Below are 72089 nucleotides of genomic sequence, written 5' to 3'. Positions count from 1 at the left end.
ACTTAACCAAGGCCACAAAAGACCTAAAACAGAAAAAACTACAAGAAAATGCTAAAAGAAATCAAATAGTACCTAAAAAAATGGAAGAACATACCATGTTCATGGATTGGAAGAATAAATATAGTCAAGATGTCAATTTTACCTTAACTGATTTATATATGCAATGCAATACCAGTTAAAATCCCAAAAACTTATTTTACAGAAATAGGAAAACCAATAACAAAATTTATTTGGAAGGGCAAGGTGAACCAAATAGCCAAAACATCTTGAGAAAGAGGAGTGAAGTGGAAGGTCTCAAACTGACTTTGAGGTATATTACAAAGCTGCAGTGGTCAAAACAGCATGATACTGGCATAAGGATAGATATACCAACCAATGGAATTGAATTGAGTGTTCAGAAACAGACCCTTGTAGCTATGCACAATTGATCTTTGATAAGGCAGTCATGCCAATGCAACTGGGACAGAGCAGCCTCTGCAATAACTGGATATCTATACCTAAAAGAATGAAAGAGGACTCCTATCACACACCTTATAAAAAAATTAACTCAAAATGGATCAAAGACCTAAACATTAGTGCTAAGACCATAAGATTCTTAGAAGAAAATGTAGGGCAATACCTTAAAGATCTGGTGATAGGAGGTTGTTTCCTAGACCTTACACCTAAAGTGCAAGCAACCAAAGAAGAAATGGATAAATGGGATCTCCTCAAAACTAAACACTTTTGTGTTTGTCAGGAAAGTGAAAAGGCATCCTATGCAATGGGAGACAATATTTGGAAACCACATATTAGATAAGGCTTTAATATCCCAAATATATAAAGAGATCCAACAACTCAACAACAGAAAGACAAAAAACCCAATTAAAAAATGAGCAAAAGACATGGACACTTTTCTGAAGAGGAAATACAAAGGACTCAGAAACATATTTAAAAAGGCTCAACTTCACTGGAAATAAGAAGGACTTAAAAGCATTAAATAATTCTCAACTTCACTGGTTATTAGGGAAATGCAAATCAAAACCACAATGAGATATCATCTCACACCTATCAGAATGGCTATTATCCAAAAAACCCAGAAAATTACAAGTGCTGGAGAGAACGTGGAGAAAGAGGCACATTTATTCACTGTTGGTGGGAATGTAGATTGGTGCAGCCACTCTGGAAGGCAGTGTAGTGTTTCCTCAGGAAGCTAAGTATAGTTTTGCCATATGATCCAGCAATTCTGTTACTAGGTATATACTCTGAGAAATTGAAAGCTAAGACACAAATGGACATTTGTAAAGCTATGTTCATAGCAGCATTATTCATGATTGCCAAGAGAAGGAAACAGCCCAAATGTCTATCAACAGACAAGTGGATAAACAAACTGTGGTATATACAGATGATGGAATATTACAGAGCTGTAAGACAGAACAAAATCACAGAACATGTAATAACATGGATGAACCTTGAGGATGTTACGTAGAGCAAAGGTAGCCAGAAACAAAAGGACAAACACTCTGTGGTCTATCTAACATGAACTGACATTAATGAGCAAACTTTGGGAGTTAAAATCTGAGAACACAGATTATCAGGAGATAGAAAGAGGTTAGAGATTGAGCACTAATTGCTGAAGAAGTATAGGATGTTCAACAGGATTGATTGCATACATCCAGAAATGGATAGCAAAATAAAGTGTGATGGTACAATAATTTTGTAAGCACTCTGAACAAAAATGTCTGTGAGTAAAGCTGAAAGAGGAAGGCTAGGGGCATGTGTGACAACAGAAGTAAAGATAGACAATAAAGACTGGGACTGTATAACTTATTGAAAAATAGAGTGGTCAATGATTGTGACTAAATGTACAAATATAAAAATGTTTTTACATATGGGAGAACAAATAAATGTCAACCTTGCAAAGTGTTGAAAAGGAGATGGCATTGGGGAAAATATAATCAAAGCAAACTGGAGTCTGTGGTTAACAGTAACATTGTAATATGTAATAAATGTGTATGAGAGGGGGATATAGGGGAGGGATATGAGATTGTTGGTGGTGGTATTGTCTGACCTTATTATTGCATTGTATTGTTTGGTATTTTTTATCATTTTTATTACTCTTTAACAAAATTTTTTTGGTAGTAATGAATATGTTCAGGTGCTGATTATGGTGATGAATGCACAGCTATATAATGATACTGTAGACACTGTTGTACACTGTGGATGATTGTATGGGATGTGAATACATCTCTATAAAATTGTAGGAAACAATATAATTAGAGATTAAAGTGCTGAAGAAAACATAGAGAGAGGCATGTACTTGTTTATTGTTGGTGAGGAACTGGAGTGGTGTGGCCTTTCTGGATGACACTGTGGTAGTTCCACAGGAAGCTAAGTATGTGGGTGCTGCAAGGTCCTGTAACCTCATTATGGGGTGTGTACTTAGAAGATCTGAGAGCAGGTAAATGAATGAACATTTGCTTACTGGTGTTTATGGAGGCAGTATTCATGATTTATAATGGGTGAAGGTGGCCTAAGGGTGCATTGACTGATGAACAGAATGGTGAACTGTGGTGTATGCATACAATGGAGTACTGAGCAACTGTGAGAAGTAGTAAAGCTGTGAGATATGTGACAAGGTGAATGCATCTGGTGGGTAGCATTTTGAGTGAAGTATGCCAGACACAAAAAGACAAATGTAATGCCTCACCAATAGGACTAACTACAATGTGTAAACTCTGAGAATTGAATCTTAGAGCACAGCTTATCAGGTGAATGCTTATTGTAATGGTCCCTATATTGTAGACTCTTACAGCAGTCACATCTATTCCTGAATTGTAATGGCTATCTCCAAATTCTGAGATGCTGATCTCTTTATGTATAACCTTGTCAGTCTCTGGAACTTTGGGTATCTGTGTGACATCTGAAACTCAGAGATAGAGCTCAGCATCTATGAATGTCAGTATTAGCAAATACAGCAGCTGTTAAAAAAGCTAAAAAAGAGTCCAGACTTCAATTAGAGATATGAATGAAGCAGATCTGGTAAGGACTAAGGCAAATAAGGCCAAAGGGTAAAGGATGATTTTGACTGTGTTTTAAAACTTCAACTGCTGTGTAAGACCAATGGAAGATATGTTTATCTGGTACAGGATATAGCTCTTCTATGGCACACTAAATAATTTAACTTGTACAGTCAAGCCCACAATTACATGGAACTTTGAATAGGAAGTGAGATCTGGTAGGTTTGTACAGGTTAGTGTGAAACAGTGATGCATCTCAAAGTAACTTGGGCAGAGAATAAAAATATATTTGCACGGCCCCCCTGAGGAGCTGGGGAAAAATAAGGAAATGTTGGATGTCCCCACCTGGGTTATTGCTGATATTCTCACAAACATTGAGGACTGGCTTTTTGGTATGCATTTGATCTTGGGGCTTGCTGTTATGAGGCTTGTTACTGCAAAGGAGAGGCTAAGCCTACTTATAATTGTGCCTAAGAGTCTCCCCAGAGAACCTCTTTGTTGCCCAGATATGGCCCTCTCTCTCTAGCTAAGCAAACTTGGCAAGTGAACTCACTGCCATCCCCACTATGTGGACCTGACTCCCAGGGGTGTAAATCTCCCTGGCAATGCAGGGTATGACTCCTGTGGATGAGCCCAGACCCAGCATCATAGGATTGAGAAAATCTTCTTGACCAAAAGGGGGAAGTGAAATGAAACAAAATAAGTCTTCAGTGCTGAGAGATTTCAAATGGAGTTGAGAGGCCACTCTGGAGGGCATTCTTATGCAGTATATAGATATCTCTTTTTAGGTTTTAGAGTATTGAAATAGCTAGAAGGAAATACTTGAAACTGTTGAACTGCAACCCAGTAGCCTTGATTCTTGAAGATGACTGTATAACAATGTAGCTTACAAAAGATGACAGTGTGATTGTGAAAGCCTTGTGGATCACTCTCCCTTTATCCAGTGTATGGATGGATGAGTAGAAAAATGTGGTCTAAAATGAAATGAAAAATAGGATGGGATGGAGGAATGGAATGATTTGGGTGTTCTTTTTTGTTTATAAATATACAAACATATTTTTATTCTCTGCCCAAATTACTTTTGTTTAAAGAAAATGTTCAAAAATTGATTGCAGTGATGAATGCACAAGTATATGATGGTACTGCGAACAGTTGATTATACACCATGGATGATTGTATGGTATGTGAATATAGCTCAATAAAACTGAACTTGAAAAAGACAACTTAAGACAAAATGATGAGATCCAATAATGGAGGACAAAGGGCTCAAAAGCTCATTATTTAGATGTAAAAAAAATGAATTTAGACTGTAAGCTTTATGTCAATGTTAAATTTCTTGAACTTGATAACTGCACTTAAGATGCAGCATAAGTGAATATCCTTGTTCTTAGGAAATATGCATAAAAGTATTATATGTTCAAGGACTATAATGTATACAACCTACTCTCAAATGTTCAGAAAATAGATTGATAGAGAGATTATATGGATAGATAAGTAGGTAGATAGATAAGATAGATGGAAAGAAAGATACAGGAAATGTGGCATAATGATAAAATTGGTGCATCTGGGTATCTTGGGGTTGGGATATGTTGGAGTTCTCTGTATGGAGTTCATATTATTTTTGCAACTGTCCTATATGTTTGAGATTATTTCAAAATAAAATGTTTAAAGACACAAAAGAAGGCCAAAAAGATTAAATTTGTGTTTACTTTCTACTGTTTCCAAGTGGAATAAACTATACACTTAATTGTACACTTTGGCAAACTGTTCAAATTAATCTCAAAATTTATATTTAAGCTAAAGTGCTATTTGTGGAATATTTAACATCCCACTAAGCTCATTGATCTCATTGATATCATGGCTCAGTTTCCAGAGTGAGCTTGGTAATTAACAATGTAGATGAGTTGCTACAGGCAAGATCTTTTTTTGTTGTTGATATGCTGGTTTTCAGCTCTTTATAAAGAGCTAATCACATTTGCATACTTTTTTTTCATGTGAAGAACTTTAGTGCTGTCTATAAACTTTTAAAATGTCTTGAACGTAGCAGCAAGTCTGCTCAAATGTTCATAGTCTCAGTTCACTTGCTCTTTAATTGTTAAATGAAAGCAGTGTTGCTGAATAGAAAAGGAATATCTCAATTTGGATAAAAAGAAAGACTTTGCTATTTTGAAAGTAGTAAAAAATGAAGTAATATAAATGATTTATAGGCAGATGGAATGAAGTTATTCTGAATTTAAAGAAAACAAAGGATAAGAATCAGATTTATGCAATATGATAGTCGAGCTGAAGAATCATGGTGTTCAGTTTTTAAAATACATTCCTAGTAAACATGGCAAATTTTTTTCTAAAGCAGTTTTATTGAGCTATATTCACACACAAAGCAATCAATCCAAAGTGCACACTCTATGGCTTGCAGTATATTCACAGAGTTGTGTATTCATCAACACAGTCAATTTTAGAACATTTTCATTACTCCAAAAATAAAAACACCATACCCCCTTTACCCTCTATTATTGAAACTTAACATTGGTGTGGTACCTTTGTTACAACTGGTGAAAGAATATTAAAATGTTGTTGTCAACTACAGTTCATAGTTTGTTTTAGGTGTAAGTTTTCTCATATACCACCTTATTGTTAATACCTTGTAATAGCAATGTACATTTGTTCTAGTTCATGAAAAACATTCTTATATTTGTATTATTAACCACAGTCATATCCACAGAAATGTTCATTATGTTATGCTGTCCCATGTTTTATTTTTAGTTTCCTTTCTAGTGACATAAATGACCCTAAACTTCCCCTTTCAACCACATTCACATGCATAATTCAGTGCTGTTAATTATACTAACAACAACGTGCTACCATCACCTCTATCCAATGCCAAACACTTACAATAAATCTAATTAAAAATTCTGCAAAAATTAAGCATCAACATCCCATTGTCTACCCTCATTCTATCTCCTGGTAACCTATATTCTGTATTTTAATTTTTGAGTTTGCTATTATAATTTGATCATAATAGTGAGAGCATACAATATTTGTCCTTTTCTGTTTGACTTATTTCAATTAACATATTTTCTCAAGGATCATCCATGTTGTTACATGCATCAGGAGTCCATTATTTCTTAGAGCTGAATAATATTCCATCATATGTATATACAACATTATATTTATCCATTCATTGGTTGATGCACAGTTGAGTTACTTCCATCTTTTGGCAATTGTGAATAATGCCACTATGAACATCAGTGTGAAAATGTCTGTGAGTATCCCTGATTTCAGTTCTTCTGGTAATGTTATGGTCCTGGTTTCTATATTACAGTAGTTAATCCATTTTGAGCTAATTTTTGTATAAGGTTGAGAAAGGGGTCCTCTTTCATTCTTCTGTATATGGATCCCCAGTTCCTCCAGTACCATGTTTGAAGAGACTATTCTGTCCCAGTTGGGTAGACTTTGCAGCCTTGTCAAGTAACAATTGGCCATAGATGTAAGGGTCTATTTCTGAACCCTAATTTGATCTATCTTTGTGTTACCATGCAGTTTTGAACACTGTAGCTTTGAAGTATCTTTTAATGTTAGGAAGTGTGAATTCTCCAATTTTGTTCTTTTTCAAGATGTTTTGGCTATTTGGGGTCATGTAACCTTCCAAATAAATTTGATAATTGACTTTTTCAATTCTTCAAATTAAGCTGTTGGAATGTTGATTGAGATTGTGTTGAATCTTTATATCAATCTGGGTATAATTGACATCTTAATGATATTTAGTCTTCCAATCCAAGAACACAGAATGCCCTTCCATTTATTAAGATCTTTGATTTCTGTAAGCAATGCTTGCAGTTTTCTGTGTACAGGTCTTTGACATCCTTGTTTAAATTTATTCCTAGATATTTTATTCTTTTAGTTGCTATTGTAAATGGAATTTTTTCTTGATTTCCTCCTCAGATTGCTCATTACTAGTGTATAGAAATGCTATTGATTTTTTTCTTTGATCTTATATCCCACCTCTTTGCAGAAATCATTTATTTTCTCTAGTAGCTTAGTTGTCTATTTTTCAGGATTTTCTATATGTAAGATTATTTAATCTGGAAATAGTGAAAGATTTACTTCTTCCTTTCCAAATTGGATGCCTTTTATTTGTTTTACTTCCTTAACTGCTCTTGATAGAACTTCTAGCAAAATGATGAATAATAGTGGTTACAGTGGGTATCCTTCTCTTTTTCCATATCTTAGAGGGAAAGGTTTCAGTCTTTCACCATTGAGGACAATGTTAGCTGTGGGTTTTTCATATATATCCTTTATCATGCTGAGGAAGTTTCCTTCCCTTCCTATTTTGGAAGTGTTTTTATCAAGAAATGATGCCAGATTTTGTCAAATGACTTTTCTGTATCAATTGAGATGATCATTTGGTTTATCACCTTTGATTTGTTGATGTGGTCTATTACATTAACTAATTTTCTTGCATTGAACCAGAGTAGGTTGCTTCTGTGTTTTGGGAAATTGTCCATTTCATTTAAGTTGTCTAGTTTGTTGACATACAGTCATTCCCAGTAGCCTCTTATGATCTTTTTTTATTTCTTTGAGGTCAGTAGTAATGTTGCCCCTCTCATTTCTGATTTTATTTATTTACATCTGTGATTTTTCTTGGTCAGTCTAGCTAAGGTTTTGTCAATATTATTGATTTTCTCAAAGAAACAACTTTTGGTTTTGTTGATTCTCTCACTTTTTTTTTTAATTCACAATTTCATTTATTTCTGCTCTAATCCTTTCTTATTTCTTTCCTTCTGTTTGCTTTGGTATTGCTTTGCTGGTCTTATTCTAGTTCCTTCAGCTGCGCAGTTGTGATTTTGACTTTAGATCTTTCTTCTTATTTAATGTAGGCATTTAGCACTCCCTTTTAGCACTGTGCTTGCAACATCCCATAAGTATTGATATGTTGTGTCCGTGTTTTCATTTGTCTCCATGCATTTACTGATCTCCCTTGCAGTTTTATTTGATCTACTGTTTATTTAAGAGTGTGTTGTTTAATCTCCATATTTTTTTTTAATTTTACAGTTCTCTGTTACTGATTTCCTGCTTTATTCCATTGTGATCAGAGAAGGGTGCTTTGTATTATTTCAATCTTTTTAAATTTATTGATACCTGTTTTGTGACCAAACATGGTGTCTATCCTGGAGAATGATCAATAAGCACTTGTGAAAAATGTATATCATGCTGTTTAGGGGTGCAGTATTCTGCATAGATCTAAGTTTACTTCATTCATCATATTGTTGAAGTTATATGTTTCCTTATTGACCCTCTGTCTTGGTGATGTATCTATTGATGAGAGTGGTGTATTGAAGTCTCCAACTATTATTATAGAGTTGCCTATTTCTCCCTTCAGTGTTGCCAGTATTTGCCTCATGTAATTTGAGGCACCCTGGCTAGGTGAATAAACATTTATTATTTGTCATATTTTTTGGTGGATTGTCCCTTTGGTTAACATATAATGTCCTTCTTTGTCTCTTATAAGAGCTTTGTTTTCAAAGTCTATTTTGTCCCAGATTAGTATAGCTACTCCAGCTCATTTTTGGTTAGTGTTTGCATGGAATATCTTTTCCAATTTTTCACTTTGAACCTATTTTTGTCCTTGGATCTAAAGTGAGTCTCTTGTACACAGTATATAGATGGATCATAGTTTTTTATACATTCTGCCAATCTGTGTCTTTTGATTGGGGAGTTATTCCATTAACATGCAATGTTATCACTGTAAAGGCAGTATTTACTTCAACAATTTTATCCTTTGGCTTTTATATATTACTACCTATTTTTGTTTCTCTTCTTATCTTTTTAATTACCTTTAGTGATAATCTTCTTCTCCTGTTTTTCCTTTCAGCTTATAGAACTCCCTTTAGCATTTCTTGTTGGGTAGATCTCTTGTTGATGAACTCTCAGTTTTTGTCTATCTGTGAATTTGTTAAACTCTCCCTCATTTTTTTCCTGCAATTTTGTTGAAATATAGTCACATACCATAAAATCATCCAAAGAGTATAATCAGTTGTTCACAATATCATCAATAGTTGTGCATTCATCACCACAGTCAATTTTTGAACAGTTTCATGACTCCAAAAGATAATAAAAATAAAAATAAAAGTAAAAAAGAACACTCCAAACAATCCATCTCCCCCATTCCACCTATTATTCATTTGCTTTTTTGTCCCCATTTTTCTACTTATTTATCCCTTCAAAGGGTAAAGAGAGTGTGAGCCACAAAGTTTTTTGTTTTTTTCTTTTTTTTCTACAATCACTTGGTCACACTGTATAAGCTCACTCATCTATAAGAAACAAGGTTACTGGGTTGCAATTAAAAAGTTTCAGGTATTTCCTTCTAGATATTCTAATACACTAAAAACTAAAAAGGGATATCTCTGTAATGCATAAGAATAACCTCCAGAATGACCTCTTGACTCCATTTGAAATCTCTCAGCTCCTGAAACTTTACTTTGTTTCATTTCTCTTCCCCCTTTTGGTCCAGAAGGCATTTTCAATTCCACAATGCCAGATCCACACTCATCCCTGGGAGACATGTCCCACAATGCCAAAGAGATTTACACTCCTAGGAGTCATGTCCCATGTAGGGGAGAGGCAGCAAGTCTACCTGGCAAGTTAGCTTAGAGAGGTCACATCTGACCAACAAAAGAGATTCTTTGGGGGTGACTCTTAGGCACAATTGTAAGTAGTCTTAGCCTCAACATTGCAGTAACAGGCTTTATAAGGGCAAGCTCCAAGATTGATGGCTCAGCCTACTAAATTTTTAGTCCCCAATATTTGTGAAAATATAAGGAATTCCCCAGGTAGGTAAATTTAATATTTCCACATTTTTCCCCGGTCCCTCAAGGGGGGTCTTTCCAAATACTTCTTTATTTTCTACTCAAATTACTCTGGGATATATTGGGGCTTCAATCTAAAATGTACAAACAAACCAGATCTCACTCCCTATTCAAGGTTCCATGTAATTATGGTGTTTGAATAATCTGAACAATCATGTTAAATTATATAGCATGCTACAGAAAATAAAGATTTTCCACCAAATAGACTTCTCTACCTTTGGTCTCACACTGAAGTTAAAGTTTTAAAACACAGTCAATATCATCCTCTACCCTTTAGTCTGATTTACCTTAGTCTTAACCAAGACCATTTTGTTCATGTCTCTAATTGAAGTCTGATCTCTTTTTCAGCTTCTTTAAAATTTGCTGTATGGGGTAATGTTGGCATTCATAGCTACAGAACTCTAACTCTGAGTCTCAGGTATCACACAGATACCTGAAGTTCCAGGGACCAACCAGGTTATAAACAAACAGCTCAGCATCTCAGAATATAGAAATAACCATTACAACTCAGGAATAGAGGTAATTTCTGTAAGAGCTTACAATCTGGGAACCATTACAATGAGCCTTCCTCTGATAAGCTGTGCTCTCAATTCAACTCTCAGAGTTTATGTATTACAGTTAGTCCATATTAGTGAGGTGTTATAATGACTGTCTTTTCTTTTCTGACATATCTCACACAACATACTGTCCTCAAGGTATATTTACCTAGTTGTGTACCTCACAACTTCATTTCTTCTTGCAGCTACTTAATATTCCATTTTATATATACACCAGAGTTTGCCATTCCATTCATCAGTCTATGTACTCTTAGGCCACCTCCATCCATTGCAAATCATGAATACTGCTGCCATAAACAACACTGTGCAAATGTCCATTCATGTCCCTGCTCTCAGTTCTTCCATGTACATACCCAATAACAGGGTTGCAATACCATATGCAACCCCATACTTAGCTTCCTGTGGAACCACCACACTGCCCTCCAGATGGGCTGTACCATTCTACTTCCCCACCAGCAGTGATTAGTTACATCCCTCTCTCCACATTTTCTCTATCTCTTGTACCCCTCTGTTTGTTTTGAAACATTCATTGCTAAGTAAACAATCAGTGGTTCCCATTAAAATCACATAGTTATGAATTCACCACCACAATCTATATGTGGACATTTCCATTTCTTTTGCAAATAAAGAGGAAGAGAGAAAACAAAGAAAAAAAGAAAAGAAAATGACAAATGAAAAATAAAATAAAAATAAAAATAATATGAAATAAAATAAAATACATTAAAAAGTTTAGACAACAACACCTCCACCAAGAATCTCATACCCCTCCCATATATCCCCCTCATATAAACATTTAGCTTTGGTATATTGCCTTTGTCACAATTAGTGGAGGCATATATATTATAATGCTACTGTTAACTATAGGCTCTAGTTTCTATTGATTGTATTTCCCCCCAATAGCATCCCATTCTCAATACCATGCAAAGTTGACATTCACTTGCTCTCCCTCATGTAAAAACATTCTTGTGTTTGTATATTTAATCATCATTGAACACTCTCATTCTCACTAAGTTATACAGTCCCAGTTTTTATCTTCTATCTTTATTTCTGGTGTCCTACAAGCACCTAGCCTTTTTCTTTCAAGCATACTCACACTCACCCTTATTCAGTGTACTTACAATATTGTGCTACTGTCACACAGTATCATGCTATCTATTTCAATGCTGTTGAACATTCTATACACCTTCAGCTTCAAATGCTTAATCTCTGCCCTCTCTTTTTTTCCTGATATCCTGTGCTCTCAAATTTAACTATCAAGGTTTGCTCATTGTTAGTTCATATTAGTGAGACCATATCATATTCGTTGTTTTTTTTTTTCTTTTTTTTCAGGCTAATTACACTCAACATAACATCCTCAAGGTTCATCCATACTGTTGTATGCTTCATGACTTTATTCTGTCATACAGTTGCATAGTGTTCCATCATATGTATCTACCACAGTTTGTTTATCTACTCATCCATTGATGGAAATTTGGGCTCTTTCCGTCTCTTGGCAATCATGAATAATGCTGCTGTATACATTGGTATGCAAATTTCCATTCATGTCCCTGCCTTCAGTTCCTCTGAATATATACCTAGTAATGGGATTGCTGGATCATAAGGCAATTCTATGCTTAGCTTCCTGAGGAACCACCACACTGCCTTCCAGAGTGGTTGCACCTTTCTACATTCCCACCAACAGTGAATAAGTGTGCCTCTTTCTCCACATCCTCTTCAGCACTTGTAATTTTATTTTATTTTATTTTGATAATGGCCATTCTAGTAAGTGTGAGATGATATCTCATTAGGATTTTGATTTGCATTTCTCTAATAGCCAGTGAAGTTGAGCATCTTTTCATATGTTTTTGACCCATTTGTATTTCTTCTTCAGAAAAGTGTCTGTCCATGTCTTTTACCCATTTTTTGGTTGGGTTGTTTGTCCTTTTGTTGTTGAGATGTAGGATCTCTTTATATATTCTGGATATTAAACCTTTACTTCATACATATTTTCCAATTATTGTCTCCTATTGCATAGGATGCCTTTTTACTTTTCTGGCAAAGTCCTTTGATGCACAAAAGTGTTCGGTTTTGAGGAGATCCCATTTATATATTATTTCTTCCACTGCTCATGCTTTAGTTGTAAGATATAGGAAACCACCTCCTATCACAAGATCTTTAAGTTATTTCCTTACATTTTCTTCTGAAAGTTTTATGGTCTTGGATCTAATTTTTAGGTCTCTGAACCATTGTGAGTTAATTTTTGTATAAGGTGTGATATAGGAATCCTCTTTCATTTTTCTCAATATGGCTATCCAGTTCTCCAAACACCATTTATTTAAGAGGTTGCCCTTTCGCAGTTGTGGGGCTTGATCACCTTATCAAAGATCAATTGTCCATAAATGATAGGGTCTATTTCTGAACACTCAATTGAATTCCATTGGTCAGTGTATATATTTTTATGCTAGTACCTTGCTGTTTTACCCTTATAGCTTTGTAATATGCTTCAAAATCAGGTTGTGTGAGACCTTCCACTTCATTCCTCTTTCTCAATAAATTTTTGGCTACTTGAGGCAACTTGCCCTTCCAAATAAATTTGGTTATTGGTTTTTCTGTTTCTACAAATTAAGTTGTTGGGATTTTAATTGATATTGCATTGAATCTATAAATCAATTTAGATAGAATTAACATCTTAGCCATATTTAGTCTTCTAATCCATGACCACAGTATGCCCTTCCATTTAGTTAGGCCCTCTGTGACTTCTTTTAGCAAATTTTTGTAGTTTTCTGTGTATAGGTCTTCTGTGTCCTTGGTTAAATTTATACTTAAATATTTGATTCTTTTGGTTGCTATTGTAAATTTTTTTAACTCAATTTTATTGAAATATATTCACATACCATGCAGTCATACAAAGCATACATTCAATTGTTCACAGTACCATTATATAGTTGTGCATTCCTCACCAAAATCAATTTTTGAACATTTTCATTACCACACACACAAAAATAAGAATAAAAATTAAAGTGAAAAAGAACAATTAAAGTAAAAAAGAACACCAGGTGACTTTTTTTTGCCCCCATTTTTCTACTCATCCATCCATACACTGGACAAAGGGGAGTGTGATCCATACAGCTTTCCCAATCACACTGTCACCCCTCATAAGCTACATTTTTATACAATCATCTTCAAGATTCAAGGGTTCTGGGTTGTAGTTTGATAGTGTCAGGTATTTACTGCTAGCTATTCCAATTCATTAGAACCTAAAATCGTTGCTATTGTAAATTGATTTTTTTCTTGATTTCCTACTCAGATTGCTCCTGACTAGTGTATAGAAAAATGACTAATTTTTGCATGTTGATCATGTACTCTGCCACTTTACTGTATTCATTTATTAGTTCTAATAAACTTGCTGTAGATTTTTTCAGGATTTTCTACATATAGGATCATGTCATCTGCAAACAGTGAAAGTTTTACTTCTTCATCTCCAATTTGAATTCCTTTTATTTCTTTTGCTTGCCTAATTGCTCTAGCTAGAACATCCAGCACAATTTTGAATAACATTTCCAATTTAAAAGGGAAAGTTTTCAGTCTTTCCCCATTGAGTATGATGTTAGTTGTGGGTTTTTGATATATTGTCTTTATCATATTGAGGAAGTTCCTTTCTATTTCTATCCTTCTGAGTCTTTTTGTCAAGAAAGGATGTCATATTTTGTCAAACGCTTTTTCTGCTTCAATTGTGATGATCATGTGTTTCTTCCACTTTGATTTATTGATGTGGTGTATTACCTTAATTGATTTTCTTGTGTTGAACCAACCTTGCATACCCAGAATAAATTCCACTTTGTCATGGTGTATAATTCTTTTAATATGTGGTTGGATTCAAGTTCAAGTATTTTGTTGCAATTTTTGCATCTATATTCATTAAAGAGATTGGTCTATAATTTTCTTTTCTTGTGGTATCTTTGCCTGGCTTTGGTATTGGCATGATGTTGGCATCATAGAATCAGTTAGGTAGCTTTCCCTTCTCTTCAATTATTTTTTGAAGTGTTTGAGCAGGATTGGTACTAATTCTTTCTTAAATGCTTGGTAGAATTCACAAGTGAAGTCATCTGGTTCTGGACTTTTCTTTATTGGAAGCTTTTTTATGACTGATTCAATATCTTTACTTGTGATTGGTATGTTGAAGTCATCTATTTCTTCTCAGGTCAATGTTGATTGTTCATGCTTTTATAGAAAGTTGTCCATTTCATCTAAAGTTGTCCAACTCAGTCTAATTTATTAGAATATAGTTGTCATAGTATCCTCTCATTATCTTCTTTATCACTGTGAGGTCAGTGGTTATGTCCCATTTCCCAATTTTGATATTATTTATTTGCATTCTCTCTCTCTCTCTCTCTCTCTCTCTCTCTCTCTCTCTCTCTCTCTCTCTCTCTCTCTCTCTCTCTCTCTCCCCTCTCTCTCTCTCCACTCTCTCTCTCCCTCTCCCTCTCTGTTTTTGTTTTTGTTTTTGTTTTAGCCTAAGTAAGGGTCAATCAATTTTATTGATTTTCTAAAGAACCAAATTCTGGTTTTGTTGGTTCTCTCTACTGTTTTCATGTTCTCAAATTCATTTATTTCTGCTCTAATCTTTGCTGTTCCTTTCCTTCTGTTTGCTTTGGGGTTAGTTTCCTGTTCTTTCTCTAGTTCCTCCAGGTGAACCATTAATTCTTTGACTTTTGCTCTTTCTTCTCTTTTAATATAAGTATTTAAGCAATAGATTTCCCTCTCAGCATCAACTTTACTACATCCTGTAACTTTTGATATGTTGTGTTTTCATTGTTGTTTGCCTTGAGGTATTTACTAATTTCTCCAGTAATTTCTTCCTTGATCTCCTGATTGTTTAAGAGTATGTTGTTCAGCCTCCATATATTAGTGAATTTTCTGGCCTTCTTCCTGTTATTCATTTCCAGCTTCATTCCATTATGATCTGAGAAAGTGTTTTGTATAAAATCAATATTTTTAAATTTATTGAGACTTGCTTTATGACCCTACTTGTGGTCTATCCTGGAGAATGTTCCATATGCACTCATGAAAAATGTGTATCCTGCTCTTGTGGGGTATAGTGTTCTATAAATATTTGTTAAGTCTGGTTCATTTATTGTAATATTCAACATCCCTGTTTCCTTATTGATCCTCTGTCTAGATGTTCTATCCATTGATGAAAGTGGTGTATTGACATCTCCAACTATTATTGTAGAGATGTCTACTTTTCCCTTCAGTGTTGTCCATGTGTGCCTCATGTATTTTTTGGTGTTTGGCTCAGTGAACAAATATTTATGATTTGTATGGCTTCTTGATGAACTGTCCATTTTATTAATATATAGGGTCCTTCTTTTTCTCTATTAATTGTTTTACATTTGAAGTCAAATTTGTGTGGTACTAGTATAGCTACCCCTGCTATTTTCTGGTTCTTGTTTGCATGAAGTATATTTTTCTAACCTTTCACTTTCAACCTTTTTTTTGTCCCTGTGTCTACAGTGAGTCTCTTGTAGGTGGGCCCTGTTTTTAATCCATTCTGCCAGTCTATGTCTTTTTCTTATGGAATTTAATACATTAATATTTAGTGTTATTACTGTAAGTGCAGTACTTTCTTCTACATTTTTGTCTTTTGGATTTTGTATGTCATATCTTATTTTTCCTCTTTCCTTTTAGCCTTCATGATAGTCTTCATTTCTACACTCTTCTCCAAACCGCTCTCTCTTATCTTTTACTATCAGCCTGTAGCACTCCCTTTAGTATTTCCTGTAAAGCAGGTCTCTTGCTCACAAGCTCTCTCAGTGTCTGTTTGTCCTGAAAATATTTTAAACTCTACCTCATTTTTGAAGGAAGGTTTTACCATATATAGAATTCTTGGTTGGGTGTTTTTCTCTTTTGGTATCTTAAATATATCATATCATTGACTTCATACCTCCATGGTTTCTGTTGTGAAAACCATACATAGTCTTATCTAGCTTGCCTTGTATGTGATGGATCATTTTTCTCTTGCTGCTTTCATAATTCTATGTCTTTGACATTTGCAGTCTGATTTGTAATTGTCTTGGAGTAGGTCTATTCTGGTCTGTTCTTTGTGGGGTATGCTGTACATCTTGGATCCATTATTTTATGTCTTTCATAAGAGATAAGAAATTTTCAGTGATTATTTCCTCAATTATTCTCTCTCCCCTTTTCCCTTCTCTTCTCCTTCTGGGACACCCATTTCATGTATATTCATTCACTTCATTTTTTTCATTCAATTCCCTAACACCCTGCTCATATTTTTCCATTCTTTTCCCTACCTGATCCTTTGTGTGTAGTATTTCAGATGTCTGTCCTCTAATTCGCTAATCCTTTTTTCTGTGTCTTCAAATCTGGTGTTGTAACTCTCCATTGTGTCTTTCATCTCTTCTATTTTGCCTTTCATTCCCATAAGTTCTGCTATTTGTTTTTTTCTCAAACTTTCAAGTCCATCCTTTTGTTCACTTAATATCTTCTTTATATCCTTCATCTATTTTGCCATATCTTTCCTCAACTTGATTTGATTTTTGAATTGATTTACCATGTGTATTTGAGCATCTTTAATTAGTTGTTTCAACTCCTGTATCTCATTTGAAGTGTTAGTTTGTTCCTTTGACTGGGCCATATCTTGTTTTTCCTAGTGTGGCTTGTAATGTTTTGTTGGTTTCTAGGCATCTGGTTTCCTTGATTAGTTTTTCCTAGAGGTTGTTTTCATTCTTTCATTTTGGGTTTCCTCTTTGGTTGGCTTTGTTCCCTATCTGCTTTTAGCATTCAGTTCAACTTATTCTAGGTCTCTAAAATAGCTTTTGCTTAACTGATCAGAATTTTTCATCTCTTGTTATTCTGGTTCTTGCTGCCTGCCTATATGTCTCTTTTGCTGGCCTGTTGTCAGATTAGCTCTGTCCCCCAATCTCCCCCTATAGCCAGATGCCTACAGCAGCCTGCCTTTGGGAGGCAGGCACTGGGCACCAGAGCAAGTTCTCTATGTGTGTGTAAAACAAGTCTGCTGATACCCAATAGTGTTCCATTTTTCACCAGCCAGCAATCTCTGGGTTTTTTTTTTTTTTTTTTTTTTGAGGGCACTGCTTTAACTGTTGGGTTTTCTATATTTCTCAACTTAAACAGGGCCAGTTTACTCTGCACGGGTTGTAGAGCAGCTCCACTGGACCTGGGATAAAGTCTGGAGAGGTTCTGAGAAGAACTAAAATTCCCTTGCACTTTCTGATCTGCCCAGGAGATGGTGCACTTTGGTGATTTAATTGTCCTCAGAAGGTGTTTACTTTCTGGATCTGAGGCTATGTCTGACCATGTGAGATTGAATTACTTCTTGGAGTACAGCTGAGATTGGCTTGTTGGCGTGAATTACCTCTTGGAGCTCAGCTGAGTCTGGCTGAGTAGGGCTGATTTGCCTGTTGTAGCCTGGCTGAGTCTGGTTGGGGGGGGCTGAGTTACCTCTTGGAGCCCAGCTGAGTCTAGCTGGATGGTGCTCAATTATCTCCTGGAGCCTGGCTGTGTCTGGATAGCTGAGGCTGAATTGCTTCCATGTGCCCCAGTCAGACTGGGCAGGGCTGAAGCTGTGGGTTTTTCCTGGACTGTGACATTGCTGGATAAACTCTGATTCAATGTGGGGCTGTGTCTCCCACTCTCTCTGTGGCAGAGGACTCACACAGCTGCCAGTTTTCAGCTGCCCCTCAGGCAAGTATTGGGCCATCTACTATGTCCCTCAAGGGTAGGGGAAGGGATTTAAGACCCAGGGCTGGAACAGTCTCTGCCCACATTTTCTCAGACTTGTCATCCCTCACTGATCTGGGCCTTGCAATATCTTCTCCTATCCCCCTGATCTCCAAATGATGGGGATCTGTCTCACTGCTGTTGAGCACTTTTTTAGTCTGTGTCCCCACTGAGAGGTGAGAGGAATCCTAACTGCTGGTTCTGTGTTTCTTCTGTGCTGAACAAGAGAGTGAGTGGGAGGGGAGAGGACCTGCTGGCCTGGAATGGAGTTCTTCTACCTTATATCTCTCTTCTTCTTCAATCTGGCATCTGTAGTGTCCTTCTCCCATCCATACCCTCCTCCAGAGTTCTGAACAAGTCAGGGTTATCCCTCTTTTCTGCTGAATATCTGGGGAGAAGTTTTCAGCAGTTGTTTGTGTCACCATGTTGATGTCATCACTCCACTCCCTCATTTTTGAAGGACATTTTTTGCTGGAAAAAGAATTCTTGGCTGGAAGCTTTTCTCTTTCAGTATCTTAAATATTTTATACCAGTCTTCTCGCCTCCATGGTTTCTGATGAGAAATTGGCATTTAGCCTTATTGAGCACTCCTTGTATGTGATGAATCACTTTTCTCTTGCTGCTTTCAGAATTCTCACATTGTCTTTGTCATTTGACATTCTAATTAGTGTATTTCTTGGTTTATGTCTATTAGGATTCATTTTGTTTGGAGTAAATTGTGCTTCTTGAGCATGTATATTTAAGTCTTTCATAAGGGTTGGGAAATTTGGGGCCATTATTCCCTCAAACATTCTTTCTGACCATTTTCCCTTCTCCTCTTCTTATGGGACACTCATGATGTGTATGTTTGTGCACTTTATGTTGTCATTTAATTCCCTTAATCACTGCTAAACTTTTTCCATGCTTTTCTCTACCTGTTCTGTCTCCATGACTTTGGATGTTCTCTTATAGTTCATTGACTCTTTATTCTGCCTGTTCACATCTGCTGCTGTATGCCTCTAGTATATTTTTAATCTCTTCAGTTGTGCCTTTCCTTAGCCTAAGTTCTGTTATTTTTATTTGCATGCTTTCAAATTCTTCTTTATGCTCACTCAGTGTCTTCTTAATATCCTTTATCCCTTTAGCCATATTTTTTGTCTTCTCTTTGATTTGATTTAGGAAATTTTTTGACTATTTTTTGATTAGTTGTTCCAGATTCAGTCTCCTCTTACTTTTTTGATATGTCACTTTGACTGGGCCATATCTTCCTTTTTCTTAGTATACTTGTAGCTTTTTGCTGATGTTGAGGCATCTGATTATCTTGATGGGTTTATTCTAAATGGTCATTTTCTCTCTCTTGCCTAGGGTTTTATGGTTGATTGACTTTGAGTTAAGGCTCTTCTTTGACACTGGTTCAACTTATTCTAGATCTTTAGAATTACTCATGTTTGATCAAAATAGGGCCAAAGCCCCACAAATTGGGCACAGACCTGTTCCAAAAGACCCTGGAAAGAGGGTCAGAAAAGAAGCAAAAAGTTTTTTTTTTTTTTTTGGCTCCCTGAATCTGCACTTTCCTAGCCTGCTTAGCAGATAGTGCTCTTCAGCAAACTGTTCCCTGCAGCCCAAAGTAAGGAGTATGCATTTTCAACCTCCACCCCTTGTTGGGGTCAGTCTTGAGACAATGTCTATGGGGAACCCTGTTGAGGCAGGCTAGAACTGAAATTCAGAGCCAGGACCCAGCATTCCAAATTCACCAATCAGAAGCCACACTCAGTACTTGGCCTTGCCTGTGCTCCTGTCCCTGGCAAGGAAGACTTCCACATCCCTCTCTGTCCCAGCAGCCAGCCACAGACCATAATGAGGCTTCTTGTCTGAGGGTGGCAGGTGGGTTCCAGCCACTGCCTTTATCTTGCAGTTCACTTACAGTTTTTTTATGCAGTTTTTCTGTCTCCCTGTCCTGCACTTTCCTGGATGCTGTACAGTGCTCCACTTGCCTCCAGAGCCCCAGAACCATTGTTTCAGACAGTTTCTTCCTGTCCACCAACTGCTTTTGGAGGAGGAGTGTGTCCTTCAGCTCCCTGCTCTGACATCTTCCTGTTGTTATGATTTTGATAGGTAAACCTTTTTGAAGAATCAAGCTCTTCCCATCCAATCCACAAGACACTAGACATCCAGTAAAACAGATAAAATAAACAAAGGAAAATAACAATATTGTAAAGTATTTTGTAATTTAGTCCTTTAAAAAATCAAACCCTCAAACTCAAAAAATACATTTATAGATAAGGTTACTCAAATCAATATGTTCTGAATAACCTGCCAATGAATTATTTTCTAAGATATATAAAAGACTGCTTTGTTTCAAACATTTCTAATCCCCTATTGAATCTCAACACTAAATCTTAATTTTGCAAGTTCCCTCAGAGTTGCCTCCTACTCATTACTTAGATGATCTTGTGGTCCCCTTTCCCACCCACCTCACTTACTGCATTGGCTTTCCTTACTGCTTTTCATGCCTCCTTTCTGTTTCTCCACAAAGCCCACATCTCACTGCTTTCTCTGCTAGAGGCTTAATATCTTTGTCCCATCCAATTACTGAAGAAACAAGTAAACTTGGAATGTGAAAGATAGGGGACAGAGAGCTGTTTTTCCTAAGCCTCCTCTAAGCCTCTGTCTAGTGTTTTGCCAATAATAGCCTAGTTGGAAATCCCTGCTCTCCTTTCTTCATGTACAAACTTGAATTATATGTGTTGGTCTTCCTGGCATCATCTTTTTGCAGGCTGGGACAGCATAAAGTTTTTTAAAGGGATCCATTTAGAGGGCAGTCATCAAATAAATATCAGTTTGAATTAACTATATCACTCACAGTATTACAAAACTTGACTTGACTGGTGAACCCCTTGGAAGCTTAAATATGAATCAGAATTTGTAGAACAGGGTCTTTGGAATCTGATTTCCTTCAAAGTGTCTCCAGTGGATTTGATGGTCCATGGAAAGTTATTTGAAAACACACATTTGAAAAATCCCCTCTTAAAAGTTGTAGTGGTAGATCAGAAAGTCCTGAGCTGATTATCAATTCTTGTGTGCTAATACTCCCCTGGATCAGTATAGATAATTGAGAGTTGATGTATTAACTTTTGGAAATTATCAAAGAAGAACGCAAAAGGTCCCAAGCAAGAAATGAAGGACAGGATTCTTGTTAAACAGGAGATTTGTCTGTTTCTTACACAGTTTAGCAATGAAAAATAAAAAAAAAAAAAAAAACGGACACAAAAACCGCTGTTCAAAGCTATAGCAGAAAAATCGGGGCAGCCAGACTGCTGATGAAAACAGGTTGTTATCACTTATTCTTAGCCAAATTCAGATTGCTTTTACCCCATAACCATTTAGATAATTTTATCTTTTTCCTGCCTTCTCCTTAAGTAGTCAGTTTGCCTCTAAGTTGTCAGGCAAGCACACATTGGGGTGTTATGTTATGTCTGCCTTAGAAACATTGCTTTCATCATGGAACTTGTCTGCTCTTAAAAGAATTTTCAAATAAAGGAAAAAAAGATAAAATGGCTATCATAGACCAAGTGTTAAGATTTTATTTGTCACTATCAAAGAGGGAACCAAGCAGATGTTACAGATGGTCCAAAGGACAGACACATTTTTAAATCAGGAATATTGAAATGAGGCAAGGGAGACTTTTAGTTTGGCATGGGGAGGGGGTAGGGAGGGTCCCTCTACAGGACAGAATGTATTTGCATGTCCATATCCAAGAATCATTTGCATTATTGCCATCATTTCTTTACAACTTACAGAATTGCCAAATGGCTCAAATGCAATGAAAGGCTAGGACCATATAACCTGGAAGGCTGTGTGCTCTAAACAATGCATGATTTCACATTGAAACACAAAGTTTGTCCTATACTACTGAAGAGTGTATAATAGTACCGTATTGCTATTAAATACAAACTTGTCTGCCTGACTTTCAAGTCTCTCCTTAATCTTACTTACTTTTTGCTATTACCTTGATTTGTAATATCCTCTTTTCTGACCTCTAATTTTAAAAAGAATCCTATTTTTTCAGATACTTTTAGTTTGATTATAAAATTAGGACATATTCACATTGGACATTTTGTAAATACAGAAAAAAAAAATATAAAGAATAAAATTATATTCAATGAAAACCCCATGACCTCTAGAACAGGGGATAGAACAAAACTATTTGTTTTCAGGGGAATTTGAAGGTATTTTCACCTATTGTTCCATAGCTCTCAAAACCTAAAATTTGCTCATGGTTCTGCCCACTTACCAGATGAAGACTTCTGCTCTCAACTGTAGTCTGGATTTGAGAAAGTCAGCACCTGCCAATCCAGTGATCCAGTGTGCTCTTTTTTTCCCCACATCTATCAATATTTATACATTGTGAATTCAGTCCTTATCCTCCATTGTAATGAAGAAGTGCATCCTTTGTTCTTCTATAGCCACTGATCACTGTATTTCCATGTGCTGCTCCATATAAAGGCCATCAAAGGCATCCAGGAAGATAGGAATATTGAACCATTTATTCTACATTTGCTTTGCTTTAGAAAGAATAGATCAACACAGGATGATATGTTCCAGATGTTTTACGCCAAGTTGTCGCTGATGCCCTATGTCCTGTATGATGTCCAATGTGTTTTTCTTAGTCTAGGCTGCAGGCTCTTAGTCAATGCCATGATCTTTAAACTTCAGAGCCAGAGTCTTAAAGATGCCATGAGCCAGCAATCTTCCTACAATCACTTCTTGGGGACTCTTAATGGACAGCCCACCAGCCACAAAGTTCGAGAGAACCTACCCTCAAAGCAGGAGCCAATGGCACATTGATTGCCAACACATGAACACACGCATGAAACACATGCTTGGCCCCCACCAATGGTGTGCAGGTAAATGTTAAACAACCTACTCTTTGAAAACAAAAGCCTTGATTTGTGGTGTTCGCCTATTTCTATGGTGTAATGGCTGATTTTAAGCTACTACCAAGACATCGCCGAACAAATAGTTTGGAAGAAATTGTGCATAGGAGTCAGCTCTCACACAACACTGCCTCCTTTCCACCTCCCCACATCCACGCACACAGAGGTCTGGGTTTGGAGAATATTCAGCCACAGCCAACTTCAGAGAAAATCATGCTAATAGCAGCTGGCTTGGGATGGTCTCATCAAGTGACCCGCAGGCCTTCTGAGGCTATGCAGGCCTTAATTCATGACTTTTCCTTTCTCCTCATTTTGCCCTTTGAGTTGGGCCTAGGGCAACTTGTACACATACTCAGACCAAGACATATGATGACTCAAGCTGACCAGAGTTTTCTCCCTCCACATGACTCACAAAATATTTCTGGCCTCTGCTTTATAGTAAGCCCAGTTTGGATGGGAAAATTCCACTCTAAGGGGACTCTGTGGTCTGGGGCTTTCTGAAACTAAGAAAATTATCTATTCCACTAGGCAATTAATACCCTGTGTTAGGGTTCAAGATTCCTATGTTGAAGACCAGCTGGACAGACAGCCATGGGCTTATCATTCTAGTCCAGGGAGAGATTCTTAATAAGCTGCTTTAACTTCTTTTTACAGCTTTATGAAGGTATTATTTATATACTATATATTCACTCATTTTAACTGTACAATTCAATGATTTTTGGTAAATTTACAGAGTTATTACTTCTCTAGAATCTCACATCTTGTCCCAATATCAGATTATGGCACATTTTCATCACTTCTTTATTCCTCTGCACTAACTCTCATCATCCTAGATAGACTGAAATTGCCATATTCCATGGGGTGGGGGATGACAAGACTCTACAGGGTTTCTCAGATTTGGGAGTCCTAGGGAGAAGGTAGAGAAGCTGGGATAACCAGCAGCTACCGAAGATACTTCCAGTGTGTGTGTGTGGGGGGGGGGGCAGTGGGTGATGCCTCTGCCCTGGCTTTTCTGGTCTCTAAGGCAAGTGTCTTTCTTTCTCTTTTTCTACTAGAAGAATAATGAATTTCATTTGATTTTTTTTTAAAGATCCACTGCTGAAATAAGTCATTATGGATACAATATAAATAATTTTGTATTATCCTTTTTATTGGTTTAACAATATAACATAAACATTTTTCAATCATGAGTGATTCTTCAAAAACATAATTGCAATAGCAATATATTATCCCAACATATTGCTGCACCATAATTTATTTAACCATTTCTCTATTTGGGAGGCATTAAGGATTTTTCACTGCTAAAAGGAAGCACTAAGATTTTATTTTTCTGCATTTTTAATTCCTTTGGCTAGATTTTTAGTGGATTTACTAGGTCAAAAGGTGGGACTGTTTTTAAAGTTTGTAGTACTGATTCAAAGGACAGATTTAACTCTACCTGTACCATGATTCTCCTCTTTCTCTGAACCAATTCTACTTACAGCTATTACCATACAGGTTTTTCATTTAATTTTTCTCTAATTACTTATTTTCTTTTGTTTCTGCTTCAATGGACTGCAAACTCCATGAGAATGGGGACAATGCCCTGTATTTTACTTGAATACTTCACAGATTTTTCTTTCAATAGCATGAAAAACAGGAATAATATTCTCATTTTCTCAGAAAAATAAGCTTTTCAAAGGACAAGTGGCACTCTTCTAAACACAGGAATTACCAATTTATTGACATTATAGCTCATTTGAGTCTGCTCTCTTAACCTTCTAAGTCTGATAACCCTGTTTCTTCAATTACTTGATTTGCATATTCTAATAAACCCACACAAGCTTATATTTTATGTCACAACCCCTTCTCTAGCCTATGACCTTTTGTACTTGAATTAGTAGAATAGATCTAGCTAATCCTTTCTATTGCTAAAACATACAACCTTCCTAACATCTTGAGTTCTTTCCATTAACCCTAAGTAGGGTCAAAGCAGTAGACAATAGAACAAGCACCATATTGGCTAACAGTCCTCAATTTACTAAACAGTCAAACATGAGATTATTTTTTCAGTTAAGCATACTAGAAAGAAGACACTTGGAAATTAAGAAACATAGGCTTTAGTACCAACTTGGCACTGTACTATGTTTGTGGATTTTAGAATGTCAGCCTTCCTTGGCTTCAGTTTCCTTACTTATTGAGGTATGCTGAATAATGGTCACTGAAAGATATCCACCTCCTAATTCCTGGAACCTATGAATATGTAAGGTTACATGTCAAAGAAGCCTTTACTGATGTGATTAAGATAAAGATATTGATATGGAAGTGTTTAGGTTTGCTAAAGCTGCCAGAATGCAATATACCAGAAGTGGATTGACTTTTACAATGGAGGTTTATTAGTTCACAAATTTACTGTTGTAAGGACATGAGCATTGTCCCAGTTAAGGCATGAACAGGATGATACTTTCTCTAAAGAAAGGCCGATAGTATCTGAAGCTCCTCTGTCACTTGGGAAGGCACATGGCTGGAGTCTGCTGGTCTTTCTCTCCCAGGTTTAGCTTCCAGTTTCAGAGGCTTTCTTCAAAATGTCTCTGGGCTTCTGTCTCCCTTATATTCTCTGAGCTCTCTGAGTTTCATCTGTCTTTTATCCTCTCATAGAGGACTCCAGCAAGGGGATTAAGACCCACCTTGAATGGGCTGGGTCACATCTCCATGAAAATCCTTATCAAAAGTTCTCACCCAATAATAGGTCTGCCCCCACAGAGATGGATTAAGAGAACATGGCCTTTTGTGGGGTACATAACAGATTCAAACCAGCATAGGAAGATTAGCCTGAATTATCCAGGTGGGCCTGATTTAATCACAACAGTCATTAAAAAATAGATGAAGGAAGCAGAAGAGGAGTCAGAGGGAGATAAGATGATGGAAGAATAGTCTGAGAGGTGCAACATTGCTGACTTTGAAGATGGAAGGGGGCCATAAGCCAAGGAATGTGGATAGCCTTTAGACACTGGAAAAGGCAAGGAAATGAATTCTCCCTTTGAGATTTTATATAGAAACCCACCATGATTTTTAACCTAGTGAGATCTATTTCAGATTTCTGACCTTCAAAAATGTAAGATAATAAACTCAGTTTTTTTAATCTACTACATTTGTGGTAATTTGTTTCAGCATCAATAGAAAAAATGATACACCCAGCAACAGAATATACATTCTTTTCAAGTACACACAAAAAATTCTCTAGAGGAGACCATGTTTTAGGGCAAAAGACAAGTCTAAATAAATTTGAAATTATTGAACTCATGAAATTAACCTCTCTGACCACAATGGAATGAAGCTAGAAATCAATAACAGAAGGAAACTTAAACATTAAAAAAATGTGGAAATTAAACAGCATACTCTTAAGCAATCAATGGGTTAAAGAAGAAATCACAAGGGAAATTAGAAAATACTTAGAGGCAAATAAAAAAAAAAAAAGATACAACATACCAAAACTTATGGGATGCAGCAAAGGCAGTGTTCAGAGAGAAGTTTATAGGCATAAAAGCCTATATTAAAAAAAGAATGATATCAAATTAAATAACCTAGAATTAAATAACCTAAATTTAGATCTTGAGGAACTTGAAAAACAAGAATAAAGTAAATCCACAGTTTTCAGGAGAAAGGAAATAATTAAGAATAGATTGGAGATAAATGAAATAGGGAATATAAAAACAATTGAGAGAATAAACAAAGCAAAAAGTTGGTTCTTTAAAAAATAAAATTGAAAAATCTTTAGCTAGACTGAGAAAGATAAAAGAGAAATGATACAAATAACTAAAATCAGAAAGGAAAATGGTGATACCACTACTGACCTTGAAGTAAGATGGATTATAAGAGAATATTATGAATGATTGTATGCCAACAAGTAGAAAATCTGGAGGAAATGGAAAAATTCCTAGAAATCCATCACCTAACTAAATTGACTAAAGAAGAAATAGAAAACATCATCAAATCTATGACAAGTACAAAGATTGAAAGAATAATCAAAAACCTTCCACCAAAAAAAAGTCCAGGACCAGATAACTTCACTTGTTAATTCTACCAAACTTTAAAAAAGAATCAGGGGCGGGGCAAGATGGCAGACTGGTGAGCTGTATGTTTTAGTTACTCCTCCAGGAAAGTAGGTAGAAAGCCAGGAACTGCGTGGACTGGACACCACAGAGCAATCTGACTTTGGGCATACTTCATACAACACTCATGAAAACGTGGAACTGCTGAGATCAGCGAAATCTGTAAGTTTTTGCGGCCAGGGGACCCGCGCCCCTCCCTGCCAGGCTCAGTCCCGTGGGAGGAGGGGCTGTCAGCTCCGGGAAGGAGAAGGGAGAACTGCAGTGGCAGCCCTTATCGGAAACTCATTCTACTGATCCAGACTCCAACCATACATAGACTGAGACCAGACACAAGAGAATCTGAGAGCAGCCAGCCCAGCAGAGAGGAGACAGGCATAGAAAAAAAACAACATGAAAAACTCCAAAATAAAAGCAGAGGATTTTTGGAGTTCTGGTGAACATAGAAAGGGGAAGGGCAGAGCTCAGGCCCGAGCTCAGGCCCTGAGGCGCATATGCAAATCCCGAAGAAAAGCTGATCTCTCTGCCCTGTGGACCTTTCCTTAATGGCCCTGGTTGCTTTGTCTCTTAGCATTTCAATAACCCATTAGATCTCTGAGGAGGGCCCTTTTTTTTTTTTTTAATCCTTTTTTCTTTTTCTAAAACAATTACTCTAAGAAGCCCAATACAGAAAGCTTCAAAGACTTGCAATTTGGGCAGGTAAAGTCAAGAGCAGAACTAGGAGAGCTCTGAGACAAAACGCAATAATCCAGTGGCTGAGAAAATTCACTAAACACCACAACTTCCCAAGAAAAGGGGGGTGTCCGCTCACAGCCATCATCCTGGTGGACAGGAAACACTCCTGCCCATCGCCAGCCCCATAGCCCAGAACTGCCCCAGACAACCCAGTGTGACGGAAGTGCTTCAAATAACAGGCACACACCACAAAACTGGGCGTGGACATTAGCCTTCCCTGCAACCTCAGCTGATTGTCCCAGAGTTGGGAAGGTAGAGCAGTGTGAATTAACAAAGCCCCATTCAGCCATCATTTCAGCAGACTTGGAGCCTCCCTACACAGCCCAGCAGCCCAGAACTGCCCTGGGGGGACGTCACTCACCTATGACATAGCACAGTCATCCCTCAACAGAGGACCCGGGGTGCACGGCCTGGAAGAGGGGCCCACTTGCAAGTCTCAGGAGCCATACGCCAATACCAAGGACTTGTGGGTCAGTGGCAGAGACAAACTGTGGCAGGACTGAACTGAAGGATTAGACTATTGCAGCAGCTTTAAAACTCTAGGATCACCAGGGAGATTTGATTGTTAGAGCCACCCCCCCTCCCTGACTGCCCAGAAACACACCCCATATACAGGGCAGGCAACACCAACTACACACGCAAGCTTGGTACACAAATTGGACCCCACAAGACTCACTCCCCCACTCACCAAAAGGCTAAGAAGGGGAGAACTGGCTTGTGGAGAACAGGTGGCTCGTGGATGCCACCTGCTGGTTAGTTAGAGAAAGTGTACACCATGAAGCTGTAGATCTGATAAATTAGAGATAAGGACTTCAATTGGTCTACAAATCCTAAAAGAACCCTATCAAGTTCAGCAAATGCCACGAGGCCAAAAACAACAGAAAATTATAAAGCATATGAAAAAAACAGACGATATGGATAACCCAAGCCCAGGCACCCAAATCAAAATACCAGAAGAGACACAGCACCTAGAGCAGCTACTCAAAGAACTAAAGATGAACAATGAGACCATAGTACGGGAGACAAAGGAAATCAAGAAGACCCTAGAAGAGCATAAAGAAGACATTGCAAGACTAAATAAAAAAATGGATGATCTTATGGAAATTAAAGAAACTGTTGACCAAATTAAAAAGATTCTGGACACTCATAGTACAAGACTAGAGGAAGTTGAACAATGAATCAGTGACCTCGAAGATGACAGAAGGGAAAATGAAAGCATAAAAGAAAGAATGGGGAAAAAAATTGAAAAAATCGAAATGGACCTCAGGGATATGATAGATAATATGAAACGTCCAAATATAAGACTCATTGGTGTCCCAGAAGGGGAAGAAAAGGGTAAAGGTCTAGGAAGACTATTCAAAGAAATTGTTGGGGAAAACTTCCCAAATCTTCTAAACAACATAAATACACAAAACATAAATGCTCAGCGAACCACAAATAGAATAAATCCAAATAAACCCACTCCGAGACATATACTGATCACACTGTCAAACACAGAAGAGAAGGAGAAAGTTCTGAAAGCAGCAAGAGAAAAGCAATGCACCACATACAAAGGAAACAGCATAAGACTAAGTAGTGACTACTCAGCAGCCACCATGGAGGCAAGAAGGCAGTGGCACGATATATTTAAAATTCTGAGTGAGAAAAATTTCCAGCCAAGAATACTTTATCCAGCAAAGCTCTCCTTCAAATTTGAGGGAGAGCTTAAATTTTTCACAGACAAAGAAATGCTGAGAGAATTTGCTAACAAGAGACCTGCCCTACTGGAGATACTAAAGGGAGCCCTACAGACAGAGAAACAAAGAAAGGACAGAGAGACTTGGAGAAGGGTTCAGTACTAAAGAGATTCGGTATGGGTACAATAAAGGATATTAATAGACAGAGGGGAAAAATATGACAAACATAAACCAAAGGATAAGATGGCTGATTCAAGAAATGCCTTCACGGTTATAACGTTGAATGTAAATGGATTAAACTCCCCAATTAAAAGATATAGATTCACAGAATGGATCAAAAAAAAATGAACCATCAATATGTTGCATACAAGAGACTCATCTTAGACACAGGGACACAAAGAAACTGAAAGTGAAAGGATGGAAAAAAATATTTCATGCAAGCTACAGCCAAAAGAAAGCAGGTGTAGCAATATTAATCTCAGATAAAATAGACTTCAAATGCAGGGATGTTTTGAGAGACAAAGAAGGCCACTACATACTAATAAAAGGGGCAATTCAGCAAGAAGAAATAACAATCGTAAATGTCTATGCACCCAACCAAGGTGCCACAAAATACATGAGAGAAACACTGGCAAAACTAAAGGAAGCAATTGATGTTTCCACAATAATTGTGGGAGACTTCAACACATCACTCTCTCCTATAGATAGATCAACCAGACAGAAGACCAATAAGGAAATTGTAAACCTAAACAATCTGATAAATGAATTAGATTTAACAGACATATACAGGACATTACATCCCAAATCACCAGGATACACATACTTTTCTAGTGCTCATGGAACTTTCTCCAGAATAGATCATATGCTGGGACATAAAACAAGCCTCAATAAATTTAAAAAGATTGAAATTATTCAAAGCACATTCTCTGACCACAATGGAATACAATTAGAAGTCAATAACCATCAGAGACTTAGAAAATTCACAAATACCTGGAGGTTAAACAACACACTCCTAAACAATCAGTGGGTTAAAGAAGAAATAGCAAGAGAAATTGCTAAATATATAGAGACGAATGAAAATGAGAACACAACATACCAAAACCTATGGGATGCAGCAAAAGCAGTGCTAAGGGGGAAATTTATAGCACTAAACGCATATATTAAAAAGGAAGAAAGAGCCGAAATCAAAGAACTAATGGATCAACTGAAGAAGCTAGAAAATGAACAGCAAACCAATCCTAAACCAAGAAGAAGAAAATAAATAACAAGGATTAAAGCAGAAATAAATGACATAGAGAACAAAAAAACAATAGAGAGGATAAATATCACCAAAAGTTGGTTCTTTGAGAAGATCAACAAGATTGACAAGCCCCTAGCTAGACTGACAAAATCAAAAAGAGAGAAGACCCATATAAACAAAATAATGAATGAAAAAGGTGACATAACTGCAGATCCTGAAGAAATTAAAAAAATTATAAGAGGATACTACGAACAACTGTATGGCAACAAACTGGATAATGTAGAGGAAATGGACAATTTCCTGGAAACATATGAACAACCTAGACTGACCAGAGAAGAAATAGAAGACCTCAACCAACCCATCACAAGCAAAGAGATCCAATCAGTCATCAAAAATCTTCCCACAAATAAATGCCCAGGGCCAGATGGCTTCACAGGGGAATTCTACCAAACTTTCCAGAAAGAACTGACACCAATCTTACTCAAACTCTTTCAAAACATTGAAGAAAATGGAACACTACCTAACTCTTTTTATGAAGCTAACATCAATCTAATACCAAAACCAGGCAAAGATGCTACAAAAAAGGAAAACTACCGACCAATCTCCCTAATGAATATAGATGCAAAAATCCTCAACAAAATACTTGCAAATCGAATCCAAAGACACATTAAAAAAAATCATACACCATGACCAAGTGGGGTTTATTCCAGGCATGCAAGGATGGTTCAACATAAGAAAATCCATCAATGTATTACAACACATTAACAAGTCAAAAGGGAAAAATCAATTGATCATCTCAATAGATGCTGAAAAGCATTTGACAAAATCCAACATCCGTTTTTGATAAAAACACTTCAAAAGGTAGGAATTGAAGGAAACTTCCTCAACATGATAAAGAGCATATATGAAAAACCCACAGCCAGCATAGTACTCAATGGTGAGAGACTGAAAGCCTTCCCTCTAAGATCAGGAACAAGACAAGGATGCCCGCTGTCACCACTGTTATTCAACATTGTGCTGGAAGTGCTAGCCAGGGCAATCCGGCAAGACAAAGAAATAAAAGGCATCCAAATTGGAAAAGAAGAAGTAAAACTGTCATTGTTTGCAGATGATATGATCTTATATCTAGAAAACCCTGAGAAATCGACGATACAGCTACTAGAGCTAATAAACAAATTTAGCAAAGTAGCGGGATACAAGGTTAATGCACATAAGTCAGTAATGTTTCTATATGCTAGAAATGAACAAACTGAAGAGACACTGAAGAAAAAGACACCATTTTCAATAGCAACTAAAAAAATCAAGTACCTAGGAATAAACTTAACCAAAGATGTAAAAGACCTATACAAAGAAAACTACATAACTCTACTAAAAGAAATAGAAGGGGACCTTAAAAGATGGAAAAATATTCCATGTTCATGGATAGGAAGACTAAATGTCATTAAGATGTCAATTCTACCCAAACTCATCTACAGATTCAATGCAATCCCAATCAAAATTCCAACAACCTACTTTGCAGACTTGGAAAAGCTAGTTATCAAATTTATTTGGAAAGGGAAGATGCCTCGAATTGCTAAAGACACTCTAAAAAAGAAAAACGAAGTGGGAGGACTTACACTCCCTGACTTTGAAGCTTATTATAAAGCCACAGTTGCCAAAACAGCATGGTACTGGCACAAAGATAGACATATAGATCAATGGAATCGAATTGAGAATTCAGAGATAGACCCTCAGATCTATGGCCGACTGATCTTTGATAAGGCCCCCAAAGTCACTGAACTGAGTCATAATGGTCTTTTCAACAAATGGGGCTGGGAGAGTTGGATATCCATATCCAAAAGAATGAAAGAGGACCCCTACCTCACCCCCTACACAAAAATTAACTCAAAATGGACCAAAGATCTCAATATAAAAGAAAGTACCATAAAACTCCTAGAAGATAATGTAGGAAAACATCTTCAAGACCTTGTATTAGGCAGCCACTTCCTAGACTTTACACCCAAAGCACAAGCAACAAAAGAGAAAATAGATAAATGGGAACTCCTCAAGCTTAGAAGTTTCTGCACCTCAAAGGAATTTCTCAAAAAGGTAAAGAGGCAGCCAACTCAATGGGAAAAAATTTTTGGAAACCATGTATCTGACAAAAGACTGATATCCTGCATATATAAAGAAATCCTACAACTCAATGACAATAGTACAGTCGGCCCAATTATAAAATGGGCAAAAGATATGAAAAGACAGTTCTCTGAAGAGGAAATACAAATGGCCAAGAAACACATGAAAAAAATGTTCAGCTTCACTAGCTATTAGAGAGATGCAAATTAAGACCACAATGAGATACCATCTAACACCGGTTAGAATGGCTGCCATTAAACAAACAGGAAACTACAAATGCTGGAGGGGATGTGGAGAAATTGGAACTCTTATTCATTGTTGGTGGGACTGTATAATGGTTCAGCCACTCTGGAAGTCAGTCTGGCAGTTCCTTAGAAAACTAGATATAGAGTTACCATTCGATCCAGCGATTGCACTTCTCGGTATATACCCGGAAGATCGGAAAGCAGTGACACGAACAGATATCTGCACGCCAATGTTCATAGCAGCATTATTCACAATTGCCAAGAGATGGAAACAACCCAAATGTCCTTCAACAGATGAGTGGATAAATAAAATGTGGTATATACACACGATGGAATACTACGCGGCAGTAAGAAGGAACGATCTCGTGAAACATATGACAACATGGATGAACCTTGAAGACATAATGCTGAGCGAAATAAGCCAGGCACAAAAAGAGAAATATTATATGCTACCACTAATGTGAACTTTGAAAAATGTAAAACAAATGGTTTATAATGTAGAATGTAGGGGAACTAGCAATAGAGAGCAATTAAGGAAAGGGGAACAATAATCCCTGAAGAACAGATAAGCTATTTAACGTTCTGGGGATGCCCAGGAATGACTATGGTCTGTTAATTTCTGATGGATATAGTAGGAGCAAGTTCACAGAAATGTTGCTATATTAGGTAACTTTCTTGGGGTAAAGTAGGAACATGTTGGAAGTTAAGCAGTTATCTTAGGTTAGTTGTCTTTTTCTTACTCCCTTGTTATGGTCTCTTTGAAATGTTCTTTTATTGTATGTTTGTTTTCTTTTTAAGGTTTTTTTCATACAGTTGATTTAAAAAAGAAGGGAAAGTTAAAAAAAAAAAAAAATAGAAAAACAAGGAAAAAAAAAGATGTAGTGCCCCCTTGAGGAGCCTGTGGAGAATGCAGGGGTATTCGCCTACCCCACCTCCATGGTTGCTAACATGACCACAGACATAGGGGACTGGTGGTTTGATGGGTTGAGCCCTCTACCACAGGTTTTACCCTTGGGAAGACGGTTGCTGCAAAGGAGAGGCTAGGCCTCCCTATGGTTGTGCCTAAGAGCCTCCTCCCGAATGCCTCTTTGTTGCTCAGATGTGGCCCTGTCTCTCTGGCTAAGCCAACTTGAAAGGTGAAATCACTGCCCTCCCCACTACGTGGGATCAGACACCCAGGGGAGTGAATCTCCCTGGCAACGTGGAATATGACTCCCGGGGAGGAATGTAGACCTGGCATCGTGGGACGGAGAACATCTTCTTGACCAAAAGGGGGATGTGAAAGGAAATGAAATAAACTTCAGTGGCAGAGAGATTCCAAAAGGAGCCGAGAGGTCACTCTGGTGGGCACTCTTATGCACCCTTTAGACAACCCTTTTTAGGTTCTAAAGAATTGGGGTAGCTGGTGGTGGATACCTGAAACTATCAAACTACAACCCAGAACCCATGAATCTCGAAGACAGTTGTATAAAAATGTAGCTTATGAGGGGTGACAATGGGATTGGGAAAGCCATAAGGACCACACTCCCCTTTGTCTACTTTATGGATGGATGAGTAGAAAAATAGGGGAAGGAAACAAACAGACAAAGGTACCCAGTGTTCTTTTTTACTTCAATTGCTCTTTTTCACTCTAATTATTATTCTTGTTATTTTTGTGTGTGTGCTAATGAAGGTGTCAGGGATTGATTTGGGTGATGAATGTACCACTATGTAATGTTACTGTAAACAATCGAAAGTATGATTTGTTTTGTATGACTGCGTGGTATGTGAATATATCTCAATAAAATGAAGATTAAAAAAAAAATTGTTTTACTTCAACAGGCATATCTGACCTTCTGGCATGAGGTTCATAAACATGTTTTTGATAGGTGTGGAAAGTAGAAAATATGACTATTGTAAGATAAAGTTATAGTTTATGAATTTGACAAAAAAAAAAAAAAAAGAATCAATACCAATCCTTCTCAAACCCTTCCAAAGAATTCAAGAGGAAGGAGCACTTCCTAATTCATTCTATGGGCCAGCATTTTTCTCATAACAAAGCCTGGTAAAAGACCGCACAAGAAAAGAATATTACAGAACAACTTCTTTAAGAATATTGATGCAAAAAGCCTTAACAAAATATTAGCAAATGAATTCCAATGGCATGTTAAAAATATTATATATCCATGACCAAGAGGGACTCATCCCAGGAATGCAATGGTGGTTCCACATATGAAAATCAATGTAATACACTACATAAATAGAATCAAGGGAAGAAAATATTATTTCAATATATGCAGAAAAGGCATTTGACAAAATCCAGCACCCTCTTGATAAAAACACATGGGACAGTAGGAATGGAAGGAATGGAAGGGAACTTTCTCAACCTGATAAAGACTTTCTATGAAAAACCCACAGCTAACATCATACTCAATGGTAAATACTTAAAGCTTTACCCCTATGATGAGGTATGAGAAAAGGATGCCTGTTTTCACTACTGTAGTTCAATATTATACTAGAAGTTCTTCTCAGAGCAATTAGGTAAGAAAAAAAAAGAGATCCAAATTGGAAAGGAAGAAGTAAAACTATCTCCATTTGCAGATGACATGATTATATTTATATATATATATATATCCCAAAGGACTCTACAAGAAAACAACTCTAGCTAATAAATGAGCTCATCAAATTGGCAGGGTAAAAGATAAGCATAAAAAAACAATTGTGTTCTGTTCTTATACACTAAGAATGAACAATCCAAAGAAGAAATTAATAAAACATTTACATTTAAAACAGCATCTAAAAGAATAAAATATCTAGGAATAAAGTTAACCAAGAATACAAAAGATGTATATACTGAAAACTACAAAACACTGATGAAAGAAATTAAAGAAGGCCTAAATAAATGGCAAGACAGTCCAAGATCATGGATTATAAGTGTTAATATTGTTAATATGTCAATCTTACCCAAAGCAATATACAAATTCAATGCAATCCCTATTAAAATCCAGTAGCCTTTTTTTTCTCAGAAATGGAATAACTGAGCCTCAAATTTGCATGAAACCATAAGGGGCCTGAATAGCCAAAACAATCTTGAAAAAGAAGAGGGTTGGGACACTCACACTTTCTGATTTCAAATTGTACTACAAAATGATGTGAATCAAAACAGTATGCTGCTGGCCCAAAGATAGACATATAGATCTCAGGAACAGAATTGAAATTCTAGAAATAGACCTACAAATCTATGGTCAGTTGGCTTTTTATAAGGGTGCTTATTGCATTCAGTAGGAAAAGAATAGTCTCTTCAACAAATGGTTTGGGAAAACTGGAAATCTACACGTAAAAGAATGAAGTTAGGCCCCTACCTCATACCATATACAAAAATCAACTCAAAATGTGTCAAAGACCTAAAAATAAGACCCCAAACTATAAAACTCTCAGAATGTAACATAGATGCAAATGTTAATGACCTTGGGTTTGGCAATAGATTCTTAGATATAACACTAAAATCACAAGCAACAAAAGAAACAATATTTTAATTTGATTTCATCAAAATTAAAAACTTTTGTGCATCAAAGGAAATTATCAAGAAAATAAATAGACAACCTATAGAATGGGAGAAAATAGTTTCAAACCATATATTGGATATGGGTTTAATATCCAGAATACATAAAGAACTTTTACAATGCAAAAACAAAAGACAACTCAATTAAAAATGGGCTAAGGACTTGAATAGACTTTTCTCCAAAGAAGATAAACAAATGGTCAATCAATACATGAAAATAGTCTCAACATCACTAGCCAATAGGGAAAGGCAAATTAAAACCACAAAGAAATACCACTTCATACACACAAGGATGGCTATTATTAAAAACAAAAACAAACAAACAAACAAAAAAACAGAAAATGACAAGTGTTGGAGAGGATGTAGGGAAATTGAAACTCTAGTGTATTGTTGATGGGAATGTAAAATGCAGCTGCTGTGGAAAGCAATGTGACAGTTACTCAAAGAATTAAACATAGAATTACCATTTGACCCTGCAATCCCAGTGAACTTTCCAGTGAAATCTGGTAGGTTTGTGTAGATTAGTATGAAATAGCAACACATCCCAAAGTATCTTGGGCAGAGAATAAAAATATATATGCAGGGCCCCCCTGAGGAGCTGGGGGTAAATGCGGAAGTGTTGGGCTTCCTCACCTGGATTGTTGCTGATGTTCTCACAAACATTGAGGACTGATGGTTTGGTATGCTGAGCCCTCTATCTTGGTGCTTGCCATCATGAAGCTCATTACTACAAAGGAGAGGCTAAACCTGCTTATAATTGTGCCCCAGAGTCTCTCCCTGAGTACCTCGTTGTTGCTCAGATGTGGCCCTCTCTCTCTAACTAAGCCACCTTGGCAGGTGATCTCACTGCCCTCCCCTCTACATGGGACCCAACTCTCAGGGGTATAAATCTCCCTGGCAATGCAGGATATAACTCCCAGGGATGAATCTGGACCCAGCATCATGGAATTGAGAATATCTTCTTGACCAAAAGAGGAATGCAAAGTGAAATGAAATAAAGTTTCAGTGGCTGAGAGATTCCAAATGGAGTCAAGAGGTCACTCTGGTGGGCACTGTTATGCACTATAGAGATAACCTTTTTTAGGTTTTAGTGCAGTGAAATAGCTGGAAATAAATACCTGAAACTATCAAACTGCAACCCAGTAGCCTTGACTCTTGAAGACGATTGTATAGCAATGTATCTTACAAGGGGTGTCAGTGTGATTGTGAAAGCCTTGTGGATCACACTCCCTTTGTCCAGTGTATGGATGGATGAGTAGGAAAATGGGGACAAAAAACTAAATGAAAAATAAGGTGGGATGGGGGATGATTTGGGTGTTGTTTTTTAGTTTTTTTTTTTTTTTCTTCTTATTCTGATTCTTTCTGATGTAAGGGAAATGTTCAAAAATAAATTGGGGTGATGAATGCATAACTATATGATGGTGCTGTGAACAGTTGATTGTACACCATGGATGATTGTATGGTATGTGAATATATCTGAATAAAACTGAATTTAATTAAAAAATATTGCCATAAATTTAGTAAATCTAAGTGGCTTCAACTTGTAGTCACAATTGGGCTTTCTAACACCAGCACCCTGAATTGAACTGACTTTCTCACCCAACATCAGGACCAAGAAGCCAGACAATTCTCTGACTTTCCCCAATCAGATGAGGCACACTTCTTTCCACAAGGAGGAGAAGAGAAGTTATAGAGGAGGAGGAAAAGATCGTACATGTTTCCTCTAATTCTCCCTTCTATGGCAACATTAGGAATGAGAGAAAAATGTTCATCCCTATTGGAGAAATATATTTCTGTCACCCATCCAAATTGCTTTAGCAAAGTGCTATATTTCTCCAATTCCTCTCTTTTACTTCAACATCTAGATTTTTCAAAGTTTGACAATTTTTTTTGTACTCCAAATCTGTTTTACAAATTATTTGTTCTGATTATCTGTTTGGGGATATATAAACTTTACTTAACTATCAATTTAGTATTACATTCCTTGTCTCCTCTCTTCCTTTAGGAAATATAGATCAAAATATCTGAGATGCTACCTCCTTTCCTGAACATTGGAACAAATAATTTTTTAAAAAAACTCAGCAGTTTCAATCAACCATTATAATTTTATGCCCAAAAATAATACTTGTTATTATGTATATTGAGATAAAGGTAATCAAATTTATGCCTCAAGTCATAAAGTGATAACCACAAGAGTCAGGTAGTTCAGCTTGCCTACATATACAGTTATAATTCTCTTTAGTTCTGGCAACTATAGAATTCTTGATGTTAGAAATAGAGCTATTATTAGTGGGGTTATTGTGAACAAACTATATTTGCTGCAGGGAACTTGTGAAACTATTCACAGACATCCCTAGATAATGAGTTAGCCAAGTCTATCCTCTGCTTCTAGACTCTATAGAATATTTTTCAGGATGTTGAAATTCACCAATCTGAGGCAGTAACTGGTTATTGTTTTTAAACAAAGTGGCAGGTCATAGCCATTCTCTGAAGCTGGAACCCACATTTAACTCATCAGTTTTCTTAAATCCCAGAAAACCCACTATTGTCTATCATCAGTTCTTTATGGAGTTCCTCTTAATTATTTACCTAGAGTACTTTCACAGTTGTTGGTCATTTAAAAAAAATTCTTTATGAAGGAACAGATTTATCTATCATAATTTGGTGTCTCAGTTCTCAGTGCCAGCCCTATTTTGTTTTCAATTCCAGGTTAGTCTTATAGCTAAGACTAATTTTTAAGCATTTTTTTTCTTGGTTAATTGAGCTTTACTGTGGTTGAAATGATCATATAAGATCCCCACTGGTTCTCCATATAAAACCTAGACTATTTTTTAACACAGCACTGTACTGGAAGTCAAGAAAATATATTCATGCCCCTTTTAAGAGGAGGGCCATGACTGATTTTTATCTGTAATAGAAAAAGAAACAATCATCAAAGTAATGCACCCCAGATACGTTAGAGAGCCTCTGTCGAAAAGCATTGCAATATGTAAAATCATTTATGAATGCAATAATTTCCATTACCAAATTATCTGAACAATTATTCTGCTTAAATTATCAGATTTTCAATTTATCAAATATAGGATATTTATACAGATAATAGAAGAGAATATATAATTTAATTATTTAGCAGTTATCCATACTGATGGTAGTGCATTGATCACATTGATTTTTCCCAACTTACTCACTTTATGATAAACAAGATGAATAGCCATAACTTATTTAATCTTACCCATCATAGTCTATTAAGATTTGCAAAAAAAAAAATGTAATTACTTCAATCTTAGAAATGTTTCTCTGAAATTATTGAAGTTTAATTGCTTGCATTTCCAGTTTGTGAGCCTAAGCCACATAGGTAAAGAGAAAATAAATATTATTAAGAAGGTATATCCAAGATTGGTTTAGGCCATTCTTCATTTACTTTTAAACTAGACTATTAAAGGGAAATACTAGGTTCTACTCTGTAATGATAGACCCAAAAATTAGGTACTGTTCTTTTCATGTCTATAACAGATATTTAGAATTTATGTTTAGTTTAAATCTTCTTCATCAGGGAACTCAGATTCATTCATGTATTCAACAATATTTATTGAGAGCCTACCTTTCAATATTTATTGAGAGTTGAGCAAGACAGTAATGTAAGTTCCTTATGGAACTTACACTCCAGTTGTTATTGACAGGCAAATAAATCTATCAATAAGATACAGCCTGAGAAGTGTTATGATATGGAAAGACCACAAAGGATCCTCTAGGCAGAGAGGAGGGGCATGTAATCTCCTCTCCCATATTTCAGTGCTGTGGGGGATATCAATGAAGGTTTCTCCAAAGGATGAAAAATAGTTATCCAGGTGAAGAAGGATGGGTGTTTTAGTGTTTCAAGTGACAGACAACAGCATATTAAAAGGCCCTAAAGCAAGAGAGAGAGAGAACAGATAAGAGAGTATAATGGTGTAGGATGGCAAGAGATTGAGGAGGTAGTAGTGACTAGATTCTGAAAGGCCTTTATATCAGTCAGGGACCTAAGAAGAGATGGTACACTCAGAACGGTTATTAAAGAGGTCTGAGGAGGGGACTATTTGCAGGCAGAGTTAAGGAAAATGAATAGGTGACAATGAAGGGAAGAGGGATGGTCAGATTTGTGTTTTTGAGAAGTATGGGGGCTTCTCCTCCTTTGGACAATGCCTGCGCTCATTTTCTTTGAGGGTGTACTTTCACTATGCATTAAACTTTATTGCTGTACATACTGACCAGTCCTTGAATTCTTCAGCTGTACACATGGACTAGTCCTTGAATTCTTTCCTGCAGCTGAGTCAAGACCCCTCATGGCACCAGCCCCTGGTTGAGGTCTCAACTTCTCCAAAAACTCCCAGGGCTCTCCAGCATCAAGCTTAGAACTCCTGGGGCTCCCCGGCATCAAGCTTATTAAAATTTTTGGCTGTACACACTGAGTAGTCCTTGAATTCTTTCCTGAAACTGAGTCAAGAACCCTCATGGCATCAGCCCCTGGTTGAGGTATTGACCTCTCCCAGAACTCCCAGATGTTCTCCAGTATCAAGCTTGGTGACCACGAAGGTACTGTACCCACTACTGGTAAGAATGTTGCTGTCTTTGTCCTGCTCTCTTCTCCATCCACAGAACATAATTGAGGCCCACTAATTTGACCATGGCTCCCCTCCCCCCAGAGGGTGGTGAAGAACCACCTCCTCCCACCATGAAGAGTGAAGGGTTAAATGAGTAACTGTTGACTCCATTCATTGGGGCTTGACTGGAGGAGCCCTGAGTTGTGCAGGAATTTGCTGGCCTGTATATATGCTATGACTGAGCTTCTCATTACCACCTTTGCACTCCAGGATAGATTGGTACTTCTGAAGTCCCAGAGAAAAAGAAAAAGAAAAAAAAAAATAACCCACTATGCAGCAGTGTTCAAAGCCTTGTTTTTTAAATTACTGTAAATAAAGCTGGACATTTAAAGAAACCGCCCCTGGAATTTCCTAGGGCTGCCAGAGGGCTGCCTCAGGAAAAAGGCAAAGACCTTTTCAATTGTCCAGGTCACAGTTTTAATTGAAATAAATCTAATAATTGGAAACAATTAAAGGGAGGGCATAGGAACTCTCAAATCCTACCACCCTCATTTAAAACTTTTAAATCCAAATTCAACAGACAAGGCCTCATTCTTTCTGTCTCCCCTATCCCTGCCCTCAGGGACTCTTAAAACCTTGGCTGAATATGAATAAACTAGCTAAAGGGAAGGGTTCAGTGCAGAAAGATGGAGGAGATATGGGCTTGGTTTAGAATTCTTTCTACTGAGCCTGGAGAGTAGAAATGGTAGGCAGAGTGCTTTTAATCCAGGCCAGGGGTGTTACATTTAGAAGGCTTAGATGACCGTCTCGTAATATTTGAATGTTTCTTTAGGCACCTCCTACCTTGTCTTTAGGGCCCCCAGTCAAGTCAGGGTCCTAATTTATGATTCATATTAACATGGCATCAGACTTCCCCCTCACAAACTGCAGGCCCTCCATAATCCTCTATTCTCTCTAGAGAACTATCCAAATACCTTTAAAGACTGCCTTTTGGGATGAATTCCCTTGTCTATATTGAGGACTTTCCTATCCTGTGCTTGCCTTAATACCACCCCCCTTTTCTATTCTCTCTTTTCCTCCCTATCATAGGCAGAGACACAAAAAGCAGAACAGCAAAACATGGGTAATTCTCCTTCTATCCCTACTAACTCTCCCCTTGGATGCTTGCTGAAACACAGGGACAATTTCCAACTTGACGGCCTAAAGAGAGAAAAGCTAATTTTCTTCAGTAACACAGTTTGGCCTCAGTATCAACTGAAGGATAGAGAAGTTTGGCCAAAAAAAATGGCACCCTAAATTTTATTACCATACCAAAACTAGACTTTTTTTGCAGAAGACAAGGGAATTGGACTGAGGTTCCATATGTCCAGGCCTTCATGACCCTTTACCAAAATCCTAACTTACAAGGGACCTTTGCCTCTGTTCTGCTTATACCTTTGATGATACTCATGTGGACATTCTAAATGAGCCCCTCTTAAGCTCACCTCCTGCTAACATGGGACATTGGAACAAAGAGTGCCCTGGCCTGGATGGGCCACCGGGAACTTGTCCTTGATGCAAAAATGAAGGCCACTGGAAAAGGGACTGTCCCAACCCCAAACAGTAAAGGGGGGTTTTTCTGCAACAGTAATGGCCTTGAGCAAGGACTGAAGGGGCCTGAGGTCCCAAGTGGCACCCACATCACAGCTAGCCATAACCACGGAAGAGCCTCAGGTGACACTTGACATGGCAGGTAAGAATATTAATGTATTAATTAACATAGGAGCCACCTACCATGTACTTAGCCATCACTCTGGAACTCTACCCTCAAAGACTTGCACAATGGTTGGGGTCAATGGAAATCCAAGAACTGATTGCTTCATGCAACCATTAAGTTGTAGACTAGGTGATGTTCTCATAAGTCATGAGTTCCTAGTAGTCCCTGGGTGCCCATCCCCTCTACTAGACAAAGACCTCTTACAAGCCTTAAACTTTATATACATGTTCTACCTTCCTTTCACTCACATGCAGACTCATCCTTACCTTAGCATGGTTCAGCATACAGTTGATCTCTTTAATCTATCCTCCTGCTAGAATATGTGTCACTCATTCTGGGCAGTCTTAGGTATGGCCTGCTGATATAAAACTCTAGGCCTCTGCCCACCTATTTGAGACCCCAAGCTACACATGAGATGCACCAGCATGAAGCTAACAGATCCTCTCTTAAGAAAGGATCTGCCCTCCACTACCTTCTCAACAAGTTCTTCCAGATGTCCAACATTTCCCTAGAATCATCAGCCATCCCAGTCGAGTGTCTTATTCACAAATACCTACCTCTCACCTCTAGCAAAAACTGTACCCTTTTGCTTATATTCCAATTCCACTCATCCCAACCAATTCAGTCTAGGAAGCCTTGACTGAACCTTTCATAGATACACATTTTGGGTCACAGAAACCCATACCTCCACTACCATTAGCTCCACCAACAGTATCATCAGTCAAAAAGGGGGAGATATCATATATAATAAAGAGCACTATCTTCAGATTCTCCAGAAAGATCACTGTTCTCAGGACTAACATAACTCACTCCAAGGGGGAGATACCCAGTTACGCCAGGGTTTGCTGGGGCACAGATTCAAATTCCCTGTGTTATATTCAGACTTTGTGTCCAATGCTTGCATCAAGCTCTGTTGCCACCTGTCAGGAATGCCAGGAATGGTCTGGGATGAAAATCAAGGCATGATATTTGATCCTAATAACAACTACCTAGGTCCCTGTCTTTCAGCATGCAGTAGAGCACAGATCACACATGAGCAAATCAAACTTCAGCTGGCCATATCAGCAACCAGCAGCACATTGTCTGGACCAGTAGGCAACCTAACATTTGCTGTCTCTCTAGACCCCAGTCATGGGGTATTCTTCCTTTGTGGGCACAAAACCTATCTTAGCCTACACCGTCGTGGTTAGGAACATGCACTTTAGTATACAGGGCCCTAATACTCAAGTTTAAAAGTAGAAATGAACCTTTTCCACTCCCAGCTTCCCAACTGTCATCCCAAACCAGAGTAGAAGAGCAGTCCATTCCTAATCCCACACCTAGCTACCATCAGGATTGGGGGAGCTGTAGCTACAGGAGCCACAGGAATAGCCCATGCAGAGTGGATCCACCATAATCTCTCCTTTGAACTATTCACTAGCATTGAACAAATGGCCTTCACCTTAACCCTTCTCCAATCCCAGCTAAATTCATTAGCTAGTATCATCCTCCAAAACCGATGAGTCCTGGATGCCCTTACAGCGGCCCATGGAGGAGCATGTGCATTTCTGGGAGATTTAGTGTTAAGCAGAGCTCAAGGATAACACAAAATATTAACTCCCTTAGAGAACAGGCCACTTGATTGTCCACCAAATCCCAAGACCTCCCATTTGATTTATTTGAGTTTCTGCCACCTGGAATAAGTGTCATTCTTTGTTCCATCCTTTTCTGTTTAATGGGGCTAACCACCCTAGTTCTCCTTGGCTTTGTGGGTTTTTGTCTCTCTCTCTCTCTTAGAATGCTATGCCTTGACAGTAACAGTGTGAGTCATGGTACAGATCAGACTGCCTTATAAGATGTCAACAGACAACCAAAGGGTTGCACCAGAACAAGAAAGACACAAGAAAACCCCATACCCTCCAAGAAGAATCCTTAGATATGATAGCCAGAGGATTCCACTCTGATTATAGGCAGGGTTAATGCCCCCTCTGTCAGCAGGAAGCAGTTGCAGAAGGCTGGCTTCCCTCCTTCAGCACCCCTTAAGTTTAAGGAATGGAATTCTCTGAGAGGGGAATGAGGCAGTTAGATACAGAAAAGAGGAGGGGGTAGGGACCCTAAGGCGCATAACAGGGAGTTTCTTTTGGCATGTGCACACCTAGTCCTCACTCGGGTGAGTACCCAAAAAGAACCAAGGAAAGGTACAGCTCATTAATCTTTTATTAAAATAGCCAGAGAGGGAAGGACCCCTCCACATCCTTATAATGCAAGGATCCCAACCTCAGAGCACTTCTCCTTTGGAGAATGCCTTCACTTATCCCCTTCAGGTGTGTACTTTTGCTACACAGTAAACTTTTTGGAAAGAGAGAAAGAGAGAAAGAAAGAAAGAAAAAGTAAGGAAGGAAGGAAGGAAGGAAGGAAGAAAAAGAAAGAGTGTGGAGTCTAGTTAGCAGCTAGAGCAGAATTCCAGGATAAAGATGATGGTGGTCACAACAGTGTTTAATAATGGTGTAGAATGGAGAGAAGTGGATGGATTTAATATATATTTAGAAGGTAGAATCAATGCAGTTAAGTGATTGATGGGAAATGGGAGTCAAAGAAAAGGAGTGGTCATGTTTTCCGGCTTTAGTTACCAGGTGGAGAGTGGCCTTGTTCACTGAACTAGTAAACACCAAATCAGGAGAAAGTTGAGTTTGAGTTATGAGGGGGTCATTCTGGCAGTGATCTATAAGTACTGAAGAGGGATGTTAATTGGAGAATTTAGATTCAAGGACTGTACTGTAAAGCACTCACAATGGGTGCATAGGTTGAGGAGAGAAAAGGCTCTAGAAGAGAAAACCCTGAAAATCACCAATATCTAAGGGACATATAGGCAGAAATAGCAAAAATGGCAAAGGAGACTGCACAGGATGATGTCACCAAATTCCTCTTAATGGGACATACAACAGAATTCTTTGAGAACATAGTCTGCTATAATGGCAGTGAGAAACATACCTCTCTTTGGTCTCAGGCACATTCTCCATATTGCCTTTTATGACAATTTCAGACATATCTGTTCCATGCTGCAAAATGCTGAAAATTGTCTGCTTTCTTATACAAGCAATTTCAAATCTAATGTGTTTGGTCACCCACGGTATTGAAACATAATTAAGATAAAACTGTAAACATCTCTCTTTCTCCCAATTTTTATTCTCTTCTTAAAAAGCTAAATAAATGATACAGATTTCTTTACTGTGCTGTGTTTCTGGGTGGCTTATTGGATTTTCTTTTGGAACTTCACCCACCTTGAATCTGTGAATATTGTATTTGTGTGTTCTGTTGCCTTCTTTTTACATCATGTTTTATTTAAAAAGAAATAGAACAATTGAGTATTTTTTTAAAAGAGAGAAAACTACACATTTAAAGTTCTTACTCGAGACAAATAGGCATAGTTTGAATATATAAAAAAACCTTTGTGCCTATTCATTGTAATTCATCCATCAGTTTCTGAATTCACTGTCTTCCAAGAGTGCCTGAAACCTACATTCTATGAGTGAGGCAGAATTGGGCACTGAGATTTCTAATTTAGTTTCTTTGACAGGTGAAATCACATGTGTCCAGAAATTGCTAGTACTTACTCAGCTGTAACTACAGATGAGATCAGGATATTTCCTTGCCAACACTGGCATTCATTTGCTATGAGGATTTTCCTCTCGCTTCTCTTTTTCTCAGCTTACAATAGATGACCTAGTTGTTTTGAATGGATTACACCTGTTTCTGAGCATATAAAATATACTTAGAGCCTTCCCAACATACATGTGGAATTTTTAAACTGCCAAGAAATTTATTGTTTTCCAGAGAGTGTAAATCTCTAAGCTATGGTTGGGCAGTCCCTGTCATCTTAGTCTTGGTCATGCACAGGGTTCTTCTCTTCTGGTTTTTGTTTTGTTTTGTTTGGGATTTGATGAATTGAGCTCTCCATTAGGCCTAACCACCTGGAGGCTGAGGAACATGGTTCTTCTATTTCCTAACTCTATGTCCTAGCTCTCAGTCAGTAAGGCCCAGGATAAATTTTATCTTGCTCTCTACATTCATACTAGATGTGGTAATCCTTCTTTGTGTGCTTATTAAGTGTAGTGATTTCCCTCCATGAACACCAATATATGTATTTATATATATATATATATATATAATTTTTAATTACCCTATATGTTTCTTTCATCTAATTACTTTTATATCTATAAAGACTGTTACATCTTTGTTTTTCTTAATGCTAGATGTATCAAAAACCAGCCACTTGTCTGGCATCTGATCTGTCTTCTTTCCACCGATTTCTAAACCTTCTGCTAAGTGCTTTTTTTTGTTGTTGTGATTAATAAGCCAGGTGTTATAGTCCTTTCCTATTCACCACTAGAAATATTGCTACTAAAACACAACATCCTCCAATGTATTTGTAGGTATTCAGCCATATGTTACTTAATATCATGCTCATGTTAGTGGTTGACATAACATATTGAGTCAAAAAGCAATCATGTTCCAAAGCCATAAAAATCTTCCTGTCTTGTCTCTTCTACTTAATGCTGTTGCTCTTTCCCTGGATAGTTAAAAGCTCTTATTACTACTTCCACTCTGGCCTCTTTACAAGCCTTTTTTATGTGCTCAACTCATTTCACAGTCCACTTGTTCCTTTTTGTCTGTTAGCCTACAACATACAGTATTCCAGTAGCTAGTTTAATGAAACATGTCCCAACACTTTCAACTTCAAGTCTTAACTGCTCTGCCCTATTACTAGCCCCTTCTCGATTCTCTATTATTATAATAAAAAATCCTTCAGGTAAATAGTTTCTATTCTAAATTGCTTCATACCACTTTGAAGAAGGATTCTGATGAGTATGGTTAGAATAAGGAGCTTCCAAATCTTTTACACCAACCATTTTAGTCAAGAGCATATTTCCCAGGTCTCATCTGGTATCAACCAAAAGAGGTTTATAGTAAATGATGCACATATGTGTAAATCCATTCTCTATAAGAGGAATGTTATAACCCTCCTTAAAATTCTTGAAACATAATTTAAGATATTCAACAATGGCTAAGATAACCATTAATTCATAGCTTCCCACAGCTTCCCAGCATTCACAAATATTCCACCCTTGTCCATGCCCTTATCACTCTATGTCTGTATCATGGCAATGGCAATGTAGCCAAGCTGCTTGACTCTAGGCCTTCTCTAGCCCAATCTTTCCAGAAAACTACTGGCTGAATAATCTCCCCAAAACATCATTTATATCAAGCTATTGCTCTATGGGGACTTTAGTAAAAGCCCCTGTGCTGGTTTGTATATAGTATAACCCCCAGAAAAAGCCATATTCTTTGATGCAATCTTGAAGGGGCAGATGTATTAGTGTTGATTAAGTTGGAACCTTTGGATTAGGTTGTTTCCATGGAGATATGACCTACCCAATTATAGGTGATAACTCTGATTAGATAATTTCCATGGAGGCATGGTCCCACCCATTCAGCATGGGCATTGATTAGTTCACTGGAGCCCTATAAAAGCTCAGAGAGAAAGAGCTCACAGCTAGCTGCAGCTGAGAGACACATTTTGAAGATGGCCATTGGAAGCTGACACTGACATTTTGGAGAACGCCATTTTGAAACACAACCTGGGAGCAAGCGGATGCCAGCCACATGCCTTCTGAGCTAAAAAGAGGTTTTCCAGATGCCAACAGCCTTTCTCCAGTGAAGGTACCTGATTGTTGATGTCTTACCTTGGACATTTCATGACCTTAAGACTGTAACTGTGTAACCAAATAAACACCCTTTATAAAAGCCAATCCATTTCTGGTATTTTGCTTAATGGTAGCATTAGCAAACCAGAACAGCCCCCATTAAGTTTACATTCCCTTACTTTGCTTTTTAAAAATTTGCTATAATCTGGCTCACATTACATCTTCAAACTTTTCTAGTCTCTGCTTTAGTCATACTAGTTTTTGCACTCTGCCATAACCATTCCATTCCTTTCCATTTCATTCAGTGAGCCTTTGCTCATTGTGACTTCCCCTGCAGACAATGATGCCTTTCCTCCCTTAGATGGATAAAAATGTTTCCTTTATTGTAAAGACCACTTCAGTTCTCACTCTTTCCGTGAAAGTTATTTTCCAACATGCAGAAAAGCATTGGATTTGACAACCAATTAATGTTTTACTCTTATTTGCTTTATCACATATCTATCCATCTCCCCATTCTTCTATCCATCCATTAATCCATCTTATTTTTGAATGTACTTCAAAGTAAGTTTCAAATATTAGTTTACTTCATCCCTAAAACATTAGCATGCATATTATTAACTAGAATTCAGTATTTGTTAGTAGTTTCTTTCAGGTAAAATTTACATACAATTAAATGCACAAATAACTGTATCATTTAATGAGTATTGACTCTTGCATATAACAGTGTAACCCAATTTTCCATCAAAATGTAGAACACTACCATTCACTTGAGAAATTACCTTCATGCTCCTCCCAGTCAATCCCCACCTCCAGTTCTACAGATACAACCACTGTTTTCATGATTTCTACCATAAACTAGTTTTGTAATTTTTAGAATTTCATACAAAATGGGATCATTCAGTTTGTACCCTTTTGTGTAAGGCTTCTTTCATTCAGCAAAATGCATTTAAGTTTAACCCATGTTGCTACATATATCTGTAGTTTATTCCTTTTTAGACTGCTGAGTAGTATTTCATTATATGACTATGCCACAGTTTATCCATTTTCCTGTTGTTGAGTATCTTGAGCTGTTTCCAGGTTGGGGCTGGTATAAATAAAGCCACTTTCTTGTACAAACATTCTTGTACATGTATTTTTTTTTAATTTCTCTTAGATACATACCTAATAATTCAAATTGCTGAGTAACAAGGGTGATATGTTTGGCTTTATAAGAATCAACCGGATCTTTAGCCAAAGTGTACATATAATTTTACACTCCCACCAACACTGTATGGGAGTTCTTGTTGTTTCATATCCTTGCCAACATTTGTTGCTGTCATTCTTTTTAATTTTAGTTAATCTGATAGGTATGTCCATGAACATTTTTAACTACTTAAGCTCAGTTTGACCATACACTTTTCAGAACTCCTCTTGTGCTGATAGTCTGTACCAAACAATCTAGATTTTAATGGATCTCTAAGCATTTTGTTCATATGAATTTCTTTCCCCAGATGGACTGCAAGCTGCTTAAGAACTGGGACCACTCTCTTTTCATGCTTTTGTTTACTTCGTGGTACTCACCATTGAACTAGTCTCATAGTAATTTCCTAATGTTTTTTAATTGAGCATTTGAAGACCCAGTTGAACACAAACTGAGACACAAGAGAATTTAGCCTAATATATATATATATATATATATATATTTCTGTTGGCAGCCTTTCTTAATGCAAGCTGAGGTGTCAAAATTTTAAGTAGCCTTTACTTCATTCTTAACTTTCTGTAACTAGGAACACAGAAAGTTATATTAGGAAATAAAATGTCAATAATACCTAAAACTGTAAGCAGGAAAGCATCTATGGTTGCTAAGGGGCTGTTAATTCAGCCATAGATTTCATACTGGTTAAATTCCTCTATGAACATAGATTTGGAAGGAGTAACTAATGATGAAAGAGAGAAAAAAATGAAGGAAGGAGGGAAGGAAGGAAGGAAGGGAAAAGGAAAGAAAGAAAAAAGAAAGAAAGAAAAGAAAAGAAAAGAAAAGAAAAAAAAGAAAAGAAAAGAAAAGAGAAACAAAGCCAGCATATTTACTGTCTCCATCTAGGAAAAGAACCCTTTTTCTTTTTCTTTTTCTTTTTTTTTCCAATTGGCATCTTAAAAATTTGAATTACAAAATTATTACAAATTAGGGTATAACTCATTAATGCATATTCTTTTTTATTTTTATGAATTGACTTATTGATATATATTGGGAAATTAAGAGTTTAAACAAATATTCCCATCTTCTGTACCATGCATCACCTACCATTCTTTCTTCCCAAGTTCCGCCCTTCACAAAAACTTTTTTCTCAGAGAAAACTAAGTTAAAGCTTTCCAGTAAAAAAATCCTGATTGGCACATAGAAGACTCTCAGTAAATGTGTTTAGAACTGAATTGAACTCAGTTCCCACATTCTGTTACATTATCATGGAGTTTAACATAGCTTAACATGTTGGCAGATGCACTTAGCTTATAAACCACAAGATTTGAGAGGGCCTAAAGAACCATTTTCTTCAAAACAGCTGTCTATTCTAATAACTGGCTACCATTAGGTATCTATTCCTTCATAAGTAAAGCATTAGCACCAGTTTAAATGCATAAACAATTATGAAGTCATATTAAGAAACCATTGATGGAGAGTTAACCAAGACTGGAGAATATTACCAAGAGCATCTACATCTTAGTTGCAAGAAACTCAACAAGCAGTGCTGCACAATCAAAAGATTTTTACCCTCTTGGACTTTAATACAACCTTTTATATTGATATTTCTCTCTCTTGTTTTAGGCATCCCTCTGTAAAAATACCTGACCCTTAAACAACAGACCTTTCCCACCATCTCTCAACAGATGGTTCAACTGATTTTGCAGGAGCAATGGCAACAAGAATCCTCAGGAGACTATTTCTTAGACCCTGCTTCACCCCACTCAGATCTATGATCCCTTGAGTTATTCAGTGACAAATGAATATCACTTGCTTGGAACGAAAAGGGGACTGACAATGTTGAATTTTACCTGAGCCCTGTGATTCTGGAAAACAGCAATGACTAGAGAATTCCACCACAATCACCACCCACCTTTTAGTTTTCTGGAAAATGGCTTACTGCAAAGAATCATTGTTCTCCATTGAACTTAGATAAGACTCACAGATGCCTCTTGTTTACCCATGACAAGACCAGATACAGACCTTCCAAATTCTCATTCTTTGCTTCATAAATGATTAGCTGAACTGCTTTTCCCCACTAATCAATAGCAACAAAATGCTTAAACAAACTTTGGTTAAGCTTCTCTGTTTCCCCAGGACCCTGAACTTTGGCAAGCATACAAATCCTGTTTAACAGCCCTTCCTGAGAATAGACTGGCCTCAGGATAAAAGATTCTCTTATCTACTATCCCATCATGCTACACTTTCATCCCACTTCCACACATCTGGCTTTTCCTAGCCTTACTTACTCTTCTCTATAAAAGAAAAAGGCCTTTTTGCCTAACTCTTGAGAGTTAGATTTTATATTCAGTGTTTGCATTAGTCAAAAAACTACATGGTAGTATTGCAATCATTCCCTTCCCCTTATTGCAACTGGCCCTTTCCCTACTTTGCAATAATCCTTTTGAATAAAGTGTCTCCTTATTAAAAGGAAACAAAACAAAACAAACAAACAAACAAAAACACTTGGAATAGTAAATGCCTTAGCAATATTTAATGAATGACATTACCCAGAAGGATCTGAAGAAAGAAGACATAGAATAGGGCTGTCAGGATAGGGGTACAGAACAGAAGGGAAGTAAAGATGGAAGAAGAGGTCTAGAGCAGCAATGAAAATGTGGCTAACATTTAAACATTGGGACAATTCACATGAAAACGTGGATTTCTGGTTTCTCTTGAAAAATCAGATCTGGAAGTCCTGAGCTAGCAGTCCTGCATGGCAACATCAGCTGGAGTGACATGGTAGCTGTCACTTTACACAGTGCATTTGATCTCTCTTTAGCCACAGTCCCAACCATCCCCCATGTCTCTTACACCAGGACCACTTCACTTACTTTTTTTATCTGCCAAGTCCCTGTAGGCTTTTGACTTTGCTACCTCAGACCTAGAGCCTAGGAAGGTAGATTTAAGTATGACAATAATTGGAATGGGGGTGGGTGCATCTGTGCAGTTAAGAGTGAGAGAGATGTTGACATGGGAGAAGTGAACACAGAATGAAGAGATGACAGAGAGTGAGACTGCTTCCAATGTTTACATTGTTTGCCTGTGTGAAGTACATGCAGGTAAGATATACAGAAATTTACAATTTGAGCCTTGTTTTCTGGAATGCTTCCTATCCCTCTAAATATTTTATTAGCTAGAACATATGATGCAATTATTGCATAAGCCACTTCCAACTGAGCATTGCATTTCCAACAGCCTAAGAATTTGAAAATAACCTGTACATAGTGGATTACCATTCTCAATATTTTTATTATTCAGGATTTAATCATTTTTTGTTGTTGTTAACCTACTACATTTGTAGTATCATTTTGAAGAATCTGTTTCCTTAGAAGTCCCCACTTTGAAGAGGATTCCATCTTTCCAAATTATTAAACTGAGAAATACCAAGTAATATAATTGAGGCTACAAAGACAGATTAATATTATCTAAATATGACCACACATACACCCTAATTTTTTTTATCATATAATCATCCATGGTGTACAATCAGCTGTTCACAGTACCATCATATAGTTATGCATTAATCACCCTAATCTATTTTTGAACATTTTCTGTACATCAGAAAGAATCAGAATAAGAATAAAAAATAAAAAATAAAAGTGAAAAAGAACACCCAAATCATCCCACATCCCACCCTATTTTTCATTCAGTTTTTGTCCCCACTTTTCTACTCAGCCATCCATACACTGGATAAAGGGAGTGTGATCCATGAGGTTTTCACAATCACACTGTCACTCTTTGCAAGCTACATTGTTATACAATCATCTTCAAGAGTCCAGACTACTGGGTTGCAGTTTGGTAGTTTCAGGAATTTATTTCTAGCTATTCCAATGCATTAAAACCTAAGAGGTGTTATCTATATAGTGCATAAGAATGTCCACCAGAGTGACCTCTTGACTCCATTTGAAATCTCTCAGCCTCTGAAACTTTATTTCATTTCACATCCCCCTTTTGGTCAAGAAGATATTTTCAATCCCACGATGCCAGGTCCAGATTCATCCCCAGGAGTCATATCCTTTGTTAACTCTCAAAGTTTGTTCATTAATGTTAGTTCTTATTATTGAGACCGTACAGTATTTGTCCTTTTGTTTCTGGCTAACTTCACTCAATATAATGTCCTCAAGGTTCATCCACGTTATATGTTCCATGTCTTTGTTTTACAGCTGCATAGTATTCCATCATGTGTATATACCACAATTTGTTTATCTACTCATCCGTTGATGGACATTTGGGTTGTTTACATCTCTTGGCAATCAAGAATAATGCCACAATAAACATCGGTTTACAAATGTCTATTTGTGTCTTAACTTTCAGTTCCTCTGAGTATGTACCTAGCAGTGGAATAGTTGGGTCACATCGCAAATCTATACTTAGCTTCCTGAGGAACCTCCACACTGTCTTCCAGAGTGGTTGCACCATTCTACATTCCCACCAACAATGAATAAATGTGGCTCTTTCTCCATATCCACTCCAGCACTTGTAGTTTTCTGATTTTTGGATAAAGTCCATTCTCGGAGATGTGAGATGATATCTCATTGTGGTTTTGATTTGCATTTCCCTAATAGCCAGTGATGTTGAGCATTTTTTCATATTGTTTTTGAGCCATTTGTATTTCCTCTTCAGAAAACTGTCTGCCCATGTCTTTTGCCCAATTTTTAATTGGATTGTTTGTCTCTCTGTTGTTGAGTTGTAGGATTCCTTTATATATTTGGAATATTAAGCCCTTATCTGATACGTGGTTGCCAAATATCATCTCCCACTGCATAGGTTGCATTTTTACATTTCTGACAAAGTCCTTTGATTTACAAAAGTGTTTAATTTTGAGGAGATCCCATTTGTCTATTTGTTCTTTGTTTGCTCGTGCCTTGTGTGTGAGGTCTAGGAAACCACCTCCTATCACAAGATATTTAAGAAATTGCCCTATATTTTCATTTAAGAGTCTTATGGTCTTAGCACTAATGTTTAGGTCTTTGATCCATTTGGGGTTAATTTTTGTATAAGGTATGAAATAGGGGTCCTCTTTCATTCTTTTGGAAATGGATATCTAGTTCTCCAAACACCATTTATTGAAGAGGTTGTTCTGTCCCAGTTGTTCTGGCTTGACTGCCTTATCAAAGATCAATTGTCCATAGATGTGAGGGTCTATTTCTGAACACTCAATTCAATTCCATTGGTCAGTATATCTATCCTTATGCCAGTATCATGCTGTTTTGACCACTGTAGCTTTGTAATATGATTCAAAGTCAGGTAGTGTGAGACCTCCCACTTTGTTCCTCTTTCTCAAGATATTTTTGGCAATTAGGGACACCTTGTCCTTCCAAATAAATTTGTTTATTGCTTTTTCTATTTCTGCAAAGTAAGTTGTTGGGATTTTAATTGGAATTGTATTGAATCTATAAATACGTTTAGGTAAAATTGCCATCTTAACTATATTTAGTCTTCCAATCCATGAACATTGTATGTTTTTCCGTTTTTTTTTTTGTTTTTTTTTTTTGTTTTTTTTTTAGGTTTGGTTTGATTTCTTTTAGCAGTTTCTTGTAGATTTCTGTGTAAAGGTCTTTTGTGTCCTTGGTTAAGTTTATTCCTAAACACTTGATTCTTTTGGTTGCTATTGTAAATGGATTTTTTTCTTGACTTTCTCCTCTTGTTGCACATTACTTATGTATAGGAACACTACAGATTTTTGCACATTGATCTTGTAGCCTGTCACTTTGCTGTATTCATTGACTAGTTCTAGTGGCTTTTCTTTAGATTTTTCTGGATTTTCTACATATAGAATCATGTCATCTGCAAAGAGTGAAAGTTTTACTTCTTCCTCTCCAATTTGGATACTTTTATTTCTTTTTCTAAGCTAATTGCTCTAGCTAGAACTTCCAGCTCAATGTTGAATAACAATGGTGACAGTGGGCATCCCTGTCTTATTCATGATCTTAGAGGGAAAGCTTTCAGTCTTTCCCCATTGAGTATGATGTTAGCTGTGGGTTTTTCATATATTGCCTTTATCATTGAGAAAATTTCCTTCTATTCCTATCCTTTGAAGTGTTTTCATCAAGAAAGGATGTTGAATTTTGTCAGATGTCTTTTCTTCATTGATCAAGATGATCATGTGGTTCTTCTGCTCTGATTTATTGATGTGGTGTATTACATTAATTGATTTTCCTGTGTTGAACCAGCCTTGCTACCTGGAATAATTCCACCTGGTCATGGTGTATAATTCTCTTAATGTGCTGCTGGATTTGATTTGTGAGTATTTTGTTGAGGAGTTTTGCATTTATATTCATTAAAGAGATTGGTCTATAATTTTCTATTTTGTAGTATCTTTGTCTGACTTTGGTATTAGGGTGATGGTGGCTTCATAGAATGAGTTGAGTAGCTTTCCCTCTTCAAATTTTTTGAAGAGTTTGAGCAGGATTGGTGCTAATTCTTTCTTTAATGCTTGGTAGAATTCACACATGAAGCCATTCAGTCCTGGGATTTTCCTTTTTGGGAGCTTTTTGATGACTGACTCAATCTCTTTACTTGTGATTAGTTTGTTGAGGTCATCTGTTTCTTCTTGAGTAAATGTTGGTTGTTTATGCTTTCCTAGGTAGTTGTCCATTTCAGCTTAATTGTCTAGTTTATTAGCATATAGTTGCTCATAGTATCTTCTCATTTATCGCCTTTATTTCTCCAGGGTCAGTAGTTATGTCTCCTTTCCTATTTGTGATTCTATTTATTTGCATCTGCTCTGTTTTTTTGTTTGTTTGTTTTTGTTTTCTTTTTTTATTGTTGTTGTTGTTGTTAGCCTAGCTAGAGGTCAATCAATTTTATTGATTTTCTCAAAGAAGAAACTTCTGGGTTTGTTGATTCTCTTTTTTGTTTTCCTATTCTCAATTTCATTTATTTCTGCTCTAATCTTTTTTATTTCTTCCCTTCTGTTTGCTTTGGGATTTGTTTGCTATTATTTCTCTAAATCCTCCAGGTGAACAGTTAATTCCTCAATTTTTGCTCTCTCTTCTCTTTTAATATAGGCATTTAGGGCAATAAATTTACCTCTCAGCACTGCCTTTGCTGCATCCCACATGTTTTGATATGTTGTGTTTTAATTTTCATTTGCCTTCAGGTATCTACTAATTTCACTTATAATTTCTTCCTTTACCCACTGGTTTTCTGGGAGTGTGTTGTTTATCCTCCATTTATTTGTGAATTTTACAATCTTCTGCCTGTTATTTATTTCCAAATACATTCCATTATGGTCTGTGAAAGTGTTTTGTGTAATATCAATATTTTTAAATTTCTTGAGACTTGCTCTGTGACCAAACATGTGATCTGCCCTAAAGAATGTTCCATGAGCACTTGAGAAAAAAAAATGTGTATCCTGCTGTTGTTGGATGTAGTGTTCTATAAAATCTGTCATCTAGTTCATTTATTGTACAATTCAACATCTCCATTTCTTTACTGATCCTCTCTCTAGATTTTCTATTCATTGATGAGAGTGGTGTATTGAAGTCTCCAACTATTAATGTAGAGGTATCTACTTCTTTCAGTGTTCTCAGTGTTTACCTCATGAATTTTGGGGCACTCTGGCTTGGTGCATAAATATTTATGACTGTTATGTTTTCTTGATGAATTGACACTTTTATAAATATATAATATCTTTCTTTGTCTCTTTTAATTGTCTTACTTTTGAAGTCTAATATGTCAGATATTAATATAGCTACTCCCACTTTTTCTGGTTGTTGTTTGAGTGAAATATCTTTTTCCAACCTTTCTCTTTCAGTCTATTTTTGTCCTTGTGTCTAAAGTGAGTTTCTTGTAGACAACATATAGATTGGTCCTGTTTTTAAATCCATTCTGCCAGTCTGTCTTTTTATTGGGGGTTTAGTCCATAAACATTTAGTGTTATTATTGTAAGGGCAGTACTTCCTTCTACCATTTTGTCTTTTGGATTTTATATGTCATATCTTATTTTTTCCTCTCTCTCCTTTTACCTTTCCTGGTTATCATCATTTCTGCACTCTTCTCCAACTCTCTTTCTCTCCTATCTTTTCCTATCAGCCTGTAGCACTCTCTTTAGTATTTCTTGTAGTGCTACTCTCATTCAAAAACTGTCTCAGTTTCTTTGTCTGAAAATATTTTAATCTCTCCCTCATTTATGCAAGACAGTTTTGTCAGATATAGAATTCTTGGTTGGCAGTTCTTCTCTCTCTTTGAGTATCTTAAATATGTCATACCACTGTCTTCTTGCCTACATGGTTTCTGTGGAGAAATCTGTACATAGTCTTTTTGAGCTTCCCTTGTATGTGATAGATTGCTTTTCTCTTGCTGCTTTCAGAATTCTCTCTGTCTTTAACATTGGACAACCTGATCAATAAGTGTCTTGGAATAGGTCTATTGATATCTATTCTGTTTGGGGTATGTTGTACTACTTGAATCTGTAATTTTCTGTCTGTCATAAAAGTTGGGAAATTTTCAGTGAATATTTCTTCTGTTATTCTTTCTGCCCCTTTTCCCCTCTCTTCTCCTTCTGGGATACCCATAACATGCATATTCTTATGCTTCATGTTGTCACTCAGCTCCCTAAGACCCTGCTAGTATTTTTCCATTCTTTTCACCATCTGTTATTTTGTGTGCATGAATTCAAATGTCTTGTCTTCCAGTTCACTGAGCCTTTCTGTTAAAATCTACTGCTGTGTCCCTTCATGTGTTTTAATCTTCTTCATTATGGCCTTCATTCCCATAAGTTCTGCCATTTGTTTTTTCAAGTTTATGAATTCTTCTTTATGGTCATTGTTCTAGTTTGCTAATGCTGCTGGGATGCAAAATACCAGAAATGGATTGGCTTTTATAAAAGGGGTTTATTTGGTTACACAGTTACAGTCTTAAGGCCATAAAGTGTCCAAGGTAACACATCAACAATCAGGTACCTTCACTGGAGAATGGCCAGTGGCATCTGGAAAACCTCTGTTAGCTTGGAAGGCACATGGCTGGCATCTGCTCCAAATTCTGGTTTCAAAATAACTTTCCCCCAGGAGTTCCTCTCTAGGCCACAGCTCCTCTTCAAAATGTCACTCTCAGTTGCTCTTGGGGCATTTGTCCTGTCTTAGCTTCTCTGGAGCAAGAGTCTGCTTTCAACAGCCATCTTCAAACTCTTATCTGCAAATTCTGTGCATTCTTCAAAGTGTCTCTGTTGGCTGTAGCAAGCTTGCTCCTTCTGTCTGAGCTTATATAGTGCTCTAGTAAACTAATCAAGGCCCACCCTGAATGGGAGGTGCCACACCTCCATGGAAATTATCCAATCAGAGTTATCACCCACATTTGTGTGAGGTGCATCTCCATGGAAACAACCTAATCCAAACATTCCAACTTAACCAACACTAATATGTCTGCCCCAACAAGATTGCAACAAAGAACATTACTTTTTCTGGGGGACATAATACATATAAACTGGTATAGTCATCCTGTGTCTTCTTTATATCCTTCATCTCTTTTGCCATATCTTCCCTCAGTTCATTGAATTGCTTTAGCATTAGTTGCCTCATCTCCTGTATCTCGGTTGTACTATTAGTTTGCTCATTTGGCTGATCCATATTTTCATGTTTTCTAGTACGGCTCATTATCTTAAGTTGTATGGGCATCTGATTTTCTTGATTATTCTGGAGCTTATGTTCACTCTTTTACCTAGGGGTTTCTTGTTGCTTTGCTTTTTCTCTAACCTTTGCTGTTCAGTTCAACTTATTCTAGACCTCTAACTTAGATTCTAGTTAGTTGATCAGAATTTTTCACCTCTTGTTTTTCTGTTTCTTGCCCTTCCTCTACATAGCCTTTTTATGAGAGGGTCTCCTCAGATATGGTTGACCCCAGTCAAGTTTTCCCAGTCTAGAGAGGCCCAGGTCTCACTGGGAGGGTATGGAGTTTTCCTGAGAATGAGACTGAGGCCTTTAGAATTGGTGCTTTTCCTCTCCTGTCCAGCAGGTGGCACTTGCCAGCCTACAGCTCCCCCACCAGTGTAAGGAGGTATGGAGACTTTAGTTCTCCTGGTGACTCTGATCCTGTTGGGGGCAAGGCTGATTGAAGCTGTTATCTGAATTCCAGCCCCTGGGGTCTGAGTTCCCAGAAGGAGGACTGCCAGTTGAGCTGGACCTCCCTCCACTCTCCCAATCCTTGGAACTCCAGCTGTCTTGCAGGGGCACTATTCCCTTCTCCCCTCTCCTTTTTGGGGCAACTCCAGCTTAATTCCTTGGTCAGCCTGTTACCAATTAAAGACAGGGTGGAGACATTCTTCAGAAGTGAATCTGGAATTCAAAGAAGTCCTGGGTACTCTGTGTCCCCCCAAGACTAGCCTAGACCTTCAACTTGGGCTGTCTGATAGAGAATAACCACATATGTTACTTTTAAATTAAAAAAAAAGAAAAGAAAAGAAAAAAAGAAAAAAGAAAAAAGAAAAAAAAAAAAAACAAGTCCCCTTTGAAAGCCTTTCCCCAGCCTGGAAGTTTTATTAGTGTCAGAATAGAGCATTTAAAGATGTACTTTGGGCTATTGCCTGATAGCCCAAAGTACAAAGTACAAAGCTCTCCAACAGCTTCAATCCATGCTCCCCCCACCAGGGGCTATTGAAGTGCCAAAAGATAAGGTGTCAGTGAAAAAGGAGCAGGAACAAAAGGTAGGGGGGAAAAAAGCTTTTTTTGGAGCCAGGGAATGGGTGCTCACTTTTATGTGCCCCCTCTTCTCAGAGCCCAGACCTTGTTTAGCACCCCCAGCTCCAAAAATTAGTTAATTAATTTGTTAATTATTCTGCAGTTGAGGCTGGGTTTAGTCCCCCTTCTTGGCCTCAGCAGATTGTTGTTTTTTTTTTTTTTCCTTTCAGGGAGCCAGCTGCAAGACAGTCTGTGGGGTCTGGGTGAGGAGGGGCACCAGAGCCATGGTTGGAGTAGCTTACAAAATTTGCTGCGATCTCAACTTTTCTTCCAGTTCCAAACTTGTGTACAATGTGTTACTGGTCACTGGAGACCCTGAAAACACTATTTCATGCAGTTCCTGGGTAATTACCAGCTACTCTAGAGGAGAGACCAAATTCCATGCCTCACCACTCTGCCATCTTGCCCCTTCCCCTCCCTAATTTGTTTTAAGGAGTACCTTATTTTTGTTGCCTGGAAACCTGAAAGAGGTAGCTGTCATTTCTCCAAGCGTGACAACCTCCTTGTGATGAATAAAGAGTATTATTATTATTATTAGATGACATACAAAAAGCACTTTTCTTAATTTCTGAACAAAGTCAATGCTCAATAAATGCTACCTTTCTTCTCATGCCCCCCCTTTTCCTTCCTACAGTTTATATGCTGTTATTTTAGATAGGGAAATTGAATGAGAAAGAGTGTTTAAAAATGCTACAGATAGAGCCCCTTAATGGCCCATATAAAACTTTGCTGAGAAGTTAAGTCTAGTAGAGGGATGGTCAAATAGGAGATCAACTGGTATTTCAAATTAAATAACAATTTGAGCTCAAAAAGAAATACAGGAACTGGGCACACACAAAAATGGAATTCTTTTCATCCTCATTGTACGCAACTTCACTCCTTGTGTGGAGCACACTGTGGCCAATATCAAAGGCAGGATTTTTTTCTTTTTTGTTCACACCTGAATCCTGGCACCTAGAAAAAAGAGTCCATTAGATAGTAAAAACTCAATTAATATTAGTAAAATCAGTGAATGTAATAATGAGCTATAAGACATAGACTCAGTCCTTGAAGAGTTTGAAATTTAAGCAAAGAATTAACAAAGTATAACATGGGAAATAACTAAATTATGAAATTGCACAGGTATGGATGAACATACCCCATTTACCTCCCTAGTATACCTTGTTTCCTGAGAGTTTCACATTAAAATACATGTGAAGAGGTGGAATTAAGCAAATGACAAGGAATGTGTAATTTTTATTAATGTTTACAACATTTCTCAACCCAACTCACATCTGTTTGTCAAGATAATGACTGATCTAAAGTTACAAGGCCAAAGGTTGCAAAGTTTGGCTGAATCTAGATTTCCAGATGCTTCTTCTTTATTTTCTCCCTAAATACTTTGGACTTAGACTTTTGTTCTTAAAGGACTGGAGGTGTGGGAGGTCAAACATAATAATTTATAATGTTCCAAAGCATAATGTTTGTGGCAACCATGTGTATATGTTGCTTTCTTTGAACTCCAGAGAGATGATATTTTTATAATGCAGTCCTCAGTATACAAGCTTCCACTGTTGCAACTGCTAGCAGCCCTTAGCTCTCCATGGAGACCCTTCTATTGGCACACTTTGCAGCACTTTCAAATGCTACAGTTGCCAAATCCTGTCTGTGTACTGGGGAGAGAAACATAGAGATGGGAGGGATCATGTTTCCATTTTTCCTCATTTACTTTTCAAAATGGTGGGATACAAAAGAGAAGCAAAGAGCAGACAGAGTAAATATATGAGCAAATATATTAATGCTCACCACATACCCAAGTGCTGAAGGGATTATTAGTGTAGGAGCTCCAGGAGAGAAGAAACCTTTTCTGTCCTGTTCCTGCTCTAGCTTCAGCCTTTGGAACAGTGTCAGGCACATAGTAGGTACTCACCAAATACTTGTTGAATTAATGAATTCTACATAAATGGGGTGGTTATAGTTGAGGCAGGTTGTGTATAAGAGTGAAGTAGAGTTATGTGATTTCAGTTTTTGTATATGGAAACAGTGAGTGGATTAGCTGAGAGATATGAGGTGAGTTATTTGGAAGTAATGAGCTATATAGACACATAAAGTTTTAGCCCAACCTGGACATTTTTGTGAGTGAAAGAGGATACTGTAAATAATTATTCCCAGATGACACGTTTAAATCCGGACTGTCTTGGGCAAACTGGGATATATGATTATCCTCTTTGTATGATAGTAAGTATTCTGAGTAAGGGAATAGGTTAATAAATGAGTTTGAGAAAGATTACTATAGTTTCCATAATAGATATAGACTTTAATTCTAGATAAAGGGAGAGAGAGAGAAACTAGAAGTCAGAAGACCTACTAGAATTTTAATTGTTATAATCAGGGTATGAAGAGACATATGATAGCTTTAAGAGTGGGGAGGAAGGGGTAAATTGGAAAAAAATTGTGAAGAATCAAGCAGAATCAATTAGCCAAATAATATAAATGTTCAGTCATAATACTATCTGCATTTTTATTTCCAAAATATATAAAATGCAAGCTCTGATAAATTCTGCACTTAACTGAAGCTGTCTCCACTCCTATCTCTGTAATATTGGAACACTTACTTAACTTGTCTGACCCTCAGTTACCTAATGTAACTGAAAGTAAGTCATTTAAACAGGTCTTTTCATATTTCCAAACTATATTGGATATTCAAATTTGATCCCTCAGAACCTGTATTTTTTGTTGTTGTTATTCTTAGCCTGGAAAGCTTTCAAGTACAGTGATTTTACTCAGACTCATTGGCCTTAAAAAATCAAGATTTTAAAAAATCCTTCATGAATAAATGGTAAGATGACTTGATTTAGGCCTAGAGCTAATTTTCAAGGGATCTTCCTGCCAATTGCATCTTACATCTTTCTTGCATCAGAAAGCATTTCTTTGGAAATAACAATAAAAATTATTAGATTTGAAACATTTTGAGTTCCTCCTGGCAACATTTCAGAAAGACAGAAAAGTATGGAACAAAGTCTTGGAGTCAGAGAAATCCCAGTTTTACTCAGTAACTTTATTGCCCCTTTCCTTCAACTCTGAGAACTGACCTTCCCCCCTTGTCTCATAGAAAATTGCTACAGGCCTTGCAACTTTTGGTTACCACTCATCTCTGTAAACACTGCATCATTCTGAAGGATGCAGCACCTCTGATTTTCTACCCTATTTCTCATTCAGAGTCCTAGTTTCAACTGCAATCCAGTTGACAGATCAAAATGCTACCTTCTTCCCTCTGTATGCACAAATACATATTTTGCCAAAACTTTGAAAAAGCAAAAATTATTTTCTAATCTCTCCTTCTCACTTTTCTGTTTACACACTTGGCTTAAGGGAGAATTTGTTACATTATTCTCTTTAGTGAAACTTTATCTGCAATAATCACAACTGGTATAGAGATCAGTAAAAAGAGTAGTAGAAATTCTTGATAGCACCTAAATGTCAGGTCCTTATTATATTTTTCCAATGCAGAAATTGAACTACTTCTGAGTTGTTGAAATTATTGCTAAATATATTTACAGTCTTTTTTTTTTTACAATAAAAAGCTTTATTACTCTTATAATGGACTCATGAAAATGCTTTAAGTCTTGAGTTCTGATGTAATATCTCCTGTCCTAAAAGCAATGAAGCTTTTCAAGAAGGGGGGAAAGAAAGTACATTCTGAAAAGGTAGTTTATGGTTTCTGAATTTTGTTGCAATTTTGGTTCATATATTTTTAGTAAGTGTAACCTTTATACATAAATTAAATTACATAAGAGAGAGTATTGTTTTCATGAAGTAAGAAATTATTTTATATACTAAAAGAAAAAGGAGCGGAAACCAGGAAAGCATCTGTGTATGTGTTTGATGGCTGTGAAATGATCTGTTTGATTTTCTATTACAGAACAGCGGACTGCACTGCCCTGGCTCACCAGACCTGGACTGTGGGGTAGCTGACTTCTCATTAGAGAATCCTATGGTACAGACTGCATTCATAGTCCACAGCAAATAAAGTGCATTTAAAACCTCATGTATAGAAACAATCCTCTATTGGGAAAGCAGTACCATAAAAAGGTTTTCATCCTTTGAAACAGTATTGGAGAAGGAAAAAAAAAATTTCTGGCTAAACTCTGAGAAATGAGTTTATCATTTGGCCAATGGGATAATGTATGCACACATGTCCAGATAGTTGAACTCATTCAAATTGGTCCAGATAGACTAATTCGTCAGTTCTTGGGAGGGAAAGCCCAAGCTGAGTTAAATAAAATGTTACAATAAAAGCAGTCTAATTACCTCAGGGGAGAAGTAGAGCAAACTTGGCCTCAACTGTTAACAGAATTCCATAATAGCTTTAGTGAGTAGATAATCATTTGTGATTAGCACATTCATTGTATACAAAAGCTCTAGCAAAAGCGTAGATCCTTCTAATTTCACTTAGTCTTGTTTATTTATTTGCTGAGCAGACTCTCTCTGTGTGTGTATGTGTGGGTGACTTGGTCTCTGTAGTACAGAAATACATTTAGGTTCAGCAGGTTGATATTATTGCAGATTCCAAATTACTGGTGTTTGGGTGCATGACAGACATGGCAATAAAGAATGAAGTGTGTACCACCTGTACTTTAGGTTTTAAGTCATTCTATTTGTTTTCCTTGCTGCTAGTGCCACAAAGTCTCCCTGTGATATGAGTCAACCTATTTATCTGTTTCTGCCATTGTCCTTTGTGATAGAAATCTTGTGATCATAATTTGCCTGTGCATTTGTATATATGTCACACAAGATATGCCTGTTCATAATTTTCTGTCTTGGGATGGTTTTCTACTAGAATTATTTTTTAATGAATATCAGGAGAGGTAGTACAAATTATATTTATAATACTATCCTAATCTGTAAGTGAAATGATGCAGAAAAGGCTGAAGAGTAGGGAGGTACTCATATATGAGGCACGTTTAAAAGAAAGAAAGAATTAGAGAAGCTAGTAAGAGACAAAAATAAAACTTAATGAATTGTTCCTCCATTACCACAGACTTGTAGTACTGGAAAAACATTATCAGCAAATAGAATGTTAGAGCTGAATGGAGACTTAGAGATCATCTAGTGAAATCCAATTGCTTTGTTTTAGACAGGGAAACCAAAGACAGAGAAGTTTAAGTATCTTTCACAAATTTATACAGCTTGCTAATGGCAGAGTTAAGCTTTCTGATTCCTACTTGGTTATTTCTAGTATGGTGTTGCTCTTTTTTGTTGTTTTATTCTTAGATGAAGAAGGTTGAATTTATCTTAAACCTGAGTTCACAGCATATTGTCATAATTGGTGCTCACAATCTTCCTTTCATTTGTTCATTCATTCATTCATTCATCCCCCTCCATTCCCATTTCTTATTCTCACTCTACATCTCCCATCAAAAACCCTTCTATTGTGTTTTCTCTGTATGTTGTTTGCAAAATGTGCATTTTTGTTTATTCATTTCAACTTATATAATAATATTGTGTTACATGTCATTCTGTTTTTGCTTTTTTCACTCAGCCCTGTCTTAAGATCCATCCATGTGGCTATATGCACATGTAATTCACTGCTTCTGACTGCTTCATGGTTCTCCATTTCTGTCCCTACCACATTTTATCTCTCTACTTTCCCAGGGGGTTGATTCACAGACTGTCCCCATCTCACTTCCACCACAAATAATGCTGCAGTGAACTTCCTCATTTGCAGTTCTTGTGGATCTGAGTGAGAATTTATTTGGAATGTAAATTACATGTATTAATATATAACTGAGTATATTTAAATAAGTATTGCCAGATTGTCTATATCAGACTATAGTTCTACTAACAGAGCATCAGTACACCCTATCCTCAAATCCACATAAACATCTGACATTATTCAGCTTTTAAATTTGTCCAATCTAATAGATACAATTTATTTACATTTCTCATATAATTATTGACTTTGTGTATCTTTTTATATGCTTATTAGGATTTGGAGATTTATTCTCTTCAAGTTTCCTTTCCCAACCTTAGCCCATTTTTCTACTGAGGTTGCTGTTTCTTTCTTGTTGATGTATAGGAATTACCTGTTTATTTTAGATATTAATCCCTTATTGATTTTGGACTCTGATAATATCTTCAGTCACCAGCCTATTAACTTTAAAATCAGGCTTTCATTAAATAGATTTCAGTAATTTTGTTGTAATCAAGATAATCAATTATTTGGATTATGATTTGTGTTTATGAAATGTTAAGAAGTTTCTGCATACCCCTAGGTCACAAAGACATTCTTCTATGTTTTCTTTGAATAACTTTATAGTTTTTACATTGGGTTTTAAGACACCTAGAGTCCATCTTTGTGTGTAATGTTAGGTAAAGGCCTAGGTTGTGCTTGTTTGTTTTGTTATAATTTTTTATCTTTTAATTTTGAAATAATTATAGATTCATAAGTAGTTGCAAAAATCATACAGAGAGGTCACATGTACCTTCACCCAACTTTCCCCAGTGGTAACATCTTGCATAACTATGTACAATGTCACATCCAGGAAATTGACATTGGTACAATCCACAGAGTTTATTCAGACCAGATTTACATGCAGTCCTTTGTGTGTGTATGTGTATAGTTCTATGCAATTTTTATCACACATGTAGATTTGCATAACAAGTGACACAATGAAAATACAAATCTGTTTCATTGCCATAAAAATTCCTCATGTTACCTTTTATAGTTACACCTAATCCTTCCTCCCTGTCCCTAACCCCTAGAAACATTCATCTGTTCTCCAGATTAACTTTTTGAAGCCATATGAAAATGTTTTATAAAGAACCTGCACAAATTTTTTTGTCCAACCAGCAATGTGTAAAAGATCCAGTCTCTCCTCATCACTGCCAGAATTTAATACTATTATTACTTTTTATTTTAACTCTTTTGAAAGGTAGGCAGTGATGTCTCATCATGGTCTTAATTTGCATTTCATTGATGACTGGTGATATTGAACATCTTTTCATGTGTTTATTTATCATCAATTTCCTGGATTCTCTTTGGTGAACTCCCATTTTCTAAATAAATTGTCTGAGTTTTTCCTTTCAAGTTTTGAGAGATTTTTATGTATTTTTGATGATAGTCCTTTGTTAGATATATGGTTTCAAAATATTTTCTCCAGTCTGTAAATTGTCTTTTCATCCTCTCAGCAGAATATTTCCAGACAATGTTCTTAAAATTTGATGAAGTTGAATTAATATGATCTTTTATAGATCATGATTTTGGTGTAAACTTTTGGTAAAGTTTCTTCTTGTTATATGAAAAATACATCAAGATAGAAAGGAGAAGGCATTTAATATGGTGCAACAAAAAAAGAACAAATAAATAAAACAGTAGGCATTAATGGAAGTGTGGGACAAAATAGTATAAGACTCACAAAGGCTAAAATAGCAAAATGGCAGAAAAAATTCCTGTATTATCAGTAGTGACTTAAAATGTAAATGGATTAAACTTTCCAGTCAAAAGGCAGCAATTGGCAGAATGGACAAAAAAACATGACCCAACTACATGGTATCTGCAAGAGACTCACCTTAAATTCAGAGATACATGTAGGTAGAAAGTAAAAGGATGGAAAAAATATATGCCATGCAAGTAGGAACCAAAAAAGAGTTGGGGTAGCTAAAAGAATGTCAGATAAAATAGACTTTAAGTTGAAAACTTAAAGTCTTTGTCCCTTTACAAGGGACAAAAGTGGTCATTATATACTGATAAAGGGGGCAATAGAACAAGAAGATATAATTATAAATATATATGTACCTAATAGCAGAACCCCAAAATATATGAAGAAAATACTGATGAATTTGAAGGGAGAAATTGATCATTCTATATTAATGGTTGGAAACTTTAATATACCACTCTCAATAATGGATAGAACATCTAGTAAGATGATCAATAAGAACACACAAGATTTGAATGATACACTAAACCAACTATACCTAACAAACATATATAGAACACTTCATCCATCAAAAGCAGAATACACATAATTCTCATGTGCACAAAATTCATTATCCACTATAGATCATATGTTAGGTCACAAAACAAGTCTTAATAAATTTAAAAAATATTGAAATCATAAAATATAAATTCTCTGACCACAACAGAATGAAGCCAGAAATCAGTAACAGAGAGAGAAAGGGAAAATTCAGAAATATGTGGAAATTAACCAACATACTCTTAAAGAACCAATGGATTAAAGAGGAAAACATAAGCAAAATTAGGAAATATCTTGATGTGAATGAAAATGAAAATCCAACATACCAAAACTTATGGGATAAAGTGAAAGCAGTGCTGAGAGGGAAATTTCAAATTCTAAATGCTTATATTAAAAAAGAAAGAAAAGACTTCAAGCCAGAGACCTTACCTCACAACTTTGGAGAACTAGAAAAAGAAGAGCAAATTAAACCAAAGCTAACAGAAGGAAGGAAATCACAAAGATTAGAGTGGAGATAAATAGAAAACAAATAAGCAATAGAAAGAATCAACAAAACCAAAAGTTTGTCCTTTGAAAAGATCAATAAAACAGGCAAACCTTTAGCTAGACTGACAAAGGAAAAAGAAGAAATAATGATTACCAGAAATCAAAAGGGAAACTTTACCACTTACCTCACTGAAATAAAAGAACTATAAGAGAATACTATGAAAAAGTGTACACCAATAAATTAGATAACCTGGACAAAATGCACAAATTCTTAGAAACACACAAACTACCTACATTGACTCAAGAAAAAATAGAAAATCCCAACAAATTTCTAGCAAAGAGAATCAGTAATCAAAAACCTCCCAATAGAGAAAAACCCAGGACCAGATGGCTTAACATGGGAATTCTACTGAACATTCCAAAAAGACTTAACTCCAATTCTGCTCAAACTCTTCCATAAACTTGAACATGAGGGAATTCTCCCTAATTCAATCTACATGGCCAACATCACCCTCATATCAAAGCCAAATAAAGATAACACAAGGAAAGAAAGCTACAGACAAATATCTTGTTTCCTTTCTTTGTATTTGACCAATTCTTTAATATGCTTTCATTTGGGGTGTTCTTTGTTTTTTTTAATTAGATAAGTTGTAGGTTTACAGAAAAATTATGTATAAAAAAAAAAAGCATTCCCATACACCCCCCTACTGTTGGCACTTTCCATTAGTGCGTGTACCTTTGTTACAAGTAATTAAAGAACATTAAAATTGTACTATTAACTATAGCCCATAGTTTACATTAGATGTATTTTTCCCACATATCACACTATTATTAGCACCTTGCTTTAGGTGGCACATTTGTTATAATTCATGAAAGAACATTTTTATTCTTGTACTGTCAACTATAGTACATCATTTACAATAGGGTTCACTGTGTCATACACTCCTAAATTTTATATTTTAATTTAATTTTTATTCTAGTAACATATATATGACCTAAAATTTCCCCCCTGTAACCACATTCACATATATAATTCAGAGCTGTTAATAATACAGTATTGTGCTACCATCACCCCATCCATTTCCAAAATTTTACATCAACCTAAATAGAAATTTTGTACAAATAAGCATTAACTCCCCATTCTGTACCTCCAAAGCAACCCTTGGTATCTAGAGTCTAACTATGAGTTTGCTTATTCTAGTTATTTCACGTAAGTGAGACCATACAATACTGTTCCTTTTGATTCTGGCTTATTTCACTCAGCATAATGTCTTCAAGTTTCACCCATGTTGTTGCATATATCAGGACTTCATTCCTATACATGGCTGAATAATGTTTCATTGTATGTATATACCACATTTTGTCCATTGATTGGTTGGTGGACACTTGTGTTACTGACATCTTTTGGCAGTTGAGTATAATGCTGCTATGTACATCAGTGTACAAATATGTGTTCAAGTCCCTGCTTTCAATTCTTTTGGATATATACCTAGTAGAGATATTGCAGGTCATATGGTAATTTTATTGTTAGCCTTCTGAGGAACTGGTAAATTATCTTCCATGGTGGCTGCACCATTTTACTTTGTAATCAGCAATGAATCAGTATTCCTATTCCTCCACATCCTCTACAACACTTGTAATTTTCTTTTTTTTTATTAGTAGCCATTCTAGTGTTTGTGGAATGGTATCTCATTTTGGTTTTTGTTTCCATTTCCCTAATAGCTAGTCATTTGAGCATCTTTTCGTGTACTTTTTAACCAGTTGTATATGATCTTTGGAGAAATAGGTATTCAAGTTTTTGCTCATTTTTTAATTTGGTTGTTTGTCTTTTTATTGTTGAGTTGCAGGAACTCTGGATTGAGTGTGCAGATGTCTTGCCAACAGTTCTGCTGTGGCCTCCCACACACACACACACCCAGGTATGCTGCAGGTAGTGTGACTCAGCAGCTTGTATTCTGCCCTGGGTCTCTGCAGATTTGTGTGCCTGGATATCCATGTGCTTCTAACTTGCTGCTGTGAGTGTCTCTATAATCTCCATCTGTGGCAGGAGGGACCCAGCCCATACTTCCTCTGCATGACTCCTGAGCTTCATGGGAATGAGTGAGGGGGAGGAGTCCAGATTGGTGGTCTCAGATGGAAATATTCTACCTGATCTTGGAGATTATTTTCCTTCTTCTTTGATTCAGCATTTGGGAGTCTTTCTTGAGTCTCTATCATCCTCCAGAGCCCTACCCCAAGTGGGACTTGTCCTTTTATTAGCCGATTCTGAGGAGAAACTTTACCAGGAGATGTCCTATGTCACCATGTTGATCCACACAAATATCTTGAGTGCATATTTTGAGTATGCATTGAAAAATCTTCAACAAAATACAAGCAAACCAAATACAAAAGTATATTAAAATAATTATGCACCACAATGAATTGGGATTTATCCCTGTTATACAAGATTGGTTCAACATAAGAAAATCAATTAATGTAATACATCACATTAACAGAATGAAGGGGAACAAACACATAGTCATCTCAAATGATGCAGAAAAGGTATTTGACAAAATCCAGCACTGCTTCTTGATAAAAACATTTAGATCACAAGAAATAGAAGGAAACTTCCTTTCCATGATGAAGGTCATATATGAAAAGCCCACCACTAATGTCTTCCTTAATGATGAAAGACTGAAAACTTTCCTTTTAAGATTAGGAACAAGACAAGGATGTCACTGTCACCACTGTTATTCAACATTGTACAGGAAGTTCTTGACAGAGCAATTAAGCAAGAAAAAGAAATTAAAAGCATCCAAATTGGGCAGGAAGAAGTAAAACATTCCCTATTTGCAGATAGTATGATCCTATATACAGACAATCCTGAAAAAGAAAATCCAGAACAAAGCTCCTAGAGCTAATAAATGCACTCAACCAACTGGTAGGATACAAGATCAATATGGAAAGATCAGTACTAATTCTATAGAGAAGTAATGAATATTCAGAAGAAGAAACCAAGAAAAAAATTCCATCTAAAAG

Source organism: Choloepus didactylus, chromosome X (assembly GCF_015220235.1).
Source record: "Choloepus didactylus isolate mChoDid1 chromosome X, mChoDid1.pri, whole genome shotgun sequence".
Lineage (NCBI taxonomy): Eukaryota > Metazoa > Chordata > Mammalia > Pilosa > Megalonychidae > Choloepus > Choloepus didactylus.
The sequence above is the reverse complement of the archived record's forward strand: the minus strand, read 5'-3'. Positions refer to the sequence as shown.